This window comes from Sceloporus occidentalis, unplaced genomic scaffold (genome assembly GCF_023333645.1).
Source record: "Sceloporus occidentalis isolate IW3139 unplaced genomic scaffold, rSceOcc1.0.p SCAF_188, whole genome shotgun sequence".
In the NCBI taxonomy this organism is placed as follows: Eukaryota; Metazoa; Chordata; class Lepidosauria; order Squamata; family Phrynosomatidae; genus Sceloporus; species Sceloporus occidentalis.
This window is the reverse complement of record NW_028317168.1, coordinates 272,378-344,466: the sequence shown is the minus strand read 5'-3', so window position 1 is coordinate 344,466 and position 72,089 is coordinate 272,378. Positions and strand designations below refer to the sequence as shown.

The 72,089-nt window shown below is 41.1% G+C and overlaps 3 protein-coding genes across 3 annotated transcripts; 2 read left to right on the top strand and 1 right to left on the bottom strand.

Moving 5' to 3' along the window:
• Window positions 1-24,601: 24,601 nt before the first annotated feature.
• Window positions 24,602-33,327, top strand: LOC149278451 (DDB1- and CUL4-associated factor 4-like). The gene is made up of 13 exons (XM_089501920.1): window positions 24,602-24,704; window positions 26,728-26,754; window positions 26,875-27,029; window positions 27,239-27,321; window positions 27,416-27,518; window positions 29,122-29,265; window positions 29,521-29,581; window positions 30,376-30,474; window positions 30,698-30,795; window positions 31,242-31,418; window positions 31,962-32,076; window positions 32,671-32,868; window positions 33,314-33,327. The coding sequence occupies exons 1-13, from the start codon at window positions 24,602-24,604 to the stop codon at window positions 33,325-33,327; spliced, it is 1,377 nt and encodes a 458-aa protein (XP_089358046.1).
• A 1,593-nt stretch (window positions 33,328-34,920) lies between these two features.
• LOC149278450 (zinc finger FYVE domain-containing protein 1-like) lies at window positions 34,921-42,300 on the bottom strand. Its single transcript, XM_089501930.1, has 11 exons — window positions 41,806-42,300; window positions 39,658-40,162; window positions 39,109-39,323; window positions 38,095-38,201; window positions 37,359-37,467; window positions 36,861-36,958; window positions 36,661-36,778; window positions 36,337-36,507; window positions 36,023-36,203; window positions 35,646-35,759; window positions 34,921-35,153 (listed from the first exon to the last, which is right to left on the bottom strand). Exons 1-11 carry the CDS (start codon window positions 42,298-42,300, stop codon window positions 34,921-34,923), a joined length of 2,346 nt encoding a protein of 781 aa, XP_089358056.1.
• A 7,671-nt stretch (window positions 42,301-49,971) lies between these two features.
• On the top strand, window positions 49,972-61,529 carry LOC149278449 (RNA-binding protein 25-like). The gene is made up of 17 exons (XM_089501929.1): window positions 49,972-50,071; window positions 50,577-50,626; window positions 50,708-50,875; window positions 51,047-51,104; window positions 51,645-51,805; window positions 52,185-52,377; window positions 52,805-52,950; window positions 55,821-56,071; window positions 56,398-56,590; window positions 56,895-56,984; window positions 57,075-57,148; window positions 57,365-57,515; window positions 57,791-58,127; window positions 58,637-58,911; window positions 59,286-59,384; window positions 59,977-60,024; window positions 61,437-61,529. The coding sequence occupies exons 1-17, from the start codon at window positions 49,972-49,974 to the stop codon at window positions 61,527-61,529; spliced, it is 2,487 nt and encodes an 828-aa protein (XP_089358055.1).
• Window positions 61,530-72,089: the final 10,560 nt, after the last annotated feature.

The following is a 72,089-nucleotide window of genomic DNA, read 5'->3' as shown; positions in this document are numbered from 1 at the left end:
GGTCAGGTGGGAAATAAAATGGAGGTTTATGGAATGGCCATTTTGTTGCATGCGGTGGTGAAGAGCCTAGAGAAAGGGGGGAAAAAAAAGCTAATTTTAATATACATTATAATTTTCTTGATGTTTGATTACATAGTGTTAAGATCCTAATACATTCTTTTAAAGCATATATACTGGTTTCTACGCTATCTAGTTTATTTTTAGTTTAGTTTTTTGTCATATTAGCCCCAGCACATATTGTGCAACATATAAAGACACTTTATGCAGATTGATGTAATCCACAGTTTGTTTTTCACTTTCATCTTTGTACGTGAAACAGGTGATGGAACACTAAAGAGAAATTTCTTCTGTGTGAAGGACCGGCCTCCCCTACAACTAAAACCAATGCTATATAAGTACCATTAGCATGATTGCAAAAGACAATATGATATGATGAGTTGTTCAACAATTTGATGATTAAGCATTTTGACCAGTTTTTTTTCTCAGATACATATCATAAATTGAAATCAGTGCTTGAATTTGGGGATTAATAAGACTAACTACAATAACATCTTTCTGTTTAACAATAAGAGTACTTGGAAAAGGTGCAGAGTCACCCATTTATAAGGTCCCTAGATACAGTATGCCCATATAATATTTTTAACAGCAATATGTAATAGGCAATTGTATTGTAGAACAGGACACAGTGGGGGTGGGATGATAATTATAGAATTTACAGAACTGAAAAAAAACAACATAATGTATAAACAGCACATCCCACATAGTTTTGTTTATTAGACTGCTGGAAATGAGCATAGCTGAATGGACGTGGCACATGTATGAGTATGGGCGAGTGCTGTATGCAAAGTTTGGGTGGGGTCCCAATGGGAAAAAAAGTGCCCTTTTGGTGACCTAGGTCCGTGCCACTTTTGTAAGACATCTAGTAATCACTTACTTGATTGTACTGAGCTTACCAGCTCTCCTGCCCAGTTGAGGCCTGTATAGGTGGAACATGGGAGGATAGCGCAACAAACAATCTACTGATTGTCAGCTGATTTCACAAGGCAGCATACCTGAGGGTGAGTATGCTTCCCCTTCCCAAACACCCAGGGTACTGGGGGTGGGGATTTTTTGAAGGGGCTTAAGGGGTTTCCTGCTTGTTTCTCGTGCACAGGACTCCCCTGGGCTCCAGGGGTGGGTTTAGACAATCAGCTTTGGTCGTTTGAGAACCATCAGGTCAGGTGTTTAAGACCCCTTCCTCAGCCTCCGGGTTGGTGCTAGGGGGGCTGCGGTGCTGCAGCCCAGTGGTGGGTCAGTTATTTGAAAGGCCATGGTTCGATGGTCCCCTGGCAGTTTTGATGGTTAATTTGGGTGGGAAAAGTTTGGCGGTTGTTCCGATCAGGTCCTTGGGGGATGTTATTAAGAGGGATCTGTCAAGTTGGGCTCAATCCTCCCCTGACCTCTGATATGGTATGGTCAATGACCTTGGACGTGCCCACTGAGCTTAAAGTTGGCTGGTGGTTAGCATGATTGGGGCAGCAACTGTCAGTATTGTTGGATACATATTGTTGGACAAGGGGGAGGTGAGTGTCCTCTTCTTGTGTTGGTGGTAAGTTTAGGTTCCTACTGTGTTAGGCAAGTTATATGTTTAATATTGTTTATATTTGTTATTTATTATTCATGTATTGTTTTGGTTGTTGTTTTGATAAAGGTTTTATAGTTTAGTTTAGGCTAACAGTGCATAGTGCTGTCGATTAATAAAGCTGTAGTCTGTTTATATCCAAGAAAGTTGTATTGTGGTTATTGGTGAGTTTCTGGTTATGGGAGGTTAACAGGTAGGTTAATTTGAGTTCAGCACGGCCCCCACTTCATACATGTGTAGTGGCTTAAGGGTCATACTAATTATCACTCACCTCCTGATACTGTCATACATAGCTTTATACAGCCATTAGAGCAGCACTTCTGGTTCCACATGCAGTAACCATCATTGTCACATAGATCTTTGGCATCGCTTAAGCAACGAATGCCCGTTACAACAAAAGGACATTCCCCTAAAGAAAAAAGAAAATCACATTGTCATATTGAATAAAACAGTAGTTATATGGGATGTATGGGAGGTTTGTTGATTTTTCTATGCACCCTATAATATAATATTCTTGAACAATGTTGTTGGAGTAGCCATTGATTACTATAAAATCAAGCTCTGATTTCTTATTAATTAACTGCTTAATCAACAATCACCTGATCAGAAAATCATTTTACACAAACATTGATGAAAACATAAAAAGTGGGAAAGAAAATGTCATTTTATCAATAAAGATTTTGCACGCTGTCAGCCTCCCTAAGACATTTGGATCCATTTACTACAGGAAGAGTTCAATACACTTACTTCACTATTCCTCGTGATGGGCTAATACTAGAAACTTTCTCCAGCAAGACCTGACCCTGTAAAATGCATAATTCAGTGGGCGAGGAAACTGAAGAAATCTAACTTAGTTAACTATGCTTTATACGGAGTCAGCTAAGCTGTTCCTGCACCAAAAGCTCACTGGGTTGATCCTTCGTAATGTATAAAGAAGTGAATGCGTTTTAACTGCAACCCTTCTGAGTAAGAGTCCCTTCTCTGGCTTAAGCAACTTATTTTTTCCCCTTTTTCTCCACTTTCTGCCTCTCGTGTTCTTTTCCTTTTATTCTATTTTCTTTCTATCTTTCTTTCTTCTTGTCTGCTTTTTACATTTTTTCCTCCCCTTTCTAACTTTTTTTTTCTGCCTCCACACACATTATATTTATTATACATGGATCCCTTGAAGGCTCTCTCTCGTACAGTGGGCATTTACCGTATTGGCTCGGATATAGGCCGCACCCGAATATATATATATATATATATATATATATATATATATATATATATGCTGCCACTCTGTCCCCCCCACCCCCGAGATATGCTGCCACTCTGTCCTCCCCCCTCGAGATATGCTGCCACTCTGCACCCCCCCGACTTACCAGAGCAGACTCAGCGGAAGTGCCGGCACCGGAAGTTGTATACGCGTATTGCGTAGATGTCCCCCGCCAGCCCCGCAAGACACCCAGGAGTCTGCTCTGGTAAGTCTTGGGGGCTGAGGTAAAATGCATCGTGCTTTAACAATCTCCCTTGCCGCGAATCCCCTCGTGGGAATTCCCGGCAAGGGAGATTGTTAAAGCAAATCATGCAGACGTGCCGGCAGCGGAGGCTGTTTACGCTGTCTGAGCGTATCAGAGAGTAGGATACGGGTCCCCTGCACCGCTGCGGGGGATCTGTATCCTAACCCTGCTGCCTGCCCGGCGCCCGGAACTGCATGTCCCGGGCGTCGGGCGCTAGAGTGCAGCCTATATTCAGGCCAATACGGTACCTTTAAGGGACCCATGTATGAAGTGGATATAGAGGCAAAAGGTGATTATTGTTAACCTTATTTGCATTCCCCCACCCAGAATTCCTTGTGGTTGTGGCAGCACCATGGAAAAAAAACAAGCCTTCTGGCGTGTCTGGTAGATGTGGATGAGTGTTTAATAATGCTTCTACTAATTTAATTTTAGGTTGAAGGGTATTCCATCACCTTTACCCACCATAACTTTTGTTATTGGTATTTCTTGTTCTTCCCCAAGCCTCAAATAGTAAGCCAGCATCACAACCTCATGCTGACGAGTCCCATTAAGGACAAAACAACTGTCAATGAGTGGTGATCTGGCTACTGCACCTCTTACCCGGGTTTTGTCTAAAGGCTGTCTTGTACAGTGGGCATTTACCTTCAAGGAATCCATGTATAAAGTGGATATAGAGGCAAAAGGTGATCATTGTTGCGTTTGCCTACCCAGAATTCACTGCGGTTGTGGAATCACCATGGGATTTCTGAAGGGGGAAAAAACAAGCCTTCTGGGTTGTCTGATAGATGTGGATGAGTGTTTAATAATGGTTCTACTACCCCTTAATTATATATATATATATATATATATATATATATATATATATACACAGTGGGGCAAAAAAGTATTTAGTCAGCCACCAACTGTGCAAGTTCTCCCACTTAAGAAGATGAGAGAGGCCTGTAATTTTCACCATAGGTACACTTCAACTATGAGAGACAGAATGGGGGGAAAGAATACAGGAAATCACATTGTAGGATTTCGAATGAATTCATTGGTAACTTCCTCGGTAAAATAAGTATTTGGTCACCTACAAACAAGCAAGATATCTGGCTCTCACAGACCCTCCTCTGTCCTCCACTCGGTACCTGTATTAATGGCACCTGTTTGAACTTGTTATCAGTATAAAAGACACCTTTCCACAACCTCAAACAGTCACACTCCAAACCCCACTATGGCCAAGACCAAAGAGCTGTCGAAGGACACCAGAAACAAAATTGTAGACATGCACCAGGCTGGGAAGACTGAATCTGCAATAGGCAAGCAGCTTGGTGTGAAGAAATCAACTGTGGGAGCAATTATTCGAAAATGGAAGACATACAGGACCACTGATAATCTCCCTCGATCTGGGGCTCCAAGCAAGATCTCACCCCGTGGTGTCAAAATGATCACAAGAACGGTGAGCAAAAATCCCAGAACCACACGGGGGGGACCTAGTGAATGACCTGCAGAGAGCTGGGACCAAAGTAACAAAGGCTACCATCAGTAACACACTACGCCGCCAGGGACTCAAATCATGCAGTGCCAGACGTGTCCCCCTGCTTAAGCCAGTACATATCCGGGCCCGTCTGAAGTTTGCAAGAGAGCATTTGGATGATCCAGAAGAGGATTGGGCGAATGTCATATGGTCAGATGAAACCAAGGTAGAACGTTTTGGTAGAAACTCAACTCGTCGTGTTTGGAGTAGAAAGAATGCTGAGTTGCATCCAAAGAACACCATACCTATGGTGAAGCATGGGGGGTGGAAACATCATGCTTTGGGGCTGTTTTTCTGCAAAGGGACCAGGACGACTGATCTGTGTAAAGGAAAGAATGAATGTGGCCATGTATCATGAGATTTTGAGTGAAAACCTCCTTCCATCAGCAAGGGCATTGAAGATGAAAGTGGCTGGGACTTTCAGCATGACAATGATCCCAAACACCGCCCGGGCAACGAAGGAGTGGCTTTGTAAGAAGCATTTCAAGGTCCTGGAGTGGCCTAGCCAGTCTCCAGATCTCAAGCCCATAGAAAACCTTTGGAGGGAGTTGAAAATCCGTGTTGCCCAGCGACAGCCCCAAAACATCACTGCTCTAGAGGAGATCTGCATGGAGGAATGGTCCAAAATACCAGCAACAGTGTGTGAAAACCTTGTGAAGACTTACAGAAAACTTTTGACCTCTGTTATTGCCAACAAAGGGTATATAACAAAGTATTGATATGAACTTTTGTTATTGACCAAATACTTATTTTTCACCATAATTTGCAAATAAATTCTTTAAAAATCAGACAATGTGATTTCCTGTATTCTTTCCCCCCCATTCTGTCTCTCATAGTTGAAGTGTACCTATGGTAAAAAATACAGGCCTCTCATCTTTTTAAGTGGGAGAACTTGCACAATTGGTGGCTGACTAAATACTTTTTTGCCCCACTGTGTGTGTGTAATTTATATAGACACATACATACACACAGGAACACACACATATACATAAAAATACATACATATACACAAAACACACATACATATAAACATATACATACAAATACACACACATACAGTATGTATATATATATATATATATATATATATATATATATATATATATCGCACACCTGTTGTTTCTGTAAGTCGTTTATGTTATATACTACTTGTTATGTCCCATTGTACAGCACTACAGATTTTGATGGCACTATATAAAACAATAAATAATAATAATAACATACACACAAATACATACACACATACATACATATGCATATACACAGCACTTACCACATCCTCCACTTCCCTCCTGCAGCTGCGTCACTGAGCGGCGATCCGATTGGGACCCCTGATTGCCATACGTGGGACCCAATTGGATCGGCGATGTGTGAGCTGTATGGACGGATTAGAACCCCGGGGCCCTGAAGCAATTGGTGCAGGGCCCTCCAGAGCGCCCTGAAGACACTTTTTATTTGATTTTATGTTGATGATTGTGTGCAATAAATGTTTATCTGGAATAAATTGAATGTTTGTTTGCAAATACATTTTTGTATCTAATAGTAAAGACACATATATGGATCATCAATCTTATGTTGAACAGACCATAGCTCACACGCAGGGCATCTATACAGTTTTGCTTGACATTGCTTTCAATGAAATAGAAATAATTGATTGTTATGTTCAAGTTATTATTTTAAGTATCGCAACCTCCCCAACCAACCCAACCCAATGTAATTTAGCCAAAGTAATAATATGTGTTGTAAACTTCCCAGTGATTCATCTATTATCTCTGCAACTGTAATTATGTAGAGGCACACCTTGGTGCTTCTGTACTTCTATAGTTCAACATGTATTGCATTCATATATCCACTAAAGTCCTTGCTTAGCAAGCACTTAGACACAGATTAAATGTGATTAATATATGTGAAACATTGGAGTCACTCAAACAACAATATAGTTTCAGTGATGTGGTCAGGTTTCTCTATACAGTTAATCCTGGATGATATAGGTAGAGTTGGGGTACAAATTAAAATAATTATTATTACCTTAATGGTATATAAAACAATTGAATTGTAATTTAGCATATTAGAGTGTGATAATACATACTAACAAAATGGCATAATAGCAACAGTCATGTGGCTTAAATTTAGCCCCTAAAATAAGGGCATTACATCTCATCTCCAGAAATGATGAACATTATTGAGCACCATTGGACCAGATTGACTTTACCAATGAAATCAACCTTATTCAACAACATATTATAATGAGGGTAAAATGTAAAACTAGTGCAAGGTCATTAGGAGAAATCCCAGATCATAATGGAAAAATCATTAAAATAAAACTCAACTTTTATTAATTAAATCAACGATATGGTAATTGGATCCTTTACAGATTGAATAAAATTGTTACCTTTTAAAATATATATTTAGGTGCCCAATCACCAGACTCCAGGCTTCTAGAGACATTACTACAGTTAAGATGAGGGTTTATTTTATTGGCTATACCAGTCAACCTTTTATTTATTTAACATTACTATTCTTTTTAAAAATGTTACTATTTAACATGTCAGATACAATAACGCATTAAGTAGCCAATAATGTCCAGGTCCTTTGTACCTTATTGTTTACTATGAAAATTATCATTAATACTTACAATATGAATAACAGTACATCATTCTTCATTTTTGTGTTGATTATTTTTGCACAGCGGTGCTTATGTGTAAACAATGACTCTGGATAACTGATCTTATAAAAATTGCAACCAATTAAATACTCCAAATGATTGAACGATTTCATTGGTTGCTATGGGAATAAGGATACTTTTAAAATGTTGCGATAAAATCCCTTCTGGTACATAATCTATAGGGCTCTTATATACCTCAAGTCAATCTTTAAATTACAAGAAAATGGATATAGCTGTATTAGCCCAAATTGCTGGTACTAAAAAAAAATTTGACTAAAAACCCTATCAATTCTAGTACAAAGTAATATGATTTTTAGATTCTTACCAGCAGGTTTTCTGATTACATTTCCCGAGGTTAGTAATAGAGCTGTAGCAAGGGAGAAGAGGAATAAGATGGGAACACATGGAGACTTCATAGTGATGACTGTGCTTTGTGTTCCTGAAGAGTCTGACATAAATAGTCTACCCCAACTAGGAAGAAAGGGAGTTGCCTGGTTTTATTTGATAAACACCTATTATATCTCTTGTCACACCCTTTAATATATTGTGCAATGAGAACTGGCGAATAAAAGAACTGGATTACCTTCAATACAAGGTGATGTCAAATACACATTTTAACCACTGGTAATTAAAATGTATGCACTGCAAAGCAGAAAATAAATTCAGGATTTGTCAATAGCAAATAATACTGTTCCACTTGTTTTAGCAGAATGCATTTGTTAAGGGGCTAAATTAGAAAGAAAGAAAAAAAATTACGGTCCCTGACACCCACACTAAAGAAGAATGCATATTTAAATATTCTGCGAATACTTTAATATGTATTCTTGAATAATCAGAAAAAGTTATACAAATCACTTAACTGAGGTTGCAGCTGTTCTCCTTCTCTATGGTCCAATGATTCTTGAAGCAGCCTATCTGTTGCAGGAAAATGTTGTCATTAAAATCAATTAGACCACTTTCTGTGCATGTGCCTGTAGCCTTTAGCAAGTCAGCATAAGTGCACCTATGGCTCCTGCCGTAGTGCACCCCCAGACAGATAAACAGGTGCAGTTATTTAAATTAATTAAGGCCTTTAAGTGGGTTTTAAAGATCCATAATCCAGGCCTTCATGAAATGCTGCTGAATACTACCAGGTTTTAGGGGCCCTCAAGGCTTCTTAACGCCTTTTTATGTTAAGTGATGCCAGATTAGTGATGTCCGGATCATGAACGAATCGTTCATTTGATCCGGTTCTTTTTAGTGATCCGGATGAGTCGGTTCACTAGACTGAACGATTCGTTTGTAGCGGTTCAGTCTGTGAATCATCATGCAGCTGTAACCTGATCCTAGAGCTGTGAGTCATCTGCAGAGCACTCTGGGGTCAGGTTACAGCTCATTAATTCTCACAGGAACGATGACTCATAGAGTCAGAGATTCGTTCAAAGAGTCGAATGATCCGAAGAGTCGAATGAACCGAAGAGTCGAATGAACCGAAGAGTCGAATGAACCGAAGAGTCGAATGAACCGAAGAGTCGAATGATTCGAATCTTACAGGGATCCGGATCTTACAAGGATCCGAATCTTACAGAGATTCGAATCATTCAGAGAAAATCACTGATACCATACTGTTATAAATAAATACATTAATAATGTTCACACTGCCCCCAGGATTTAGATTCCCCTGAGTTTGCCCCCCTTTACCTATAACTGCACCTACAGTTAACTTTATTAAATTAATTAAATTAACCCTCAATCATCAGCATAAAATTAACCCTTATACCCCATCAACCATAACTGCCCCTGAAATTAACCGTAAAGATCCCATTAACCATAACGGCCCCTGAAATTAACCCTAAAGACCCCATTAACCACAACGGCCCCTGAAATTAACCCTAAATATTCTATTAACCATAACTGCCCCTAAATTAATTGCATGTACTCCAGATAAATTACCTAATAAATTGGTATGGTTGATGGGGTCTTTAGTGTTAATTTGGGGGCAGTTATGCTTAATGGGGTGTTTAAGGATAATTTAGGGGCAGTTATGCTTAATGGGGTCTTTAGTGTTAATTTAGGGGCAGTTATGCTTAATGGGGTGTTTAAGGATAATTTAGGGGCAGTTATGCTTAATGGGGTCTTTAGTGTTAATTTAGGGGCAGTTATGCTTAATGAGGTGTTTAGGGTTAATTTGGGGGCAGTTATGCTTAATGGGTCTTTAGTGTTAATTTAGGGGCAGTTATGCTTAATGAGGTGTTTAGGGTTAATTTGGGGGCAGTTATGCTTAATGGGGTTTTTAGTGTTAATTTAGGGGCATTTATGCTTAATGAGGTGTTTAGGGTTAATTTGGGGGCAGTTATGCTTAATGGGGTGTTTAGGGTTAATTTGGGGGCAGTTATGCTTAATGGGGTCTTTAGTGTTAATTTGGGTGCAGTTATGCTTAAAGGGGTCTTTAGTGTTAATTTGGGGGCAGTTATGCTTAATGGGGTCTTTAGTGTTTATTTGGGGGCAGTTATGCTTAATGGGGTGTTTAGGGTTAATTTGGGGGCAGTTATGCTTAATGGGGTGTTAAGGGTTAATTTTAGGGGCAGTCATGGTTGATGGGGTGTTAAGGGTTAATTTTAGAGCAGTCATGGTTGATGGGGTGTTTAGGGTTAATTTAATGGTGAGGGTTAATTTAATTAATTTAATAAAGTTAGCTTAAGGTGCAGTTGCAGGTAAAGGGGAATGTAAATCCTGGGGGCAGTGATTATGAATGTATTATTTATAACAGTATGGTGACATTCTCTGAATGATTACAATGCCAATGAAGGCAGAGAGTCGTTCAAAGATCCGGATCTTACAATGATCCGGATCTTACAATGATCCGGATCTTACAGTGATCCGGATCACTGTAAGATTCGGATCCCTGTAAGATCCGAATCTTTGAACGACTCTCTGCCTTCATTGACATCACTGGAGGCAGGGGGGAGGATTCATAATGAAAGGGGCGGGGCCAATCGTTAGTGTGCCTGCACGGAGTTACTGGAAAACAGTAACTCCGTGCAGACACACTGAGTGATCCGAAGATCCGGATCATGAATCGGATCATTTCAGTGAACGAATCGAAATGATCCGATTCACTTTAATGATCCGAACTTCCCATCACTATGCCAGATAAGAACCATTCGGCACATCTAGTCTGTCCTACCTCTGAATACTTACCTTAGTAGTGTGCTTAAGGGGGAGCGGGGGGCGTACCTTAAGGGGGGTGGAGCCATTGATGTATATATCCGAAGTCTACAGAGTTCCATAGTACAGGGGTCACTGAGCTGAGGGAGCTACTGGAGATGTAGAGTTCTAATTATATGTAGATTCTATGAACCTGAAGCTATGTAACTGAATGAATAAAAACTCTTATTTTTTCTCATATCGTGTATAATAAATATTAATAAAGTGGAATACTTTAAACTCTTCATTCAAGATGTTGGTGGTTATTTATATGATATAATAGGGGGGGGGGAAGATATAATAGGGAAAAAAGAAAAAAAAAAAAAAAGGGAAATATAATAATACGTAGTGAAGGCTGATTATATATTGCCTAAATATGTGCAAGTATATCCAATTCTATATTTAGTCCCCCACTTTTGAAGGTTTTTAATTTGAAGATCCACTCTGTTTCTCTTTTTATGAGGTTCTCCGTTGTGTTGCCTCCCCTCCAATCTATACCTATAATTTTAAAAGTGTCGTGTGAGAAAAAAGGGCATAAGTTGCAGTGTCTCGGGACACATATTAGCACAACGAGACAAACACTGATTTTTACTTACCTTTAATCCTACAGTGACACGCAACCTCCGATCGGGACATCTGATTTTCTCAAGACAGCGACCCCTACATGCCGACGAATGAATGGAACCCGGAAGTAATTATCGGTCCGACGTCCGAATAAACATACCTTTTCAATACACCTCGCATGTGGACAGTGGCTGTTTGATATACCACATACCCACGGGTATGTAACCATTGGTCACACCAGACTGAAGAACATACGTGACCAGACCATCACGAGGAACTACGGGCATCTTTACACTTGCATAAGTGTAAGTATATTTTAACTCCCATCTCTGTTTTTAGTGTACCTACACTTTCATATATCTTTTTTTTTTTTTTTTTTTTAGAATTTATGTACTTAAAGAATTTTTGGGGGTTGGTTTTGCTCTCTTTGGGTATCACACTCTCATTTTCTAGTTTAGCTCATCTAATCACCTTTTTGCATGCATTATTGGCTCCCTCATATCTTGCCCTTTTCTTATTTTTAATTTCTTTGTTTACTTCCACAGTAAGCCTTTCTAATATTTGTGTGAAGATACTCCATTTTTCCTCAGACTAAAGAGTTTATGCCAGTCAATAAGTTGTAAAGCTGCCCTTATCATATTGAAATTGGCCTTTTTAAAAGTATTTGTTTTAGTATTCCCCATGTGCAATTTCTTTTTTGAGTTTATTTCAAAAGACACCATATTGTGGTCACTATTAACCAAGTGCTCCCCTACTCGAATGTTTGACAATAGATCCAGACAAGAATTATTTCTAGTTGGTGCTTGTACCAGCTGTGACATGAAGGTGTTTTAACAGGTTCAAAAACCTGAATCCCCTTGCAGAGCTACTAGTCCTTCTATCCCAATTTTTGTGCGGGTAATTCAAATCTCCAATAATGAACGTGTTACCCAGATGCGCAGCTTTCACAATTTGCTCTAACAGCTGTTCTTCCTCATCAGTATTAGCATTAGGCAGTTTATAACAAATCCCAACCAGTAGTTGATATCCTTTTTTTTGCCCCAAGCTGATCTACCCATAAAGCTTCCACATTTTCCTTGTCCCATTCAAGTTGCTAAGTTTCTTGTATTTAATGTGAATTTTTATTATTACATACCTCCTCTGTTCTGATCTTGCCTCTCCCCCATCTCCGCCACCCTTGTTCTGATCTGAAGCCCCTCTCCTTTCTCTGCTATCTCCATTTTCTAGATTTCTGTGCCCCCCACTAGTTTAAAATCCCCCCAACCTTCTAGCCATCCTGTCCCCTAGCACAGCAGACCCTCTTCCGTTTAGGTGCAATCCATCACCGTTATAAAGATTCTACCCAAGCGCAAAATCAGCCCAGTTTACATATTTACAAATTTGTGAAACAAATATTCTTGCCAACATTCATTTTTTGTGGGAGGGTGCAGTATACAGAATCTGCCCTGGGTACCAAATACTCTAGGTATGCCCCTGTCCTTAGTCTCTGGCCTTATCTTATATCTAGCTTATGCCTATCCCATACTTGCTTAACCCCTTAATGACAATTGCCGGTCCTGGCACGGCACGGAAAAGCATGTGCTTTACGACAATTGACGTGCCAGGACCGGCACGTCTTTAAACGGGTGCAGAAAGCGATCTACTATCGCTTTCTGCACCCAAAAAGCGTTGCTGAATGCCTCGACCTCGAGGCATTCAGCAACGCCGCGATCGGCACGAAGGGGCCATCTCTGGCCCCTCCACGGGGCGTCAACATCCGCCATACTTTGTATGGCGGCGGACGCCCGTTTTAAAAGCGTTTAGGAGGCGATCGACGATCGCCTCCTAAACTTAAATGGTGTCGCTGGAATGCCTCGATCAGGAGGCATCCAGCGACACCAAACACTAACCTTTTGATGGGCTGTGACCGCTCCGGAGAGCGGTCACAGCCGCAGCTGCCGGCAATCTTCGCCATCAAGGAAGATGGCCGCCGTCCTGTAACAGGAACCACAAATTTTAAAAGTTCGCTAGATAGTCCAGACCATCTAGAGAACTTTGGCTCCACTTGCAGGTTGAATACAGGTACTGCATTCACCATGCAAGTCAATGGAGCCCAGCTTTCTAATCACAGTGTGATTAGTAAAAATAAATTAAAAAATAAAATAAAATTAATAATAATTAGAAAAAAATAGTAAAAAAACAGTAAAATGTAAAAATCATTTCCCACTGATGTCACTATCAGGGGAACCTCCAAGTTGAAAAAAAATGTTAAATTTTTTTTTTTTAAAAATAAAAAAAATATATATATATATATAAAAAAATATATTTTTGTGAGCAAGTCCTAAAATTAGCATATTAGCTTAAAACAATTCTCGCATGGAAAGAGTTAAAATACTGGCATATTAAATGCCCGTGGGGTGTCTACTTTTAAAAAATGTATGATTTGATGGGGTAAATTGAATGGGCCAGGTTCAACAACGTCCCAATTAACACGGGGGGGAGGATGACCACACATCTAATTTCCAATTAGAAAAATGCACACGTACCAAATGTGGCCTTTTAGTTCCCCCCAAAAATGACACACCCATGCATGTGGGGTATCACTGCACTCAGGAGATGTTGCTGAACACATTATGGGGTGTCGTGTGACAGCGGCATATACCAGGAGCTGTAAATTCATACATAAAGTAGGTGTGTGTGGGAAAAATACACACACAAAAATATTACTGCAAACTTTGAAAAAATGCTGGTGGTAAAATATGTGCATGCAAAGAGTTAAAATACCAGCATTTAAAATACCCTGTGGTGTCTAGTTTTGAAAAATATATGGTTTTGTTGGGCACACTGAAATGGCCTGGCTCAAAGATGTACCAAATAGGGCATGGGCAGTGGATCCCAAATGCCAAAGTTCAACATTGAAAAAAGCGCATGCCCCAAATGTGGCCCTTTTGCCCCAAAACAGCCAGGCAAAATCATTCATGTGAGGTATCGCTGTACTCAGGAGATGTTGCTGAACACATATTGGGGTGTTTTGTGATAATGACATATACGAGAACATTTTAATTCATACCTGAATTAAAATGTGTGTGGAAAACCAAATGCAAAAAAATGACTACCACAAAGTTTGACAAAGACTGGTGGTAGATATGGTGCATGGAAAGAGTTAAAATACTAGCATTTGAAATACCCTGGGGTGTCTAGTTTTCAAAAATATATGGGTTTATTGGGCACACTGAAATGGCCCGGCTCAAAGATGTACCAAATAGGGCATGGGCAGTGGATCCCCAAATGCCAAAGTTCAACATTGAAAAATGCACATGCCCCAAATGTGGCCCTTTTGCCCCCAAACAGCCAGGCAAAATCATTCATGTGGGGTATCGCTGCGCTCAGGAGATGTTGCTGAACACATATTGGGGTGTTTTGTGATAGTGACATAAACTAGAACATTTTAATTCATACCTGAAGTAAAATGTGTATGACAAAACAAATGCAAAAAAATGACTACCATAAAGTTTGACAAAGACTGGTGGTAGATATGGTGCATGGAAAGAGTTAAAATACTAGCATTTGGAATACCCTGGGCTGTCTAGTTTTCAAAAATATATGACTTGATGGGGTAAATTGCATTGGCCGGGTTCAAAGATACCCGAAATGGCACATGAGGGGAAGAATTACCAGATTTGGAAAAAATGGCTTTGAAATAGCAAAACGCTACCTGTACTTATTGCCCCATAATGGGTAGAAAAAAGCAAAAAAACATAAAAACATTGGGTATTTCTAAACTCAGGACAAATAGTAGAATCTATTTAGCAGGTTTTTTCATTACCTTTTATAGATGAGTAAAAGATTTTTCAACTAAAAGTTAGAAACAGTCATTTTTTTCTAAATTTTTCACCATATTTTATAATTTTTTTAATAGTAAATAATATGATACAATCAAAACAATGTCATCTAAAGAAAGCCCTTCTTGTCCTGAAAAAAACAATATCTAATGTGTGTGGGTTCAGTAAACGGGAAAGAAGAAAATTACAGCTAAACACAAGCAGCGCAGAAATGTTAAAAAGGCCATTGTCACAAAGGGTACAAAAAGTAAAATCAGCCTTTGTCTCGAAGGGGTTAAACACCTTTACTGTATTTATCTCTTCTATCACTACTATTTAATGATATGATAGAAACATTTAAATACGTAAATGGAATCAACAAGATAAAGGAAGAGAGTTTATTTAAAACGAGAAATGCTACCACAACAAGAGGACATAGTCTAAGCTAGAGGGGCAAAGGTTTAAATCCACATAGAATAAATAAACATCCAGGGTAAAAACAAGAAAATGACTAAACACTAAAGTATGAAACGCATCAAACTATTTTTCTCCAGAAGGATATAGATACTTTGGAGAGAGTACAGAGAAGAGCTACTAAACTGGTTCACAGATTGCAAGGTAAAATTTACCAGGAAAGGTTAAGTAATCTTAGCATGTATAACTTCGAAGAAAGACGAGACAGGAGGGGAGATGATTAGGGCTGTAACAACTAATCGATAAAACCGATAATAATCGATAATGAAAATCGTTGCCAACAAATGTAATTATTGATTAGTTGAACAGAGTCGAATATAAGATGAGGTTTTTTTCAGAGCAAATGCCCCATCCAGGCTGCGGAGCTGCATATCTCTGGTTTTCCCTGTCTCGCTACAATCCATTCTTGGATTTCCTTATGCTCTGTCCTGAACTTCTGATTCTTTGATTCCAGTCCCGCTCTTAGCTTCAGCTTCTCTTTCCTTTATAAGCTGTGCCCCGCCCATTTGTTATGTTTGTCTCAGTCAGCAGTCTATAGGTATGTCTTTCAGATATGTGTTTAGATTCAATGTTTGTTTATTAGTAATTCAGTAGGCAGGGTTTAGTGTTAGGACCCACCGATATATTGGAGTACGTTGACGTAGTGGTGGACTAAGCATGCTATGGCCATAATATGTGATGGAAACTCCAATCTTGTTATTGTCACGGACTGGGTCGAAACAGATGACTGAAAGGACCCAGTGCGCCCGAAGATTGTATGCAGGAGTTACGGTGCAGTAGTGGAGTTGATCAGGGCCTGGTTGCAGGGCGACCACACTCACCCAGGTGTTGAGTATCTAGGGATGTGCAGCCAAACACCAGTGCCCTGATATAGCAGCGGATGTAGTCCAGAACAAAGTCAAATCCTGCAGGCACCCTGGAACAGGCATGAGACATCACACAAGACTCATATGCAGGATGCTGCAGGCTGGGAGTATGGAAGCTAAGCAGAGAAATATAGCAGACACATAACAAGCAAGGGACAGGGAGACCAAGCACGAAACATAACCAGACAAGATATACATGTTACTGAGCACAACAGTAAACAAGACAAGGAATAAACATAACCAGACAAGATATACATAACACAGGGCACAACAGGGAACAAGACAGGACACCCCGCTGCCGGGGATACAGGACAGACATAAATATAGAAACTACCGTATTTTTCGCTCTATAAGACGCACCTGCTGATAAGATGCACCTAGATTTTAGAGGAGAAAAAAAAGGAAAAAATATTTTGAGCTAAAAAATGGGCTATAAAAAAAGGACATCATCCTCCCGTCATGCCTGCACAGAAAAAAGCTGGTCAGACATGATGGGAAGTGTAGTTGGACTACAAGCGCCGTACTGCGCATGCGCCGGCGCCATACGTGACACGGCGCTTGCGTCAAATCCCCCCGTCCTCTCCATCCAGTCCGCCCTTAGCCGTCGCAACGGACCAGAGAAGAGGAGAGGCGGCGACAGAGGCGGCGGTCTCCAGATGAAGACCTCCCCTTGACCGCGAAGCGAGACAGAGACTGTCCGGGACACTTTTGGTGAGTACCGTATTGGCTCGGATATAGGCCGCCCCCGTATATAGGCCGCACCCTAAAAGTTTGGTGCTTTTTTAAAGAAAAAGTTTTTTTCTTTAAAAAAGCACCAAAAAACATACTGCCACTCTGCCCCCCCCGCCCCCCGAGATATGCTACCACTGTCCTCCCTCCCCGAGATACGCTGCCACTGTCCTCCCTCCCCGAGATACGCTGCCACTGTCCTCCCTCCCCGAGATACGCTGCCACTGTCCTCCCTCCCCGAGATACGCTGCCACTGTCCTCCCTCCCCGAGATATGCTACCACTGTCCTCCCTCCCCGAGATACGCTGCCACTGTCCCCCTCTGCCCCCCCCTCCCCAACTTACCGGAGCAGACTCCCGGGTGTCTTGCGGGGCCGGCGGGGGACATCTACGCAATACAACTTCCGGTGCGGCACATCCGGCACCGGAAGTTGTATTGCGTAGACGTCCCCCGCCGACCCCGCAAGACACCCGGGAGTCTGCTCCGGTAAGTCCGCGGGGGGTGCAGAGGTAAAACGCATCCGCACGATGCGCTTAGACAACCTCCCGTGCCGGCACCCCCCCCCGTGGGAAGTGCTGGCAGGGGAGGCTGTCTGAGCGTATCGGGGAGTAGGATGCAGGTCCCCTGCACCGCTGCGGGGGATCTGTATCCTAACCCCGCTGCCTGCCTGCCCCCTTAAAGTGGGGGGAAAAAGTGCGGCCTATATTCGAGCCAATACGGTATATCGTTGCCCCCCCCCCCCTGCCTGCATCTTCGCTCCATAAGACGCGGCTGATTTTTCATCCTACTTTGGGAGGAAAAAAACTGCGTCTTATGGAGCGAAAAATACGGTAACCTAGGACTGTATGATAACTATTGGAGATTCCGTCACATCTTATGGCCATAGTATGCTTAGCCCACCACTACGCCAAAGTACTCCAATGACGGTGGGTCCTAACGCTAATCCCTGCTAACAGAGGTACGAAACAAACTAAACATGTAAACCAAACACATAGCACTGAGACATACCTTTAGACTGCAGACTGAGACAAACAGAACACACGGGAGGGGCACACCTTATAAAGGATACAAAGCAAAAGCAAAGAGCTGAAGCAGAAGCAAGGAATGGGAGATCAGATCAGTGCAAAAGGAAATCCAGGAATGGATTGAAGCAAAACAGGGAAATTGAAACAAGAGCGAGATATGCAGCTCCGCAGCCTGGGTAGGACGTGACAGTTATCTTATAAAGGGCTTTTATTTTAATCTGAAAATCCATCATGCGGCGCTCTGGGTCATTACAGTCATCTGTATGGACCCCGTTCGTGACATTAAGATCCAGATCCCGTGCAGTGCTGCAGGGAACCCGGATCCCCCTCCCTGACAGCCGGCGGGCGTCTGTGGGATGCGCACAGACATCCTCCATTACTATCCTCCACTTCCGCCAGGTCTTCTATGATGGAGCACCAGCGTGACATGACCTTCTGGTGCTCATTCATAGAAGCTCCAGCGAAAGCGTTGGCCAGCAGCAGAGGTTTATCTACACGCAGGCATTCACCGGCTGCCCCTACTGGACACCAAGGAGTATGGAGCACAGGCGGAAAGTCTGGGGGGGGGGCACAGTGGCATATCAGGGGCACAGTGGCATATAGGGGGTATAAGGCATATGGGGGGGCAGAAGGGCATATCTGGGGTATAAGGCATATCTGGGTGGGCAGAGTAGCATATCAGGGGGGCAGAGTGGCATATCAGGAGGTATAAAGCATATTTGGGGGCAGAGTAGCATATATGGGGTATAAGGCATAGCAGAGGGAACTATGTCATAAGGCATATCTGGGGCAGAGTGGCAAATCTGGGGGGCAGAATGGCATATCTGGGGTATAAGGCATACTAGGGGTATAAGGCATATCGGGTGGTATAAGGCATATCAGAGGGCACAGTGGTATATCAGGGGGGTATAAGGCTTATAGGGGATATGAAGCATGTGACGGCCCGGGGTTAATAAGTGGCGTCTATAACACCTATTATGACCATCCGGGGTTAAATAATGCCGTGTCTGACCAAGTACCATTGAATGATGTATCCTCTTCTGTCACAACACTGAATTAAAAAGTGCCATTTAATAATCCGGGGTTGTGATTGTTATATATATCTATCTGTGTGACTGTCTTATGTGCCTTTGTTCTCCCTCGTGTGTCGCCCCTGTCCATGTTACACATGCCCTGCCCACATACTTTAACCCTTCGTATCCCAGACACCATCAGCCCCCCTACTGCACCATTTCCCTGCTATTAACACACAGAGGGTGGAGTACAGAGCAGGAACGATTCGGGAAAAAACCTCCCATGGATGCCTGGTCACCTGAAAAAGACCGGCGCGGCTGCGAACACGTGCCGGCTATCTTGCGGTTCGTCCTAGGGAAACTTTAAACTGTTGTCGCTCGGGGCCCCGTTGACCGATCACGTTGCTTTTTGGACCAGATGTTTTCTGGACCCCGAGAACGACAACCAAAGTAGACGGACATTGCGGGGCTCGGTAGCCTAAGCACGGCGCCGGATTGTCTGTGCAGGGCGGGAAGATGTGTCCTGATTTATGATCTTTTTATCACCTAAGCTGTATATAAGCCTGTGTGTTTCCCAATAAAGCGTGTTACTTCCCTGAAACATTAGTTTCGTCTAATGCTTCAGGACAACTTACGGCACTGTACTCAGCTACGCCTCGGCGGGCTGCAGTGCCGTGAAGCTAGAGTCACAGTACCAGCTCGTGAGTCCCGTTCCGCTAGTATCGGCTAGCGCTAAAAGGGTTAACCCTTTCGATCCTGGCAGGAAGTATTGCCGAACCGACAGGCATACCCAGCTGGGGTACAAGATGTGCCAGTGACAAAGCATATATGGGGGCAAAGTGGCATATCTGGGGTATAAGGCATATCAGAGGGCACTATGGCATATAGGGGGTATAAGGCATATCTGGGGGTGCAGATGGGTATATCTGGGGGGACGGAGTCGCATATCAGGGGGTATAAGGCATATCAGAGGGTATAAGGCGTATCTGGGGAGGGTGGAGTGGCATATCAAGGGGGTATAAGGCATATAGGGAATATAAGGCATATCTGGGGGTATAAGGCATACATGGTTATAAGGCATGTCTGGGAGGCAGTGTGGGAAGCCTGAAACGCATTTTTCTCAAAGTTTTTTTATTCTGCTGTTTGTTTTTAACATCCAGTTATTTTACATGAACAAAAAATTTACATTTATTTTTTAATAAAAATTTAAGTATTACCAAAACAAAGCAGTGTAGAAAATAAATGTTTATGCTTCAGTGTGGAAGAGCCTGTTCTGGTGTGCGTGTCTGGGTGCCGGTGTAGCAGACCCCGTCCTGGTGTGTGTCTGGGTGTCGGTGTGGCAGAGCCTGTGTGTGTTTGGGTGTCATTGTGGCAGAGCCTGTCCTGGTGTGTGTGTCTGGGTGTCAGTGTGGCAGAGCCTATGTGTATTTGGCTGTTGGTGTGGCAGAGACTGTCCTGGTGCTTGGGTTTGGGCTTCAGTGTGGCAGAGCCTGTCCTGGTGTGTGTGTTTGGGCTTCAGTGTGGCAAAGCCTGTACTGGTGTGTGTGTTTGGGTGTCAATTGTCCCGAGTTCACAGAAGGTCTGTCACGCTCTTCACAGGCTGCAGAGCTGCATGTCTTTTGTTTCCCTGTCTTGCTTTAATCCATTCCTGGATTTCCATATGCTCTGTTCTGATCTTTCATCCCTTGATTCCAGTCTTGCTCTTTGCTTCAGCTCTGTTTCCTTTATAAAGTGTGCCCCACCTGTTTGTTCTGTTTGTCTCAGTCTGCAGTCTAAAGGTATGTCCTTCTCGGTTCTGTGTTTGGATTCAATGTTTAGTTTCGTATGTAGGGCTTAGTGTTAGGACCCTCCTGTGAGTGATGGGAGTGGTGGTCCCAACCGCACAAACAGCTGTGGTGTTTTTGTTCTCGGGTGTGTAAGCCATTTCATCCTCTGAAGGAGCATTGTCCATGTCAGACCAGTCAGGATCGTCCGACATGATCTGGAGATCTTCTGACATGGCTTCAGATGGCGTAGGTTCTCCTGGTGCCGTGACATGAGAAGCCTCTGGTTCACCGGGCTGAGGAGGAGACAAGGTGTGCTCCAGCTGTGACAGGTTGCTGGTGTCATATGCAGGTTCCTGGGCACGGGGTTGGACAGTGTGGTTTACAGCCGGTTTTGCTGGTTTCACCGGACAATAGGTTATTCTATGGCCAGTCTCTCCACAATAATAGCACAGGTTGTCCTCTCGTCTTTTCTGTCTCTCTTCCTTGGTGAGTGGCTCACGCTTAAAGCTCTTCTTTGGAGCTTTCTTGCCCATGGTCTCAGTCTTTGGCTTTTGTTTCATACTATCACCTTGTAACACAGTCCGTACAGATTTACAGAGCTGAAGAATACACTCCGTCAGCACTTCCAGAACTGCAGGCATCCCCGCGGACTCCTTGGTATGGCCTTTGCATTCTGTCAGGACCCGGGCAAGCAGGTCGGGTAGGAGTCCGTGTGCAGGGGATACGGGGGACTCTGTCTGTACCCCTTTATGCATGGTGACAGAGAGATAGGTACAGACAGAGTAGCAGGACTGGAAAGGCAGAGAGACGGGAGCTGAGGCAGGTACAGGCTCGGGAACTGAGGCAGAGAGACGGGGAGCTGAGGCAGGTACAGGCTCGGGAGCTGAGGCAGGTATAGGTACAGGGACAGGTACAGGCACGGCCCACTGGCAGGGCGGACGGGAACGGAGGCCCAACGGCGGGAACAGGTTACAGGTTACAGGTTACAGGTTACAGGTTACAGGTTACAGGTTACAGGTTACAGGTTACAGGTTACAGGTTACAGGTTGAGGAAGCAGCGCAGAGAAAGGCAGACCTACAACTTCAATGCCAAGGCCCTGACTGAAGGCCAGGGCAGATCTTTTAAAGGCAGGGCTTTACTCAGTTCATGAGGCGCAGCTGTACCTGATAATCAGGTTCAGATCACGCCAGAGGGAGGAGGGTGGCCACTAGTGGAAGCAGATGTATTAGCCTGAAGTATAATTCAGCCATGGTTCAGGCAGCAGAGCGTGGATCCTGACAAAGACCTTCTTGACCCTCCTGCAAACTCTCGAGTTGCAGGTACTGCATTCAACCATGCAAGTCAATGGACCGGTGCGGGGAACTCTGACAGCCGGGGAAGGTCTGCGCAATGGACGCAGACAACCCCCGCTGCTAGCCACACCTCCTCCCGACTGCAGCGTAAGTTGTCTACGCGAATCGTGTAGACATCTACACGCTGCCCCGGCTACATGACAGGGGAGTTAGAAGCACAGGTAAGTTTGGGAGGGGGATTGTTAAATGGGGGGCATAAGGCATTTCTGGAGGCAGAGTGCTCTATGAAATGCCTTTTAACCCCCTTAATGCCACTTTGCCTCCAGAAATGCCTTTTTAACTCTCTATACGCCACTCTGCCTCCTGAAATGCCTTACACCTCCCTATATGCCACTTCTTATAATCGAGCAAATACGGTATATCAAAACGTTTTATTATGAGCAAGTCCTACAATTAGCGCTATATATTCACAAAAATTGTCGCGTGGAAAAAAATGTACACCTCACAACGACGGCCTTTTTACCTTCCAAATAACCCAACAAACCCATGCATGGGGATATCCCTCTACTCAGGAGATGTTACTAAACACATATTGGGGTGTTGTTTGGCAGGGACATATCAGGAGCGGGAATTTCATACCTGAAGTACAATGTGTGTGAAAAAATACAAAATGTTTTACTACCATAAAGTTTGACAAAGGCTGGTGGTAGAGTCAGTGCATGGGAAGAGTTAAAATACCAGCATTTGAAATACTTTGGGGTGTGTAGTTTTCAAAAATATATGGTTTGATGGGGTAAATTGTATTGGTTGGCTTCAAATATGACCCAAATAGCATATTAGGCAGAATGACCAGATTTGGAGAAAAATGGGTTTGAAATAGCAAAACGCTACTTCTAATTATTGCCCAATAACTTGAAGAAAACCCCCCAAAAAAACCACATAACACAATGGGTATTTCTAATGGTATCTAAAGAAAGCCCTACTTGTCCTGAAAAAAACAAATATATAATGTGTGCGGGTGCACAAAATGATGAAGAAGAAAATTACAGCCAAACAGCAACACTGGGAAATGTTAAAAAGCCTTTGTCCCAAAGTATACTACGAAAAAGAAACAGTCATTAAGGGTTTAAATGGTTAAAAAAATGATGTACATATAATGTATAAATATGCACGTCCAAATACAAAAATTCAAGAGAACCATATTCCACTTAGATTCCACTTTGCTTGCGGTTTACGTGCCAAGCGTATTAACCCCTGAAGTCTCAATTCATGAATGCGTAGTACGCTGACAAATGTGTCTCATCAAAAAGAGTCCGATTTATAATGTAATTCACAGAGAGAAAAAAAACATTTATTCCAAATATTCCCGCCAGGTCAACGCGTACTCTTCCCCCCACCCCATCAAAAATGTCCAAGCCTTCCACTACGCTAGGGGGCAGCCGCTACCACGTATACGTGTGATCGGCGTTTCCTCTCTCTGACACAGTAACGGTGTACTCTTTGGTTCCACGTGCGGTTGTGTATTGCTGAATGGAAGTGTTTGCTGTCCCCGGTGCTTTGCGCTTTGGTTGTAAGTTGTTGTCAGTCTGTCGCGATGTCGTTGGTTGTTTCACCGCCTCGCCCGCATTCTGATGGTTTGTGCTCCTGGCTCAGCAATCTAGTGACAGGCATCTCATCATTTATATGATTACTTTGGATCTTTTTTTGTCATTGTGTTAGATGGCGGCTGTACATGCCGTGGTATACATGTTTGAAACTGTATACAGTGTGTTACAGTTGGTTTAGGGAGAGTGCTTGTACTGGAGACCTGGATGTACGACAAGGCTGTAGAAAGCAAGGCAGCAATGTCAGCTGCAAAGGCTCATGGAAAGAGCATCCAGTTTACAAAATCAGATTTACATTATACTAACTAATCATGTAATTCTTAACAACCTATGACCCGAAAACTATGAGTTGGTAAACATCCTCTGCAGCACTATATAGTGACAACTCAAATGTGTGTTATTTCTATTCCAGTGTATCAGTACAGCTAGTGATCTGTACTACAATATATATATATATATATATATATATATATATATATATATATATATATAAAATTGTTTCTATTTTTTCTTTTTCTGGAATTGTGCATTTTAGCTTGGTTTATAAAACGTGGCTAACAAATCCTATTCACTAAATTCCAAGTCCAATAACATGTGATAAACAAATAGAAAAAGAACCATGCACAAACAAAAATATACATATGGTCACACAATAAATACAGACAAGCAACTGAAATTGGATAAACAGGCAGTGGTCTTTTTATTTAGCTTGTAATACATTTACCAAACAAAACCATAACTTCTTCACATATGCAAATGATTTGTAACATATTAACACTCTTGGCCCAAACCCAGAGTGCAACAAACTTTAACAATAGTCCAAGCCATCCGCCCTAAAGCCAGAAGGCCCACTGAACCACCAGTCCACCCTTTTTTATTATTATTATTATTATTATATACCGGTATATATTTTCTTATACATAAAAGGGCAACCTTAACCCCAATAAAAGCCACAACAATTAAAAGAATCATAGTTCTATATGGGTGGGGGCAAAGAAGTTCTTCCATCTTCCCCTTTGGCTATGCTGCTGCTCAACAGACGCTGCTATGAGGTCAGTGCAGACAGCTTGCAGTTTGCCGCAGGTAATGTGCAGCACCTCAAACGTGGTGCTATTTATAATGCAAATTCCTGCCTTTTACACAGCCCGAGCAAAAAACTCTGGTAGCACGAGCGCAAAAAGAACATTCTACCACTAACCTGCCTTACCTATGTACCTACACTGAACTTTTGACTTCAACCTATTATACCTGACTAACCTGCCTGACCTATATTTGACCCCCTATCCTCACAATCACATCCGCCCTGGCTGCTAAGTTGAGCCAGGGCTATCCATAGGTGACTCAGCTGGCTTTATTCAAGAAACCAAACTCAAATGGCAACTAGTCACCAAAAGGGGTTTATCCACTAAGGGGAGAATTCGCTGGAGAGTTTTGATTTCAACTCCTTCACGTCACTAGTCATTATAAAGGGCCAGGAGTGGCAGCCCTCTCCAGCAAGAAGGGTTAAACTGGTCCTGTATAATGCAATAAATCTTTAACTATTATAGCGCACCCGCAGGTTCCATATTACAGTGAGGAGAAAATACAGAATTGACAACTGCAGGAAAAATATACAGAATAATAGCGTAAGCACGATAGTACTAAAGAGGGAATGAGACAGAAGGTCTGCTTGGGTGAGGGTTGTTTGATTGTAGAAAATGTCATGTAGAGAAGTCTGATGTACTGGTGTATTTCCAGGACGTGAGTTTAGGGGTATTAGAGGATAGATTATATGCTTCTTTGAACAGGTATGATTTTTTTTGTCTGTTTTTTATGTTTTTATTGTCACGTTGATATTTTAAAAAAAAATTATATCCAGGAAGACGTGATACCTGATGACCAAGAACAATGGGCCCCAAAAGGCCAAATTATAAATGGAGCAGACGCTATCAACAACGAAGGTGAATCTGCAGGGTTGGGGTTTATTCCTTTTTCAGTAGGATATAAAGGTGACCGGAACGCTACTTATTTAATGAATATTTGGGTTAAAACCTGCAAACTGTTTATTATTTGTAATGTCCATTTGATCTGGTTGTCTACATACCTAAGTACAATATCCACTATTATAGAATTATTGTTAGAATTAACCCCTTCAGTCCCCTGTGGACACATCGCAAGAATGGACGTACTGGTACGTCCTGCCCTTCAGTCCCCTATGGACATACCAGTACGTCCTGCCCTTCATCCCTGTCGCTACACGGGAGACCAGACTGTCCAATTTTGGTGTGTGAACTGTACTTATTAAAAGTAAGTAACACACCAAAATTGGACAGAAAAATGCAAATTCGATAACTATTAATATATATTCATACATGATTGCGAACAGCAATCACGGCTCCTATCATGCCCAGGCAACCAGTACATGCTAGAGCCTGGGCATGATAGGAGCGTGATTGCTGTTAGTAATCATGCTCCTATCATGCTAAGTCTGCCAGTACATGGTGGAATCTGGGTATTCCTGAGCGTGATTGTGTGATTGCTGTTAACAATCATATATATTATGCATTTTGTGTGCGTACGACGTTAGTATGTGTTTTACTGTATGCTGTTATTGTCTGTAAGAGTAAGAATAATGGTTAAACATACAAGCTTGAGTCTTTATGGTGTAAAATACCAATTATTATGAAGGGGTTAACTACAGTACTGTGCAAAGTGGTGCAGCACTGAATAAATGTGTGTGTTAAACATACCCCCTGGCGTGCAGTTAAAGGATGTTTATAATGTGTTGTAACATATGGAAAAAAATACATTATTGGGGAAGAAACAGAAGTTGGCTTCTAATTTTTGGGGGACTGGCTGCTAGATCCAAACCAAATATGTAGACCCCTGCTATAACGTGTATAGGGCACTGTGTACAAAAAAATTGATTTTCAGGTTCTGTAGACTAACTGGTGGTGATTCAAAGCATTTATGGAGCCACAAGTCCTATTGATCCCCGTATTTTCATGGTTTGTTTTAATGTACTGTCCGTGATTATGGCAGAGACATGATTGTGTGAACTTTAGTTTTCGTAGACATCAAGATGAGATGCCGCAAAATTCCATATCTGTGCCTTCTCCATCTTCAGATGCTCCTCAGTCTTCGTCGGCACCTGGTAAGTTTGCAATGCATTAAAAAAGAAACTTTTGCTGGAGTTGGCACTATAGTATTGTGCTTCTTGAAATTAAACAAATGTTACAATGTTGATTACAGCTCTTTCTTTCTGTCCTTGAAGAACTGCCAGGGTTCTACTATGATCCAGAAAAGAATCGTTATTTCCGCATGCTCCCAGGGCACAATAACTGCAACCCTCTTACAAAAGAGCTCCTACAGCAAAAAGAGATGGAATGTAAGAGGCTAAAGATGCTTGAAGAGGAGAAGACTAGGAAAGTATGCATTGCTAGTGAGACGAAACCAAACAAGAACACAGCAGCGTTTCTCTACCTTTCGGCACTCTTCCACCACTGACATTGTCTTACTTTAAGCTACACTGCTTGATCTGTGCACGATGGAATACGAAGTTGTAGTAAAATTTGTTATGTGTATTTTTTGTTTGCACGATCGGTTTCTTATATAGTTTTCTTTATAATCTGAATTAGAAGTCCACCAGACCTGGATTAAATGCTACCATGCTTGTACTGAAGAGAAATATCGGAAAAGTACCTGTTACAACGTACTGCCGGTAAGGCCTAATTTTCGTTTCCGTGAGCAAAGTAATCCGTTGTTTTATGAAGCTGAACTATTTTTGTTTTTTTCTGTTCCCCTATTGTATATAGTTTTACACACGAGCTGAAAGCAGCCTGCATGAGACGAAAGAAGGTGTCTATTAAATACCCAGAACCTGTTGGAGGAGGGGCTCACAGATTTGAATTCATCCTGGTTAGTACCCAGATTACAACAAACGACATTAGAGAACGATTGTTAAGCCCTTCAAATGCTGTGTACTCAAATTGAAAGAATCAATAGTGCCTTAACACCTTCACGACAAAGCCTGTACATGTACGGGGTCACGATGCACCGCATTAGTGACAAAGGCCGTACATGTACGGGCTGCTGTTTAGTCCCTGCTACAACCCCGACACTACCTCTCACCCTTTCTCTTTGGCTTATGTTTGTCCTCAACCCATTCCATCAAGATTGTAAGCTTGCAGGCAGGGCTCTCTCCATCTAATGTATCGGTTTGTCAATTCTCATACCCCTTGAACATATGTATTGTAATATAAATAAAAGATAATAATATCTTCACAAAATTTGTCGCATGGAAAGAGTTAAAATATTGGCATTTTAAATGCCCATGGGGTGCCTAGTTTAAAGAAAAATGTGTGTGATTTAATAGGGTAAATCAAATTGGCCAGCTTCAATGATGTCCCAAATATGGGATATGGGATATGGGCATAGACTGACCAGATGTCCAAATGTCAAAAAATGCGCACCTCACAAATGTGGCCTTTTACCTCCTATATAACCCAACAAACGTATGCCTGTGGGGTATCGCTGTACTCAGGAGATGTTACTGAACACATATTGGGGTGTTTGACAGTGACATATACCAGGAGTGGTAAATTCACACTACCATAAAGTTTGACAAAGGCTGATGGTAGAATTGATGCTTGGAAAGGGTTAATATACCAGCATTTAAAATACCCTGCGGTGTCTAGTTTCCAAAAATATATGGTTTAATGGGGTAAATTGCGTTGGCCGGCTTCAAAGATACCCAATATAGCAGAATGACCAGATTTCGGGAAAAATGGTTTCGAGATAGCAAAACGCTATTTGTCATTATTGCCCAATAACTTGCAGAAATAAGCTAAAAAAAAACATAACGTTGGGTAAACGATGCTTGTCCTGAAAAATATCTATATATAATGTGTGTGGGTGCACAAAATGAGAGAGAAGAAAATTACAGCAACACTGAAAAATGTTAAGAGCCTTTGTCCCAAAATGCACTACGACTAAGAAACAGTCTTGTCATTAAGGGGTTAAACGGCATCAATCTATAAAAAAAATAACACAATGAGTAGTAGATTGGGAACATATGTCAACTTGTGCAGAAGCCTTTTTGATCCCTTGCAGGAACATACTTAGAGTTTGGCATTTAGGTACCGCTTGAGTCAGTGAAAACCTCAATATATAAATGATATATGGGGGTCACACAAAAAGACAAAGCACCATGCTGTCAGCAGAATTGCAAAGGATGCATATGATAGCATATAGGGGTTCTGCAGAATATGCATTTGTCCACCCCCGCATATCTTTGTATGCAAACACTGCATGTGGGGATCTGTTCAGACCCTCGTGTGTATGGGTGGAAAGTGCTCTATTTCATATCAATGGCAATGCTTTCCTGCCGCCAATTAGCTTCAAGCTTACCTCGGGCGTTAATATGCATTCTCTAAAACTGAAAAAATAAAGTGCTTGCAAAGTAAACGGTCTTTTTAATGCCTTGCTGTATTCCTTTCTTGTGACTTGGTATGTTTTCCAGGCAGATTCAAGCAACAAGAGGATATTTGCAGTTAATGACACCGAGAATGGTTTCTACAGATACGGACTTGTGAGTCTCGGTGGTCTGTGGAAGGATATACCAACAGTCGAGAGTCATGACAACCCACACTCCACAAATCACAAGGTATTGTGAACTAGTGCTCTGCGCTGTTGGAAAACTCGGTATTGTATCCCATTCTTTCTGAACTCTGCTCATACTTTATATTTCTATCCAACTGTAAACCTTGGGCAAAAAAAAAACATGAGATGCCCTTATTTGAACAAGCTTAAAAGGCTTCCCGTTCCTGGGGAATGTGAGTGTTTTTATGTTTTAACTTTTTGTCACCCACCATCCATACTAGGTAACTTTATATGTAATGCTGCGTTCTCATTTCTCTAGGTCATGTCTGCCTGTTGGGCATCGCTGACTGCTCCAGATTCTCACCTTCTGTATCCTTGGTGTAGATTAAGTGGCGTAGAAGGGTCTAGGTCCCTGCCGGGAGAATTAGATTTCATGAACTAAGTGGTATCCTGTGCCAAACTCTGTATGACACTGGAGTCCTAATTGTTTGAAATCATTTGGTGAAATGTGGCTTCTCACAAACTGGCACATGCATGTGTAAAAGGGCAGCCTTCCAGCTTTTGGTGAGAACTTTCTATTATATGCTCTGGAGGTTGTGTTAAACTAATAATATTTTTTTTTTCTACCTCCTTTTGTTATTGACAGCAACTGGTGACTGTGTGTTGGTTAGTTTGTATCGCCCCAGTTTGGTGTGTGTGTTTACGTGTGTGTGAGATATATATATAATATACACACAATTGTATAAAAAATGTGTTTAAACAGACTTTCACTTTAGCTTCCTCAATGTCAATGCAGCGTTTGCCTTCTAGGAAAGCCACAGACACAAGACAGTGTTAGTCTTATTCCAACGTCTTTATTCAGAAACGTGTCCTCAGACTATGGTAATATAAAATTGTGTATTGAATGTGTTAATGCTTCACAATCGATGACCTTGTTTTTACTTTTTATTGTATCAATTGTAATGATTACAGTAAATCTTCTTATCCCAGTGCTCAAAGGTGCAGGAATATGTCCGTTGTTTTGTTTGTTTGTAACAGTGTGTACTAATTACTATATCCTGCCCTGTTAGCTTCCATTGAGGACTAGGTTGGAACTATTATAATAAAGTGTTAAAAATTTGTGCATCACATATGCAGCATAACCCCCCACACACATATTTATATTGTTTTATAGATCATGACTATCCTGAAATGCTTTACAACATCAAAGTTTCTAACCCGTGGACATGTGCATGGTGCCCAAACCCTCAGCTGGCCAATACTTATGCAGCAGGTAAGGTTAATGTTCAGCTGACTTGCTCTGAATACGAGAGCTGCATGCTTTGCAATATTAGAAGTGTTTTCTTGTTACAGTATCTTCTAGCAACAAACCCCAATATAAAGTCACAAAGTCCAGCACAACCCTTAAGGCGCTCTTATTACTTCTTCTGCCAGTGGTAGATTAGTGGAACAAAACCATCACCTGTCTTTTACTGTCCCACTTATGTTTCTGCAAGGACTAAAAGAACAAATTTTGGTCATGAATGCTGTCACAGATTATCGGAGAACATTTAGGACATTTAGCGATACATTGGCTCAACAATTCGCCACACAGGTAAATGTTAACAGCTGTAAGCCATTATTTTAATGACTCAATATTGCTACACAAATGGTTTGATGTTTGGAAGGCTGTAGTCTCTTCTGTTACTCTTGTGCATTACATTTTCAATTTACTATATTTAGAAAGGGTATTGAGTGCCGGATTCTGTTATGTTCCTCTTTCATTTAAGCGTAGATAATGCATTTTTTCTTTTTTTTTTTACCGTCAATTAACTTGCTGGTCTCTACATTGATTGGGAGCTGTGTATTGTCTCTGTGAAGCTATTAACACATGTTTTATCCTAATATGTTGTACATAGCAGCCTGAATTACGATGTGGAATAATCTTTCCTCCTTGCAATCATTCTTCAGATAAATGTTTGTCTTTTTTTTTTTCTAATTCATTTTATGACTATTTGTCAGATAAAATATTGCCGCAAATCAGAACGCTTTCTCTTGCAGACTTTACTGCTGTACAATGGCTGTCGTTCTGGAGAGGTTTTCTCTGTTGACCTCCGTGTGCCGGCCACCCCATCAAACTGGAAGAAGGCAGCATCTTTCAAGCACAGTTCTGGTGTCACCTCCTTGCGTCTTCTCCAGGATGAGAACTATTTGATTGTGGCAGACATGTCTGGAGAGGTGTGTATTATTCAGTATCTGGTAATCTGGCAGATGTCTGGGAAAAAGCTAAACCATCCAAAGCACACACCAGAGTTATAATGGGTGTAAATGTTTTGGTACGTTGACGGAGCTGACAAGGTGGCTACATTCCTAAGAAGTCAAAGGAACATTTTACGCTAAAGCTATAATGTTAATGTTATGGGGCCTGTCCCCCAGCCACCACTGGAAACGGGGCAGTAGCAAAGACAGTGGCAAATGAAACATGAGCATTTAATGGCATAATGTAAAAAAAAATAATAATAATTTAGGTATTCAGATGGGACATTGGAATGTTATTTCACTCGCACCAAGAAGGGGCACAGAGATGGGAATGTCTTATGGAGTTTGCCTGTTTTAAGAGAAGGAGTTGCCCTTTGGCTACTTACAATTTAAATTCTGCGTTTCTCTTGACTATTTTCGGTAAATGATGCCTGATTGCAAATGACTGGTATTTGTGTTTTATTTCTTTTTTATCTGCATGTTTCTTTTTCTCTACCCTTTCTACCCCTCATCCATTACTAGATTAAAATGTGGGATGTGAGAATGACTAAACCTGTGAAGCACTACGAAGGCCATAACAACAGTTATGCTTTGTTGCCTTTGCATGTAAAAGAAGATGAAGGATTACTGCTAGCAGGTAGGATGGACCTTTAACCATATTGCAGATAGATTATGGGTACCATGTCATGATTCTTTGGTTGAAGGGGCACAATTTGTTTAGGACCTCCTGACACAAGGTTCTTCGGATATAAGTCAGACTGACTAAAGTCAAGAGAACCTTGCATTAAAATTAAATTTTGGACGTACATGGTTAATACAGCTATGAGAGCCCAGCTAACCTCAGGAGTAGTGGTTTTTGGTATAACCTTTATCGTCTAGTCCTGCCGGTCCTACGTGGAATGGAATTGGAGGGGCAAGATGATTCTGTTGATTGAAAAAGATGTGAAGCAATGTCAATTATATTTTTGTTATAATGGTCCTATGTACACAATGTCATAATTGTACAAACCTAAGGATGCAAAATTGAAATAAGGATTTCCTTTTTTATTACTTTTGATCCCAAATAGCAGATTTGACAGTTAATTTGTGCTTTAAGCAGTCCTTGCTTCACACAATATTCTGGCCCAACCGTGCAGTATGTTAGGTGCCTGCCTTGTAAAGGATTTCCCACACTATGACTCGAATGTTGGTTGCCCCCCTGAAATAAAACTTTGCCCATGGTTTGTTACAGTTGGCCAGGATTGCTTCACACGTATTTGGAACCTTCAGGATACCAAGCTAGTGAGGACCATTCCTTCACCGCACCCAGCAGCCAAAGACTCCATACCAAGCGTGGTTTTCTCTCATCAGCTTGGAGGTCCACGACAAATGGCTCCAGGCCTGCTTATGGCTGTTAAGAGCGAGCTGTACTACTTTACGTATGATTCCGGTACATTTTAATTTGAACTTTAAAGCTCCAAACTGTAAAAATGAGTTCTCTTGTTACGACCATGTATTAAGGTTAGACATTTTCTAAACCACCAGCTCAAAAAGACAATTGTGTAAGTCCATGGGGAAAACAAAATTAAACGCTCTACAGTAAATTTGTCCAAATTGAGCTTCTAAACACGTGCAAGGTACATCCTGGATTGTGAATTTGGCCTTTTGCATTTATTGCCACCGCCTGTTAGAAAAGCCCATATGACATTACATGATTATAATATAACTGTCTAACTTATTTATTATTCATCTTAAATTGCCTTTATTGTGTAATGGTTATTTTGCAGAATTGTCATGCTTCTGTGATATATATAAACAAAATATATATACTTATTTTTTAGGGTTACATATATTCTGAAACTGAATTTAAGATTTTTTTGTAATTTTTTTTTTAGATAACCTCCTTTGAGAATTTTAAACTGGTTTTATAGTATTTTTTAGTCTTACGGCTTAAATAAAGGAATGGTGACACTTGCATAATACATCTTTTTGATGGTCACATAATCAGTTTTTAATCCAGAATTCCCTATTCGGCATAAAGAAAAACAAAGCATGTGATTTCTGCAAACGAATACCTGGGAGAAACACCTAAGACTCAAAGCACAGACTGAGTTTACAGCTCGGTGCATCAGAATTACATTGTCACAACTTTCCTACCTTAACCCCTTCACAATGCATTATTTTTAAAGGGTTTTAGGACAACCCATTGTCTTTAAGGGGTTAAAAAAAGCTGATGGCAGCAAAAGTGTGAGCTGACAGTGTGCATTACCCTGCTACCTCACAAATGCTTATATAATTGACAGTTTACCAGGGATCATTAAATATTGATACATACGTGCAAGACAGCGCTACCATGACCTTTCCATGTTGGCTCTAGAAGCTAGTTGTACACATGCCGCCATGAGCGAACTGTGCACAAAATTCTGGCAGCTTGAAAGGGATATTGTTTATGTAATTATGCATTAAGCAGGGTTAACAGCCATTTTTAACCCCTTAAGGACATTGGGTGGTCCCTAAACCCATTGAAAACAATGCATTTTGAGTCCGTACATGTACGGGCTTTGTCATTAAGGGGTTAAAATAATTTTTTTCCCCCGTTTATCTTATTTTATAAATGAACATTTAAGATGATACAGTGCTACCAATAAATAAAAGGATATTCAGTTATTACAAAAGGAATGCCACAGTCTCTCCTTGGCACAGATAAATGGTAGGACATGCATTTAGTTTATATTGTGTTTCTGGTTGATTCCATGACATGCAATACAAAGTAGATTACATGTTTGTAGTTTAACACTGCCCCAGTATAGTGTTTCCTGAATTCTTTACATTAAATTAAAAGGGTACAATTTTGATTGGAACCCCCACTTTACCTTCTAAAACCTAGAACAGGATATGCAATGCAATGCTATAACTTTAAATCCAGTAAATAAAATTAATCTTTAGCTATTTAGTCTATACCATTTACAGTCTGAGACGTTACATAAAAAAAGTGTAGTATACAATTAACAACCACCACCACTACCCAAAAAATAAGCCTAGTTTCACACCTTATGTTTTATATTTATTACGGGTTTATTCTTAAATACATGGAAAACTGACTAGATAAAATAAGACATAAGTACAGACTTTATGAAATAAAGTGTAAAGTGCACAGACTCATATTGACAATGAGTTACACTAGATTTGTCAGAAGGTAAACACTGTAGCAGACTATCCCCAGAAACAAATCAAACCAAAGTGCTAATGGAATTGTGTTTCTCGTCCAGAGAATTTCTGATTTTACTTTAAAAAGTGCATATTGTATATCGTCTTGTTTCCTGCATACATTTTTGCTTTTTTTTTCCCCCCTCCCTTTTTTGATGAGATTATCTGCAGATAACCACAGTTGATAGGTCAGAACATGCACTGCCAAACAAGCTTAAGGAAGAAAGAGGTTCCGCTTCTATCTAACCCTGAGAATGGTCTGCAAATTTTGAAAGACAGGAGTGGAAATAGAGGGTTAAAGGTCACCAGGTTTTTTATTGCAGTTAATGCAAACACGAACTGGATGGTCCCAGCCCCTCGAGGGTACTGGCCTTCTGTTATCCGAGCATTCGTGACAGAAACCCTGTCCACATGCACGGCAGTGGTGCTTGGAAAGCTTGATGTTGAATTCTTTCCTGCAGCTGTGGCAGTGAGTTATATCATGGTCCGGGATCCAATACGCAGGTCGTGCAGCATCCTTCATGAGTCCTGGCAAAGTAATTTCAAATGAATTATGCACTTTTTTAATATATTGATCAATTGTAGATTACTCACATTAATATATATAAACTACAGAAAATATTTAATAAAAAGGAGATAACATGAGTACGATACAAAAGCAGGATTGGGATTCCTAGTGTTTTAGGAAATGTTAAACTATAGCTTGACAAGTTTCCCCGGCCAATTAAAATGAAGGAAACATTGACTTCATTCAATAATTATATATATATATATAATATATATAATAAATAAATGGAGTTGTGCACTGTAGTTCATCCAAAAGGCAATTCTATTTTTGTGAAAGTATACACACCTGGAAGCATTTGGTCATATACAGCCTAAAATGTCCCTTTAGAGCCATATTTTAATGTCGCTAACACAAACAAATGAATAATACTAGTTCTGTGAATGTCTGCTTGTTTAGAGATAATACCAACTACAGGAATAGGGACAATCAGCCAGCCATCCTAGGTTTCTTACCTAGAGGAATGTCAATGGCCGTAACCACAGCACCCAGCGTATTCTGGACAGCTTCTCCAACCTTCCTTGCTATTAAAGTATTGCCTTCATCGTCATCTCCTGAAACTGCAACAACTACAGAAACAAAAAATGCAGTTACATTGAGTGCAACAGTTATTTATGGGACGACACCTCCGTCACTCCCAAAAACACAATAAATTACAGTAATATTTTAATGTATTAAAATATTTTGACTTCAAAGAGTGGGGAAAAGGTGTCAGATTCGTTAGAATTAAACAATAAGTAGACCTAAGACATAGGAGTACTTGACCCCTTTTAAGTCCAGTCTGCTACTGGGCTTATAAGGGGTAATGGTAAAATTGTCAGGTTTCAATTACCGTACTGAGTTCCCCTGCGGTCATAGCAGTTATCGCAAACACGGACCGGTGAAAGACCCCAGCCCCGTTCAGGAACCGGACGGCTCTTGGACGAACAGCTGTCGCAGAATCCCTCTCCACAGGCCCGGCAATGATGTTTGGTATCATTATCTTTAAAGGGAAACCGGCACTTGGTACATTCCTATTGAAAAAGTAAAAGTGTGTGTGTATATAATATATATATATATATATTTATTATATATATAATGGAATATGTACCTTCACAATTCTCCCCACCACACTTTTACTTTCATAACCTGATGGCAAAACCTCACCTGGATCTGGGAATTTGGTTTCCAGTATGCAGGGGCAATTTGGTCGGTCAGCCATGATGTCACTGCTTTGGTGGGCCCAATGCTCAGCTCGGTCACAGATTGTGCCATAAAATTCATGCCATCCAACAAACGCTGGGCTGCATTGTTGTTATCTTTCAGAAATTCATCTGCCTGACAGCAAAAAAAAAATAGAATGATTAAGTGTTCATCTTTCTACAGAGATACTCATAGTTTTACAATTAATCAATCTGAAATGCATATGCATTGGAAAGTTAATTTTCCCGACCATCTACGAGTACTAGGACTTGCAGGATAGGCACTTACTCCTGGCCAGACATGCTGTATCTCTGTGCGTACTACGGTGTCCACAGGATCCTGGTTTCCAAACCAGTATTGTCGGCTGCGATAAATCACTCCACAAGTAGGACATTCAATTACATACCTGGAAGTAGATGCATCTCATAAGAGATTGATTAACTAAAAACAAAGGAAGTGCTTGAAATTGGACAGTGACTGGCACTTACCCAGACCAAGCATATTTGGCAAGGCCCAGCCAAGGAGAGTCTGTGGAAGCAGATGTTTTGGGAACCACATTGACCTCCTTCCCACCTTCATAGCAAGCCTGGAAAGAAATGCATTTCAAAGTACAGACACAGAAAGCATTAAATCCCACTACTTCAGGGATGTCCACCCTGTGGCCCTCCAGCTGCAGTAGGACTACATCTCCCATACTCCCGAGCCAGCCTAGTAGCTGAAAGAGCATTATGGGAGATGTGGTCCTGCAGCAGCTGGAGGGCTGCAAGTTGGACACCCCTGCACTAATTGTTCCCAAAAGAGTCTGGATCCTTGTCACATATCTGGCATAAAGTATGACTATTCCCTTGCTTCTAAAGCACACGCTCGATGTTGGCAGGTACAGGATCTGTTCTGGAAATCTTGCATAGCCTAACCAGAAGCTGAACCTCAGGCTCCAATGTATTCCATAGCTGAACTCAAGAATCCCAACACAAAGCTTTGCTCACCTTGCAGGTAAACACTCGATTGTCATACTGATGGGAGTATCTGCACCGGCTTATGGCGTCATGAGGAAGTCCTTCCTTTGAGTGATTCATACTGTTTTTACATCCTGCTCTAAAAAAAAACAAAAAAAACCACACAAAGGAAAACCGGGTGAAACCAAGATGAACACAACAAAAATGATAGTTGTCAATGAAACAAAATAAGTGTTTCGTGGGCATAAAATTAGTTTTGTTTTTAGTTTGTGGATTTTTTTTTATTTTTTTTTACAGATTTTGATCAGCTCTTTACAAATACTACCATTCAATTCATCTTTTCAATTACTAATTTCCAAAGTTGTAACTTTACAGGGGGGGGCGACTGTAATACGCAGAGCCACTGATGGGTAAAAGCTGTGCCCTTTCTTTGGGGGAAGTTTTAAATTGAGGACACCTACATTGCACATTACGCAACTCTGTTCCATGCTACGTTTATACACCCTGATGTTATTTTACTCTCTCTGTAAAGAAGCCTATATTGTACACAATTTGAGGTTTCTCTTGTTTCCTCTTATGTGCATGCCACATACCTGTACATGCTGGTTTTCCAGACACATTTTTGCCCCCCCCCTTACCCATTTTTTCGAAAACCTCTAATAAACTTTGGTTTACCAAAAAAAAAAACCCCAAAAAAATCCCCTTCCCTAAAAAAAATTCGGGGCTAGTAAATTAACGGGGATCGGTAATATTACAATACACATACCCACAGCTCAGGCAGAGAGCAGAGCAGGTGAAGTACTCATCAGGAAAGAAACAGCTATGTGCCATATGGTCATCCGGTATCTCACCGCTAAAGCGCTCACTCAGGGCCTGAAACACAAAAAAATTAAAATCACATTCACAGTGACCCTTCCCAAACAAGAAAACAAAGATATATCAGTTCCCATAAGTCAAGGCTGGTTGTTTCTATACAAAAACGAACCAACATCTGTTTAGGTCATTTGAAGTTTTTGTATTATAAAAGACGAATACAGCTACATGCACGCCATATACTTTCCGCTCCAGAGCGGACTCAGCAAAAACTGCAGACAAGGAGTCTTTTTGGACCTTGTGGCCGGTACTTCTATGACTAGGGCACCAGAAGGTCATGTCACGCCAGTGCTCTGTCATGGAAGCCCCGGCAGAAGCGCTGGCAGCAGTGGAGGTTGTCTGTGCGCATCCCGCAAACATTCAACAGCTGCCAGAGAGGAGGATCCTCGGAAGTGCTGTAAGAGACCTGTATCCTTCTCTCTGGCGCCCGGAAGGTCATGTCACTCCAGCGCTCCGTCAAAGAAGCCCCAGAGGAAGTGCCGGCCGGCTGCCAGAGAGGAGGGTCCGGGTCTCCTGCAGCACTGCGGGGGATCTGGATCTCTGTCTTGTAGTAAGACCTCTATTTGAGGTCTGATTATTAGACGATGGTTTGTTTGTTTTTTTTAGAGCATTTGCTCTGGAAAAAACCTTGTCTTATAAATCAAGCAAACGCGGTATATATAAGAGACTATTTTTCTTAAAATCCTTAACGAGAAATAAACAATAAGTGTGGCATCTATCAGAGAAGCCAATTTTTGATGGCATTTTAAATTACATCTTCCCAAAACAACATTCTTTGACCTATTTAATTCAAGTGGGTCGGGTCAGAAGCCGGACGGTATGAGAGGGAAGGAGAATTGGGTAGATGGATTCCTTTAGCGTGTATACTAAAACTAAACTAAAAAGCAATAAAAAGAAAAACATTTACCTTAAGAGCCTTGTATATGACACCAGGGTGACGAGAAGAACGGGTGGTATTATTCTCCAGCTGTTGCTCCACAGCACGACGCAGCCCTGAGAAATCCGTAGGAGGGTTGTACGTTCGAGTCCCCTTGTAATGGATAGAGCTAAAGGCTTCAGGAAAGCGTCCTAACCTACGAAACCTCTCTTGAATAACTTTTTCTGGTATTTCAGAGGCCTTTTCTGGAAGAAGAAAAAAAAAAGTAATGTTTTTACAAACAAAAAACCAAATACACTTCTCTCCAACTCAATCCTCACCAACTGAATTTAAAAAAATTAGGCTAGCACCCATGAGCCGTAACACTACTAATGTGAGTAAAGTAAACTGCTTGCTTATTTGTTTTATGTTCTAAACACAATTTGTTTATAGTTTTAATTATGTTATAGTCTTAAGCACTAGACAGTGTTTACAACAGTTTAACATCTCTTTCAAATTATTTCCACAAATTTTATAGTGTAAGAATTAGGGTTGTGCAATAAACAGAGAATTGATTACTATCATATTCTAGGGACTTACCTGATCCCAGAAGCTTGGTATGAACAGTCTCATGGAAAATTATGACTCCAGGCCCTAATGTGGAAAGTGGCACATCTAACCCACAACGTGCAGTAGTGGCTTTAAGTTCCTTTGTAAAGTGTTTCAAGTAAGCTTCAGAGGCATCACCTAAGAACTTGAAGAGATCATTGTGCAGACGGTCTGCATGAGTTCTATAGATAACTAGATCAGAAATGGCCAAAACTTTGAGAAGCAAGCGGGTTCTCTGACTCAAATTGATGGTGGCTCCAAGTAGCCCTTCTGTATCAATTACCACCACCTTGTGGACGGGGTCGAAGGCTGCCCATACACCAACTGTGCAAGACTCTTGTGCAGGAGAAGTCTTGAATACTTCACGGCCATAGAAGAAAGTGTGGTTGAGAGTGTGTGACTTGCCATCTCCAGTGTTTCCAAAAATAGAGACAACTTTCAGCAAGTCATCTGGATTACAGTCCAGTTTCTTAAAGAATTCCTCCTCGTCGGCAACCTTAAAATGAAAATTAGTGAAACTGACAATACAGTAGACAAAACCGTATGTTTTTAACAGAAAATTACACCGATATTGAAACTGTGATAAAATAGTGTAGAATCATACTTGATTAGAAGTGTTTTATTGTTATTTCTATTAAATACTAATATAAGTGCACTGCCAACACTGCTGCTACAAATCATAGGATGTACGTTATTGACCAAAATGTATAGGATGGAGGGATCGCATATAAAGAATCGTACCATGAACACTAAACCTTGTTCTATCTGAGCCTATGCAACTCCCATTCCCCAAAGGGACTGCTAGGGCGCGAATCCTACCTGTAGACAACCAACCCAATGGACGTTATTGGTAATGCTTCCAGTCTATCCTTGTAGATGTATTATTAATCTATACGAACCATTAGAGCTTGGAGTTATTAACCCCTTAACAACGAATGACTTGCCTGTGACGCGAGACACAAAAACGGTCAGGTAACGACCAGTGACGTGCAAGGCACGTCTTTTCATTAAACAAGCATAGAAAGGGATCTACGATCACTTTCTTCGCTTAAACGTTGTTGCTGTATTGCCTCCCCGGGGTGTCAACATCTGCCATACACTGTATGGCGGCGGGCGCCGTTTTAAAAGAGTTTAGGAGACAAACGATCACCTCCTAAACTTCAATGGTGTCACTGAAATGCCTCCAAAAAGAGCAAATGCAAAAATGAGTAAAACCATTTGAAAAACCCAAGGGGTGTCTAATTTAAAAAAAATAAATAAAAAAATGTGATGGGGTAAATTGGAGTGGCCGGGTTCAAAGATAGGAGAGCATAGGCACAGACCGACCAAAATGGGGGGGGGGGGGGGGGAGCGCACATCCTTAATGTGGCCAGCCTTTAAATATACTCAAAAAAGCACATGGGGCAGAATGAACAGGTTTGGAGAAAAAATTGGTTTGGAAATTGCAAAACACTACTTGTAATTATTGCCCAATAACTTGCAGAAAAAAGCAATGAAACATTGGGTATTTCTAAACTCAGGACAAATAGTAGCATCTATTTAGCAGGTTTTTTCATTAGCTTTTTTGGATGAGTAAAAGTTTTTTGTGAGAAGTTTTTTATTTTTCATCATATTTTTTTTTTTTTTTTTTTTTATAGGAAATTAGATAATATGATCCAAAAAAAAAATGGTATCTGAAAACAATACATAACTTGTGTGGGTACATTAAATGTGTGAGGAGAAAATTACATCTAAACACGAGCACCGCAAAAGTGTTAAAACAGCCTCGGCCCCAAAGAGTACAAAAGGTAAAAAAAAACAGCCTGGTCCTTAAGGGGTTAAGTATAAAAAGTAGGACTTGGGAAGATGACTTTTCCATTTGGTGGTTGCCAATGATTAGTGGGTACACTAAGGCTAAGAAGGTTTAGCTACAGACACATTGCAGTACTAGCCATGCAAGTGAAGCTCTTGTTTTGTTTTCTTGTAAGTGCATTATAGTATTGTGGAACTGTATGAGCTATGTTATATTATTATTATTATTATTATTCCCCCTTCCTCTGTGGTAATCGATATGTACAATTGTCAAGGGACGTCACATTTCTGACAAGTCAAATTTCATTTACTACCTCTTTAGGAGGCCCAAACCTCTAGTAAACATACCTGTATCTGCTCAGTTTCATCAACAAGGAGAAAACTGACAACAGCCTCAGTCATCTTCTTCCTCTGTGTCTCCTCGTCCATTTTGACACCTTCTGGCTGTTCAGAACTTTTTAAGGCTCGGTAAGATGTAAAAGGGTGCTTTCTCTTGTTGCCTCCAGAATGAGTACGCTTTTGACATTCAGCGCAGAGATCCACCTTACATGATAGGCACCGAACGGCAGCCCGCTGCTTAGCACATACCATAGCGTTGAGGACACTTGAATTGGCCGGTTTGCATGAAGAGCAATAAGGGACGTATCCTGGGGGTATACGGGTTCGCTCGTGATTCTTTAGCCGCTCTTGTTTGTGCAGCACAGCTTCACAACTTTGACACTGCACAGTATTACACTCATCACATTCAAAGACAGCCTCATCGCCTCCGGAACAAGCATAATTCTCTTGGCACATCAAACCAGCGCTGGGACCTCTCTCAACGCTTGGGCCCTGGGTACTCATTTTTATTTTAGGTGATTTAAATGAAAAAAAATCAAGTCAAATCAGTAAGTATTAGGGAAGAGTGGTATTTATACTTGGATACTAAAAAAAAATGTAAATATATTTTCGAAAATAAAAACCTTTCTGTGCTCATTAAATATATAGGTAAGGTGTTGAAACAAAAGCCGTCATACTGTTTTTACAGAAAATAAGCATTTAAATACTTGATAAAGAGAGAAAAAAAGGCAAGGTCTTCTACCCAAATATTTTTGGAAACAAATACCATTAGTATTTTAGAAAAATAAACACAAGGAAGTTGGAAATGAGTAAAAACTATACAGCCGGTTTCATTACAAGCTAAACGTTAGCTGAAAAGTCAGTACTTTTCACATTACCACGCAATATTACGACTGTAATGAAAAAGTATTTACCACCTGAGAGGTTTAACCTGTTAACCTGACAGCAATCGTCACTGGGAAGCTAGAACACCACCACCAAGTATAATTAAGTAGATATGCCAGTTGTTATTTCTCAAGCATTAATAAGGCGCTTTTATGTTTGGGAATAGGAGTATCTAGAGTAAAAAAAACAAAAGTAAGGAGAGTTATTGTAAATCAGGGATAAATGATACAACAGCTGGAGATGGCGCTAGTAAGGGAACCAGCCTGGATGCTGTCAGAAAAGATGGGATCCATACAAGATGGGCGAGCCAACAATAGGCTGGGAATCCCTTGGAAATTGTCCTAAAATGTTGCTCGCTCAGAGAATAAATCCTGTTTCTAGATAATAATTGATGCCCTGGAAAATGCCCAAATAAATGCTAGACCAATAGGCAGGGGCGCTGTGGATAATCCAAAAAAGCCCCAAATAGGTAGGCCGGGAGTGACAAGCGCTGGTTATTCTTGGTGTATATGCTGATCATGTATGCAGAGAATACAGTATTTACCCCCCAGGTACATCGGGATGGGGCAAATCCTTGCCCTGTTTACAGAATACAAATAAACTGCATGCGGTGTTAATACATCATTAAGGGTATTTAAAACGATAGCAGCTTATGGACCAGAGATGGGTATCAGAGATAAAAGGACACAAAGACTAATAATGACTAAACAGACTCTTTGCAGGGACTCTCGGGTCAACGCAGAGGCCCAAGCAGTCTGAACACAGATCTTTATCAGGTACAAAGTCCACGATACCCCAAAGTCCAGGGAAGACCCACCAGCGAAGGCCCCTCAAAAGGCACGGCGGCGACCTATTGTTTACTAAACAGCCAGGCAGTCGGCAGTGACTCAGGGATCACACAGCTCCTTCCTCGGTCACAAACACACCACTCACATTCATTCGTAAACGGGCCCGGTAAAACGAACGGAAAGTGATGTTAGAAGCTGTCTGTCCAACGCCCGGTCGCCTGCCAGCCGACCCCAGTCAGCTCGAATCAGCTGATCGAACTGAACTTCGGGCTTATTTACCGAGATACAATTTCACAGCAGTGATATCACAGGAAGACAGGCCAAAGGCATGGTGGGAAACGTAGTCCAACTCTGGTCACCACGGATCGCGGAAAGAGTGATAATACTATAAGTCCCATGATTCTGTTCGCTCGAAAAGGAAATACGGCGATATTAGCAGTTGTCATCATAACAATAATTATATGGCATGTGACTGGCGGTATAAATTCTCGAGTGATGCAAAATAGAATAGGTATGTTAAACTTCTTAAAAGTTGTTATTGTAATGCTTGAAGAAAGCGAAGCATAGAATTCTGTTACATAAGAACCATTTTGTCATCTAATATGCCCATTTTTCCGGCTTTAGAGAATCGAACTTACCCCTTAACCACAGATCATTTTTTATAAACATTGTTGCGCTGCTCATGTTTAGCTGTAATTTTCTTCTTTCTTATTTACTGTACCCCCCTTTATACATACATATATATATATATATATATATATATATATACATATATATATTACAGGGCGAAGCACATTGCGGACATTTACTGAGCTGTTTATTCATACATTAGATATTTTGTTTGTTCACGTTTATTTTTATTTAACTATTTTTTGTCTGGATACTACTACATTGATGCTGGAGGTTGCATGTTTTTAATGTAGTTACTACTTGCGTGAAAAAAAAACAATCATGAAAATAGGAACCATAAAAAAAACCTTACTGCATCAGACTCTCTTATCTGGAAACAACTCAAAAAAGAAAAAAAAAAGTATATAGTGTAGTAATCTAAATATCTTTATGGTTGTTAATACACAGCAATTGCTCTCACATATCATCGAAAAAAGCAGACACTTCAAAAGATCTTGTATATGGCTTCACGGTGTGAGGGCGACCTCTGAGACCTCTAGCAAATACATATGAGCAGGAGAAACAGAGAAACACAATATAGTGTAATATTGTATGAAACCTTGGTGAGGCACTTCAAAGAAAATTAGGCAGATTTCTTCTTTATAATGGAAGAAACTTTTAAAAAAAATAACACAGGAAAAAGAAATAGCTCCTCTCTGTAGAATCGGCGTATAATTCACTGATGTCACAAATCAGGTTAAAAGATACAAATAACATTTATTGTGAACAATAAAAAAAAACAAAATAAAAACTAGCTAAAAAATCCATATAAATAAAATGTCATCTCATAAAGTTCAGTGTACTATCACAACGCTTTCAACAATCTTCTTTATAGCCACCATCTCCATCCGGATACTGCCGGGTTTCTCGTAGCGGAAGTGCTGACGTCATTACGCAATCCCGTATTTACGCAAGGGGAAGTCTTCAGACTAAGAAAAAATGCACAGGGTATCCCATATGTAGCTCTGAAATAGACTCATAAGAATACAATAGAATTCATACAATTTTTTAGTTATATGTGAGTGCATTATAAAAAAGGCACCCATTTCTGATATAACTGTATACAGTGTTACCATCCATGCAAAGGTTTGTTGGGGTGTTTGGGGGCTAAAAGGCCACGTTTGGAATGTTGACATCTGGTCATCCTGTCCCAGTGGGTTATTTGGGACATTTTTCACACCAGCCAGTTCAACTTACCCCACCAAGCTATATATTTCTGAAAACTAGACACCCCAAGGGACGGGTAGCTCAGAGTTCTCTGGAGGGTTTGGACAGACCATTTTGGGAACTCTTTTATTTTTTCACGAGTGCCGCCATCTTGCAAGAGATAACATCTCTCGCTAAAACGCTTGTGGCTGCTCTTTTATACGGTGCACGTTGTTGCTCCGGGAGGGATGGGATCCAACCGGGCATTACAGCAACACCGTTTGGGGGTTAAATGTTGGCAGTTTTGGTTTAAAACTTCCCAACATTTCAAATGACCAAAGAGCAACATGCCTGTCTTAGTAGCCTTATTGTACCCCTTAATGGCAGGAAACATTATATCCCTGCAAACCTGAAACTTGATACCAGGATGTGATATTATAGATTGGCAGGGAAATCTCATGATTTAATGAATCTTGGGGGGGATGTGGCTGAACCTAATTTCTTGAGCAATTGTACCTGTCCAAAGGAGGGACTTCTAAGAACAATTGCAAAGGGTATGTGACAAAGGAGTTTTCTGCTTTCCAAAAATATATTTTTTTTTAAAAAGCTTGACAAAGTACAGGTAAATGCCATCGATAGATGAAAATAAATGGCAAACGCATATTTAGACTTTTTATTTGCATTTGCCGTGCAAAATTCTATTTGGGTAGAACGTTATACCTCAGCATATCTTCCCCTCTCCAAAATGGCTTCCAACGTCTTCATGCCCTCTATCGACATGGCGCCGACGCATCCCTTTCTGCGCAATCGTATGGGCCGAGATTTCACGCCCCTTTTGTGTCGCATTGCAAGCTGGGCCTATCGAGAGGCGTTGCGGCGTGAGTGCGGCCTGGCTAAGCATTAGAGCCTTACGTTTCGTAAGGAAACAACCGGAGCGTCAGCAGTCTGCGTGCGGACGGCTTGAATCGGTCACATCTGCTACCAAATACACAACAGTGAAGCGGCCCCTTCCCGGCGTGGGCGGGTAAGTAAAGCAGTAGCGCGTGTCGTTTCACTCACATGCACCTTCTGCGCGTGTCTCGACGTTATGTTGGGGATATGGCGGCTTCTCGAGCTTTATTCTTTCGGAGTAGGTGCTGCCTGTGAAGGAAACTAAATATACGGAGCCAGCAGCAGCTTCTCAGGTAAAGACAGCCCCTCCCGGGCCGCGATCATGGCGGGACCCTCTCTGCTCAGGAACTACAAAGTGATCTGCTGGTTCATTATGATTGTGTGGTGGGTGCTGAAGCCGCGTGGCTATTGTCCGCCAGATCAAAAACCGGTACCTACTTGAAATCATCTCCCTATGTTACATGTAAATATTCTTGAAGAGAAAGTGTTTCCGTGTAATGTGCCCAAACTTCAGCTGCTGACCAAGCATAGTCTGCTGTTTTGGGTTTGTTTAGCTTTCTAAACCATGATTATCTTGTTTTTAAATGATTCAGTGGCCAGTTTTTCAATCTTTCTGCTCTTTCTTAGCCTTTGGATTTTGTGAATACAAGGAGCCAGAATCTACCCTGCGCGCCCTGCGCTTACTTAACGATTTACAGATTGGGGAGAAGAAACTCCTTGTTAAAGTTGATGCCATCTTTTGGTTTTTTAAATTTTTTTTATTTACTGGATTTTTCAACCAGCCGGTCATCTGGTTCGGTAGAATCCGAATGCTGTCCCTCAGGGTTTGTGCTCTATTTCCTGCTTGTCTGGATACCTGGTAGGTTAATGATGGATAAGGGAGCCCGAATCCATGAGGGACAGATAACTAGAACTTTTCTTTATAGCCATCGAATTCCGTCAGCTTTGAGGTGCCGCTGATTTAAGGTGAAAATACAATTTATACAGGAGAGTGTTCGGAGACTAATAGGTTACTGAGGAACGTATTAGCAAACAAAGCAATCCCAGTGGCAGGAAATTACACGTAACATACATACAACACGTTAAGAGAATTACTGCGTTACTCCAGAGGCGGTTTGAATGAGTTGAAATATGAATGAATACGAATGATGAAAATAAGTCTCCCTTCACATAAAATGAACGTGTATGGCTCTACGGTACTCTTCTCCATTTACTATAACATAAGTTATGGTGGGTAAAGTTGATGGAAAACCCTTCCACGTAAAATTAAGGGGGAAGTAGAAGCATTATTAAACACTCTTCTACAGACACCAGACAAGCCAGAAGGCTTGTTGTTCCCTCAGAAATCTCATGGTGCTGCCACAACCACAAGGGATTCTGGGTAGGCGCATGCAAATAAGGTCAGCAATTATCACCTTTTGCCACTTTACACATGATGCCTTGAAAGTAATTGCCTGCTGTACAATTGCCTCTGCCTTAAGATTATTTGCATGTGCCTACCCAGAATCCCTTGTGGTTGTGGCAGCACCATGAGATTTCTGAGGGAAAAACAAGCCTTCCGGCTTGTCTGGTGTCTGTAGATGAGATATGTTTAATAATGCTTCTACTACCCATTTACTATAGAAATTGAAAGGCTAGTACCAGAATGTACGTTTGAGTCGGGGGGCAAGTGGTTCAATATCTCATATGCACCTTAACACTTGTGACGGCTGAATGTTATATATTTGAGATATATACGTGTGTGTGTGTGTGTATATGTATGTGTGAGGGAGCGACTCGATAGAATCCTTGCTGTACGGTTTGGATGGCTTCCTGGGCTCCTTGTCGTTTGCCTTGTAGGAGATGTTTGGATAAACGCTCCTACTGATCAAAAGCGTGCAATTTAGCGAAATCACTTTTCTGCTAAGTGAGGAGTGTATTGGAGTGTATTGTGTGTGAGGAACAAACAAGCACAAAAGAAAAATATGCGTTTATGGTGGGGCTACTTGTTAGTAAAGTGCCCCTTTAAAGTAGCCACACAAGTATTAAAAAGATGCACCTGTTCTAATATATATTTTTATACAATTTCTGAAGTGCTCTGCTTATAGACGCACCGGCTCGAGTCTCGCATGCCGAATCCAGAGGACAAAGGTTTTAGAGTAGACTAAGACATTCAGAGCTCCATTTCAAAGTGCAGCGTCGCTGGGCGAGCGCTTGCGTGATTTACGTACCATAGGACAAAAACAGTGTTTGCTTTGATGATGGCTCCTCTCCACTCGCAGCTCACCAATTCTTGTAGGGAGAAGGGACAGCACAGATAAGACTATGACTGATCATGAAATGCATCCATAGTTATAATGAAGTTGGCGATGGTCGTGTCTGTACAGTTCAATGTCCACATTCTGGCTCATCCTATAAAGAGTGCAACTTCATTTAAAAATGCATTTGGAAGTCTGGTTTCTGTCGCCATTCATTTCAAGGACCTCCACTGCAAATCCACCGTGGGTTAGTAAAGTGAATTCTCTCAGATAATTAACAGCATCCCTCGCGACACGTTTCTCTTTACAGAGGGAATCCTGCTATACTATGTAGTAACTCGCCAACTGATCGTTACATGGAAGCGTTATTTAATAACGGGAATATTGATGACTCATCTGTCAAAATGCAGCAATACTTTGACTCGGTATCAGGTTAGAAAGGTTTCCATGGAACTCTAGTGACCAAGGTCCTTGGCAGTTACATATATTGTAAGAACTTTTTGTCGCTATATTGACGCACAGAATTTGTCTTAAGTGATGTCGGTAAAGATTGCGTTTTAGATTTTGCGTCCTCTTGGTACCGCATTGGCCCGATTTATAAGCTGCGCTTTTTCTTCCCATAATTTAAATCTTTAAAGTGGGGGTGGGGGGTCTATAATCGGGTTTTAGCATTTTTACCTTCTCCAGAGTGTCTGGAAGACCGGATAAGAAGACTGCAGAGCATCTTCGGTAGTGTGGTCCGACGAAAATGCGGTCCCCCAGCAACATGAGAAACTTTAGTTCCGCCCTGACTTTTTATTCCCAACGTTGATGTAGATGAGGCAGACTGGTGCAGGAAGTGGAGGTCACGTCTACCGCATCTACATCAATGTTGCAAAACTAAAGTTTAGGTAAGGAGGGTGAGAGCCTCCTACAATACGATAAATGAAAAAAAATAAAAATGTTTTTCTTTTAAATAGCACCAAACTATAAGGGGGCAGCCTATATTCGAGCCAATACGGTAATTCAAGAAACCTTATAGAGTTAACTTCCTTTATAACCAAAAGGTATTTTTCATGTGTGGACCGCACACCAGAGATATTTTGGCATATGCGGCATGTATTTGATCAACCATGATTTCGTTTTTTTTCTAGTGTAACCACACACATTCATATACAATCCGTTATTAAGTGTGGATAAAATGCACTAAATAAATTGAGAGAGAAGAAACAACCCCTGAAACACAATTTAATTTCCAGTTGTACCCACTAACCCAACAAAAAAACAAAAGATCAAGGTTCTAAAAGAATGTTTGCATGGGAAACCTCATGTTGTACCTTTTCCCAATTTACATTGTAGATCTGTAGTTTCTTTTACTATATGGGGCAGTCATGTGGTTGTTGTGATAGCCAATCGGTAATTACAGCCAGGACCTGGCAGGGGCACCAGCGAGATGTGCATCTGAGGGCCTCATACTGTTGCAGCGGTGTTATGTAAATGATAGTTTGGAATAATATGCAATAAGTGACTGTACATTCATTTATAACTCATCTCTTTGCATCTACTAGGTTGCACTATAAATGTCTTACCCGCCACATCTGAACCGCCCTCCTATGGGGATTCCAGCTCTCCCCCCAGGGATCCCACCACCTCAGTTCCCAGGCTTTCCTCCTCCCCCTGGTAAGTGCAACATGAAATTATTTTTTAGATCAAGGGTGCTACATACTTTTGTGTAATCCCATACATGTGTTTTCCTTGACTGTATCGGGTGACCATATTTGGTGGACCACGTTGTTTTCCTTTTTTTTTTTTTTTTTTGTTTATACTAAGACTTAAGGAGTAGTGATTTTTTTTTTTTTACTTGGAGTGAAAGGGCTAAGGGGCATTTTTTTTTTTTTTTTTTTTTTTTTTTTTCTTTTTTTTTATGCCAGTGATGTCAATGTTGACATCCCTCATCTACCTATCAATTTCATGGAGATTATTTTTCTCCCTCCCGCTTTTTCTCACATTGTGATCATCAAGCAGGGCTCCAATGCCTTGCATTACTGAGGCTCTCATGTCCTCCAGTTATTTTGACAGAAGTTGTAAAGAGGTACAGTTAAGCCCTAAGGGCACTGAAGGGGTTAAATAAATGTACAGTGATGTTTTGAAAATAGTTCTCATATTAGACCATTTTTCTCCCCAGGGACTCCAATGATTCCTGTACCAATGGGGTTAATGGCTCCCGGACCAACAGTAAGTCCACCTATAGATAGGAGTAATTGACCTGAACGGATTTTTAAAGTCACTTCTAATATGTGTTTTTCATTCTTGAAGGTTTTAGTTCCAACAGTGTCCATGGTTGGAAAGCACCTGGGACCTCGGAAGGACCTTATGGGTCTTAAAAATAAAGAAAATGATGAAAACAGCGGCCCAACAACCACGGTTTTTGTAGGAAACATTTCAGAAAAAGCCTCGGACATGCTCATCAGGCAACTTTTAGCTGTAAGAATATATACAAGGCTTTTCTCAAGCATTCTAATATGCAATGCTCAATTTGGTACATGTATTGCAATAATATTTACATCTACGAGGTCCCTGCACCAGTCTACACAGCCCAAGTTCCTGTTTTGTTTTTTTGTTTTTTTACTAATTACCTCTGGTTTTGTTTTGCAGAAATGTGGCTTGGTCTTAAGCTGGAAGCGAGTGCAGGGGGCATCTGGCAAACTTCAAGGTGTGTAATTAGTAGAATTTTTATTATTTCTAAAACCACATGGCAGCTATTGTCCGCCAGATCAAAAACTGGTACCTACTTGAAATCATCTCCCTATGTTACATGTAAATATTCTTGAAGAGAAAGTGTTTCCGTGTAATGTGCCCAAACATACATACTTCAGCTGCTGACCAAGCATAGTCTGCTGTTTTGGGTTTGTTTTTTTTGTCCAGGTCCTTTTGTAGGTTCTGAAATTTCCAGTCATTTGTTAGATGTTTCATAATGTGGAAAGTAACTACAAAAATTCAAGTGAGCCATGATGAGCTACAATATCTGTATGTTGCAAATTACCCCGGGGTTTCCAGTCTACCTATACACTTGTTTTATGCCGTTATTCTTCCTTAGACATGTCCATGTAGCATAGTGTTTTCATATTTAGTACAAGGTCAAAAGAAACATAACTGTGGCTAGTGGAGTATATGTTTAGCTTTCTAAACCATGATTATCTTGTTTTAAAATGATTCAGTGGCCAGGTTTTCAATCTTTCTTGCTCTTTCTTAGCCTTTGGATTTTGTGAATACAAGGAGCCAGAATCTACCCTGCGCGCCCTGCGCTTACTTCACGATTTACAGATTGGAGAGAAGAAACTCCTCGTTAAAGTTGATGCCAAAACTAAAGCTCAGCTGGATGAGTGGAAGGCAAATAGAAGAGCTTCCAATGGGGTGCGTATTATAAATGGTTACCTTTTTTAGGTTTGCTTGCCAGATAAACCGAATTTACAAGGGAAAGCTAGAGCGTGAAACACTACGTGCCGTAGCCTGTATATATTATAACGTGCACTGAACATGAACTGGACCTCAAGACATTGTAAGTTGTAGCACTTCAGAGAACATCTTATTTGGTGGTGTGCGTGTAATAGTTAGCATTGAAGTATCATGTGCGCCTTCGTACTTAGTACTACGTTTGTAGCTTATCTACTGTGCTTTGACATGTATGTAAACGCGTGTAAATGTTACATAAAAAAAAATGAACGAAAGATTTGAAGAAAAGGTAGGAATTTATTTTTTTTTTTTTTGCTCACTTGATTTGTTTTTTTTTTAGAATGCCAAACCTGATTCAGCTACAGAAGATGAGGATGACCTGGATGAAGAGACAAAGAGACGGGATGGAATCATTAAAGGAGCCATTGAAGTTCTAATAAAGGAATATTCTAGTGAGCTGAATGCTCCATCTTTGGACTCTGATTCTCACCCTAGAAAGAAAAAGAAAGATAAGAAGGAGGAATTGTCAGTAAGTGGAGTTCCTTAATCTTGGGGTTTTTTTCCCTCTCTCAAATAAAAGAAAAAGGAAAAAAAAATCGTCAAAATGACTTAAGTATGTAAGATTGTGTTATGCCTATCCTTGTTAGTTTTAACGTACTCTCAGACTTAAGTTGGTATTGTTACCGTCATCTTTGGAAAGTTTAGTTGAATTCCTTTCTACCGTTTGTATTTAGAGTTGTAGTCGCTGCACTTGAAATAAAGCGTTCGTTTGTTCTTAGTAATAATATTCAGTTTTACTCGCATGCATTATAGAACTAGATTCAGCCAACAAAAGAGTGATATTGCTATTAACCCTTTATGACAAAGCCCCTACATGTACGGGCTCATAATGCATTGTCCTTAATGGGTTTAAGGTCAGCCCGTTGTCCTTAAGGGGTCAAAATGACTCAGATGGGTCAGAGTTTTGGGTTGATTGCGGTTTATGCAACAGTAAATCCATATCAGAAATGATTTTACTGCAGGAGGATATAAATGCAATGGAAATGGAAGAAGACAAGAGGGACTTGATATCCCGTGAAATCAGCAAATTCAGAGACACGCACAAGGTAAATGTTTTTCTTTTGTTTGTTTTTTGTTTTTTTTCCTTTCCCCTGTAAAAGAAAGAACAAGCTTTTTGCAGAACCATGTAGCTGTAACATAATCAGCACTCGACTTTCAGAAGATTGCTAATACAGTCATTGCAGTTGAATGACTCCATACCATACAGACACTACCCTTTTTGGGCCAACCTTTGACTCTGCAGCAGTTGTTGGACATCAAAAAAAAAAAAGGAACCGATCCTAACCATTGACTGGCTGAGGATCATGACACTTGTAGAGCTCTAAAAGCTAGAGAATCAATGGTTGACCCCCCTTGCACACGCACGCACCTAGCTTACATATGTAGTGTTTAGTATTAAACCATTTTAACACAGTCAGTCTACCCTTAATATTCTGTTCTGCAAGAAAGTATTCTAATCTGTAACCCAATTATTTACAAATTTCATTATGCCAGTGACCAATAATTGCTAATTCTCAATGTTTTTCTAAAGATAATCTAGCACTACACAAAGTAGAATCCCTTTATTCACACATGCTTTTTGCAAAGACAAATAGATGAGTGGTTTCCACATGTGCCACAGTTAAGATGCATGGAAGAATTGTAAATTCCCTATAAAGCTAATCTATTCATTGAACCCCACCATTATGATAGAGATCATATGGTGACTAATTCAAGATGAAACTCACAGCTTGGAAAGTTACATGGAATTCAATGTAAGTATGAGCTTCTGTTTTTCTACTATATTTTTCGGACATCCCCTCTGGAAAATATGCAAAGGGGCAACTGGCTTGACTTAAACGATCTACTCAGCGTTCTGTCGCTGTTTTGCGAATGAGTCCCTCTTCTTAATGCAGCCCTCTGGCTTCTGCAGGCTTTGTGATAACATTTCACAGCTTTCTACGCTGGGAATGCATTGTTGGGCAGTTGCGTTGTTGGTCCATAAGGCCACCTATACAGAATTTGTATTGTCGTGAACCAAAAATACCCTTCTTTAAATGCATTCGGAAGCTTTAGACGTCATGGGATGTCGAGATCCGGGTTACTTTAATTTTGTGAAAAGATAATGCACTCCCAAACCTTATTCTACAGCCATCAATTCATGGTTGGTTGTTGTAAGTATCTAAGGGGACGTTTGGCTAGTGGGGCCACTTAAACAGCATGTGTTGCCAGCTATAATTGAAGCTGCATGTCTGATTGTCCCTTTGTGATGATTTGGTTACCTCTGTCTGAGCCGAGAACGATGGACGTCGTGCAAGTGTTCATAGTAATTTGCTAGCAGATGGACAGCAGAGCCAAGTGAACCTTTGCATGTTTAGGTAGGACTTTCTAAAATAACACTGCGGCCTTCTTCTGGCTGTCAGGGCATCAGCGTTGTAGGGGGTGTCCATTTACAGCACTGACGACTCTGAATATGGTAAGGTAAGATTTTCACTTCTCTCTCACCTTCTTTTGTCTCCTCTCCCTTCTGTTCCCATTGTCTATTCTTTTTATTTGCTATCACCCACTCTATCAAAGTGCTAAAATCTCCGTGTAAAAAAAACCCAGTAATTTCATTTGAACTTAATATAAGTTTAATTCAAGTTCCCGTACGCCCGGCGGAGGAGCATTTCTGCAATTACTAACGTTCCAAAGTGTCCCGTTCTAGTTTAATATTTTGGACCCTCACATGAAACTTGGAGCATAATGTAAGTATTTTTATGCTAGCGATCATACACATTTATAACCGTTGAGGCGAGGTAAGTTAAACGTTTGCCCAAATAGTGCACCTCCTCCATCCTGAACAACAAAAACTTGTATGAAGCACTTTGTCCTTGAAACATGCCTTCTCTTCTGCTTTTCCTTTCCGTGGTCTCTGTGTACCAACGCTAAGTCACTTTGCTAAAACCCTCTTGCGTTTTTGCTTACATACCTGCCCTGTGCAATTCCTCTTAAATCCCACTATATCACCTCTGTGACCTCTCCTCCCCGAAACTGGGTGCAGTTGCCAGGTAAGATGGATTTTAAAGATCTATTTCTTTCAATGTAATAATTACACTGTATTTACTGCTGCAGTTGACTTCTTGTTTTTATTTCAGTGGTTTGTAGCAATGATAGTGAGGGTATTACTTAATCTTTCTCGTCTGTATGTGACCAAGTATATACCGTGTGCTACTTGGGCCTAACATGGTGTTGTTTGTCTTTGAACGATGTACTTGCTCTTCCTCCCAGAATCATAGCATGTAGGCAAAGTTAATCCAGTGTTGGCGGTCCATGTCGTAGCACAACATCTGTAAGTTAATTCGAAACAATTGGTAACAAGGATGGATATATGATCTGTGGCTGTTTTATTTCCAGTGTGTTCAAGGTACTCTGGGCGTAGACACCTTTTTCTCTTTGTATTCAATCGATATATTAAGCCTTTGCAGTGGAGTAAATTGATATCCCTAAATTCTACGTCTCAAGTGATTTCCAACCTTTATGAAAATATAAGTGTTATCCCCCACCCCCCCATGAGCAAACGTTGCCTGTTTTCACGATCGTTGTATCCATTTAGCATAGTAATTGGCTTCTCGTTTTATTGATATTCACCAAAAATATTCTTTCAAAGTTTGACCTTATTTGAAGAAATCTCAGGCTATGATGGAAATTATACTATAGGAAGATTTTGCCCTCTACTGGATCAACACTGCCCCCCAGATACAAAGTGCTCTTGTTAGGTTTGGCCATTTCAGATATTATGGTTGGAGATTGCTGATCTTCTGTAGCTATATACTTCTTGCACGCAATCTAGTCTTGTGCCTTTTAATTGTATTGTTTTGCGAGACTCAATGAAAAATTTGTTACACGTGCTTTGGTATTAACGTGATTATCCTGTTGGTTTTTTTTTTTATTTTAGAAACTTGAAGAGGAAAAGGGCAAAAAGGAAAAGGAGAGACAAGAAATAGAGAAGGAACGCAGAGAACGAGAGAGGGAGCGTGAGCGGGAAAGGCGAGAGAGGGAGCGGGAAAGGGAAAAGGAGCGTGAAAAGGAGAAGGAGAGAGAACGTGACCGGACCAAAGACCGAGACAGGGATAGAGACAGAGATCGAGATCGTGATAAGGAACGTGAGCGTGTGAGAGACCACAGTAAGGACCGCAGTCGATCAAGGTAAGGCTATCTAAGTGTTTGTATCGTAGACAGGTCTTTAAAATCAAATGTCATTTAAATCTTTGGTTACAGCCAGAAAAATAATCCCTAAATTTAGGGATTATCATCTGGGTATGTAGAACCCTTAGCCTGGTAACTTTTATAGTTTAATGCCTTTCACAAATGTGTGGTTTTCTACTTTAAATTATTAAATCTTTCTGTCACGGCTCAGCATGGCTTCTGGGGCTCGGGTGAGGAGTAGCTGGATAGCTGTCCAATTTACAATTCCTGTGAAACCCTCCTGTTTTTGTTTTCCCTCTCTCAAATACACTTTTTTTTCTTCTCAGAGAGAAAAGCAGGGACCGTGACAGAGAAAGGGAGCGGGAGAGAGAGCGTGAAAGAGAGAGAGAGCGGGACAGAGAAAGGGAAAGAGATAGGGATAAAGACAAGAAAAGAGAGCGAGAAGAAGATGAGGAGGAAGCATATGAGAGACGGAAGCTGGAAAGAAAACTGCGAGAAAAAGAAGCTGCGTATCAAGAGGTATTCTTTGTTTTATGCTACATTAAAGATGCTACCTGGGTGTGTCTGAGTGGAAAATGGTTCATTTTTCTTTACATAGAGAAACCCCCCCCCCTTTGTTAAAAACTGAAAGGGACGCTCCAGCTCATATGCACCTTAATGTGGCGTGATCACTTTAATTTATTTTATTTTGGGAATCGTATAACTTCCTTAAAAACATGCCCGCCTATGCTGTACCACGTAAATGAAATGTTTAAACTATAAGAAGATGTTGCCGTTTGGTTTGAATCCTACATGTACACATGATGTATTTGTTCTGCTTTAGCGTTTAAAGAACTGGGAGATTAGAGAACGTAAGAAAGCCCGGGAATATGAGAAGGATACAGAGCGGGAAGAGGAAAAACGCAGAGATATGGTTTGTATATATCTTTTATTTAAAGAGCACAGATTCTAGGCTTCTCCTTGTTTTGTGTTTACAGCCATTCAATATTAACTTTTTCCTCAGGCTAAAGAAGCCAAAAGATTGAAAGAATTTTTGGAAGACTATGATGATGACAGAGACGATCCCAAGTATTACAGGTAAAGGCTTTTGTGGTACAATAGCTGTGTGTTGCCTCTACCTCCCCCATCCTCAGTGAAACGTGGTAGTGAAAACAAATGCTTCCTCTTGTACCCTTTATTTTTTACTCGATATAATCCATAATAAAATCATTCAAAGCCATTGGCGCTGCAGGGTTTGATCGTGTGATTGTATTAATAGCGGTGCGCTCTTTCAAATGAATATTTTTCTTGCAGAGGCAGTGCGCTACAGAAAAGGTTAAGGGACCGCGAAAAAGAAATAGAAGCGGATGAACGAGACCGCAAACGAGAGAAGGAAGAGCTAGAGGAAATTAGACAGCGTTTGTTAGCAGAAGGTCATCCTGATCCAGACGCAGAGCTCCAGAGAGTACGTTTTTTTCCCCCAGAGTATCAGTCGGGCATAATTGTGAACGTTTTTTTTTTGTTTTGTTTTTGCAATTCTGTGTAATAATTCTTATTAGGTAACTGTCTTCTTCCACCACAGAGCACTGTGAAAATTGAACTCTTTGCACAACTGCTAAGTCTTTGAGTTTGTTGAATTAAAAATATAAAATACCTCAATCCATTTTGGGAAAAAATAGTCATTCTACGTTTATTTTTTATTAAATCTCTTTGCATGACATTGTTTAATCCTCACTGCAGATGGAGCAAGAAGCAGAGAGACGTCGCCAACCACCACAAATAAGGCAACAGCCTGAATCTGAGGATGAGGAGGAGGAGAAACCAGTCAGGGAGGAGAAAGCAGAGGAGCCCGTAGAGGAGGAGCAGGAGGAGGAAGAGCCAGAGCCAAAGCCCTGTCTTAAACCAACCATGAGGCCTATCAGCTCTGCCCCATCTGTCTCGTCTGCTAGTGGCAATGCCACCCCTAACTCTCCTGGTGAAGAGTCCCCATGTGGTATTATCATCCCTCACGAAAACTCCCCAGAACAACTGCCTCAGGAGGAGTTTAGACCTAAAATAGGACTTAGCCTAAAATTAGGTGAGTCTAAATGTTTGGCAACTTCAAATGCATTGAGGCTGCTTTCGCTTATCAAGTAGCGAGGTAATTCTGAAACGTTAACTGCAGCGATAGCGGAGTAGTTTTATCGCTACAGGAAATCAGGGCATGTAATAGATGCGCGTGCCTTGTAAGTTAATTGCATTGGTATGTATCTAGCCGTTCTCTTCAAATTCCTGTATGAAGCCAGTAGCCAGTAGCCAGGTTTCTCCAGATATTGTTAATGTAGTGCCAGTTATGTTTTCCCTTTTTACTTCTGAATAAAATACACAAAAAAGTACCTCCGCAGAACCACGCTGATGTAGTTCTTTTACGTATGACATAAAATTTAAATGAAGTATTAAATTAATTGCTGCGTAAATTGTTGGTGCTATATCAATAAAAGATAATACATTTCTTGTTGCTTTATAGTAGTAACTATTTATCGTAACTGACTTTTGACATTTTATAATAGTTGAAGGACTTATTTTTCACTTTCCATTATGACCCAGGCGCTTCCAGTAGCCCAAGCCAGCCGAACGCCGCGAAAAGAAAGAAGCTTCCGGTCGATAGTGTTTTTAATAAGTTTGATGACGAAGATAGTGATGAAGTGCCCCGGAAAAGGAAGCTGGTCCCATTGGATTATGGGGATGATGATAAAGGCGCAGCCAAAAATAACGTGAACACAGAAGAGAAGCGCAAACATATCAAAAGCCTTATCGAGAAAATCCCCACGGCCAAGCCAGAGCTGTTTGCTTATCCTTTGGACTGGTCAATTGTGGACACTGTGAGTCCCGTTTAGACACACACACACACACACACACACACACTTTTATTTTATCAAACTATAAAATGTATTGGTCTGACCTTCCAAATCAGTGCAGTATTCTATTCCATGTACAAAACCAAATATACCGATGCACTTCTGACCTAAGAAAATACTGTATGCTGTTGCAGTGCATTCAACCTTTTTGTAAGATGTTAAAGATACGATGGTGCTACTGAAGGTAGGTTCTGCCTCTGCTGCATGAAGCAGTGTTCATCCATCTGCCACTGAAAGGGTTAAATATATTTACACACAACTATCTGTATTTTCTGTGTTTTTTGATACTTCTTGGCTATATTATATTAATATACATGTAAATATTCTTTCCCCCCCAGACATTAATGGAGCGAAGAATAAGGCCATGGATAAACAAGAAAATTATAGAATACATAGGTGAAGAAGAAGCAACGTTAGTGGATTTTGTCTGTTCCAAGGTGAGTGCATGTTTTAAAATATGTACAACAGAAGTATTTGTAGTCACACATGCTTGTTTAAAGGTTTTTTTTTTGTGCAAATATAACATTAAAAATGGATTTTCTAAATACTATATTTCTGTTTTTAAAGTGTTTAGATAATACTATATTTTTCAGCTGCACATTTGTCATAGGTTATGCATTCTAGCTCTGTAATCATAGTGAGGAAATAATTAAGCAGGGTTTCAATAGCACTGCCACGAAGAATCGGCTCATGTTTGAGCAGTGGAAGTCACACAAAATATCACTTAACTGTCTACAATGGCAGCCTCCTTCTGTATACCCGACTGTATTAAAGATCAAATCGAGATTCTCCAGTGGACTTCCCACTTAAAATACACCGACCAGCCGTAACATTATGACCACTGGCAGGTGAAGTGAATAAAGTTGATAATCATGGCATCTGTCAGTGGTTGGGATATATTAGGCAGCAAGTGAACATTTTGTCCTCAAAGTTGATGCGTTAGAAGCAGGAAAAATGGGAAAGCGTAAGGATCTGTTTTATTATGTAGAATTTCTATGTTGATATTTGACCTTTTATTGTCTACTCTAGGTAATGGCACACAGTTCGCCTCAAAGCATACTTGATGACGTTGCTATGGTAAGCGTTAAACTTTCTATATTACTGCACAGAAAATTGTTAAATGTACATGTAATACAGATATATGCCACTGTGCCCCTGATATGCCAACCCCCCCGCTCTACCCCCCAGTGCTCCAGACTCCTTGGTGTCTAGTAGGGACAGCCGGTGAACATCTGTGCGATACGCGTAGACAACCTCTGCTGCTGGATGGCACTTTCGCTGGAACTTCTATGACTTAGCACCGGAAGGTCATGTGACACTGGTGCTCCACCATAGAAGCCCCAGTGGAAGTACCGGCAGTAGCGGAGGTAGTCTGCACGTATGGCACAGACACAGCGGGGGATCCTCCTCTGTGGCAGCCGGCGAACGTTGCGCAATGCGTGCAAACAACCTCCACTGTCCTGACTGATACTTCCGCCGGGGCTTCTATGGTGGAGCACTGGAAGGTCGTGTCACGCTGGTGCTCCATCATAGAAGCCCCTGCAGAAGTGGAGGACCGTAGCAGAGGATGTCTGCGCGCATCGCACAGACGCCCGCTGGCTGTCAGAGAGGTTGATCCGGGTCCCCTGCAGCGCTGCGGGGGATCTGGTTCTTAGTGTTATGCACTATTGTAAAACAAAGGGTATTTTCAGAGCATCTTATATGCCGTAAAATTTATTCAACTAATCGATAACGAAATTCGTTGCTAACTATTTTCATTATCGATTAGTTGTTGCAGCCCTACTAATTTTAGGACTTGCTTACAAAAAATACGCTTTAATGATGACATCAGTGGGGAATTTTTACATGTCACTACATTTTCTTTTCTATATATATATATTTCTTTTACTGATCGCATTATTAGTAAGCTGGGCTCTATTGACTTGTAGGATTGAATGCAAGACCTGTGTTCAACCTGCGGGGGGGTGTCGGCGGAGTTCTCAGGAGGGTCTGGAGACCCCCTTGGAAACCTGTTTATTTTTTTTAAGGGTGCCACCATCTTGCTAGTGGCAAAATCTCTTGTAGCGGCGCTGGGAACTGCTCACCTATGTTCTTTTAAATCAAGTGTCCATTACCATATTATACATGGTGAATGTTGATGTCTAGCTGAGGGGCCACACGGGGCCCCTTCTGCAGATCTGTGTTGATGAATGCCTTGACGTCAAAACATCACAGCAACACCATTTGGGAGAAGAAATCGATCGTAGACCTTTCAAAGTCATGAGGTACCAGGCACGGGATGTTTTTCTGTGACTTACCTGGCTTCGTTGTTGTCAAGAGGTTAAGGAAGAGCAAGAACTATTTAGGGCACCTCCATATTCTCAAGGACGTGCAAGGCAAATGTGGTTTGTCATGACATCGTTACCAAGCCCTGTTTAATTCACGTTTGATGTACATTTTTGAATGTTCAAAATACTGTGGTAAGATATATTTTACTGCTCTTATTTCAGGTGCTGGATGAAGAAGCAGAAGTCTTTATAGTGAAAATGTGGCGGTTACTAATATATGAAACAGAAGCAAAGAAGATTGGTCTTGTGAAGTAAATGTTAACACAATGGCATTATTTAACAATTGAATTGTGTAATTAAAGGGGAAGTATCACTTACGTTAGCCAGTTAGCCCTTTTGGCACATGCACAAATAGTTATCCCATTTGTTGGAGTAGCGTTTTTGGAAAGATTAGATTTCCTGACATTGTGCATTTTGCCAATTTTTTTTAGGTAGTAATAAGAATTATTTTATATTGTCTTTAATAAAGGGACAATGGATAACCGCTGGTTTCCATAACATTGGTAATGTCTAATGATTTAACATAGTCTGATATACCATGTGTAAATGTCTCTTTGGAGGTAAGATGGTTTGAAGGGTCTTAAAGGGAAAATACACAATGTCCTAGAAACTCCATGTGTTTGGAAAAAGAGATATAGATATATATTTACTCCAACATATGGGATTATTATTTAATAAGTGATTCTTTCTCTTTAATGCTTTGTTGTGGAAAAGGGTCATGATTGAGAGCTGTTAAGATTTTAAAGGTTTGTCAAGATCTGTATTTTTTATGTAGAAATGTTTGTATTAATTTTTTTTCTCTCTCCTTCCCCCCAGTTCATCTGATCTGTAGATCTCTCACAATTAAGCCTCTAATGCATCACCACACCTGTCCACAAAATAACCCAGTGCCCCAACTGGTTTATTAAACTGAAGCTACTGTACAATGGCCAATTGTTTTGCCCACACATGCTCCTATGTATATATATTAAAATCAAAACTTTTTTTGCAATCTGTTTGCATTTAATGTTAAGTATTGATTGTAAATTAAATTGTATGTCTGCATGCATGTAGGGGACTGTTTGTGTGTGTGTTTGTGTGCGCGTGCACATGCGATATAATTACAAAGCTTGGTCTTTAATGTATGTTTTTGCATTCTAAAGCAGATGCTAGGTTACTAGGAAGCAACAGTTACAAGAAAATGTCTAGTACCTCAGTGGATATTATACATTAGTAGGAATTGTGATGCAGCACATGTAGTTGATGCACAGTACAAACCCTAATGATATTAATCAAGTTATAATTGCACTTTCCAGAAAGGCACATAATATATAAGTGGTATCATAGAAAAACCTGCAGAACTGGCATGGTTATGAGGGCACTGAAAAGATGAGTTGGGTAGGCTTCCTCTAGATGGTCCATAAGGGAGCAGTTTCTTACCAGGATGTGGTTTAGCCTGCAGCAGTTTTAGATGAAAACGTGCTCACTCCACATCAGGCAATTCATGGTTAAACCACAGAGCTGTTTTCTCAGCACATTAGGTGCCACGCATATTTAATGGCACCCTCTGTATTCTTGGAAAGAGTACATAATACACAGTAGTAAGATATGGACTAGAGGACTGCATTGGGAGTCTTTCTTTGCGGGCGGTCTTTCTGGGGCTGCGGGCGGTCAGGCACTGTACCTGCGGGTCCCGGGCAGTCCCGTAAGGATGCCTTCTCGCTGCTCCATTACAGTGTCTCCTATCTTGCTCCGCCCATGAACAAGGTGGAGTCACGTGATGTGACATCACTTCCTGTGACTCCGCCTTGTTCCTGGGCGGAGCAAGAGAAGAGACGCTGTGAGGGAACAACTCGAGGGCAGCCTTGCGGGACTGCGTGGGAAATCAGGTAAGGAGGCGGGCGTGATTGGCCACAAATGTGGCGGGAGCGGGATTCAAAACAGCCGGAGCTGGCGGGATTCAAAAAGCAGTCCCGCGCAGGGCTCTAATATGGACTGCCATAAGTAAAAGGCGGTATCCTCCACTATGCACCGTGGGCACTATTTACACTATATGACCAAAAGTGCAGACACCAGGCCATACCACATCACTCTAGCCAGTGACTGGCATTGTTTATAGTGCCTTTTAGCTTATGTGCAGCTACTCTGCCATGGAAACCAATTTTGTGAACCTCCAAACAGTGCTGATGTTGCTTCCAGAGGCAGATTGGAACTTGATAGTGAGAGATGCTACAATGTTTATGTGCTTCAGCAGCTCTGCTCTTTGTGGCTAGGCTATTGTTACTGTATCACTTGGCAATAAAAACACATTTATAGTGCACTGGGGCAGAACTAACATGGCAGAAATTATTGACTTGTGGCATCCGATGACAGTGCCATGTTTAAAGTCGGTGAGCTATTTAATAGGACTTCCTTGTGCTGGTTGGTCAGTCTGTTTGTCACATTAGTCCATAAAGTTTATGGGGCAGTGAAACAAGATGATCCAGTAATAAGGTGAAACAAATCCATCAAATTCAACCATGCAGTTGACCTAAAAAAAAAAAAAAAAGCAAAAAACCCACACTGAAACATTCCCAATTCTGCTTCACAAGAGATGATTCTTGATTCCAAACTGGCGATTAAATGTATCTCTCGATCAACAAGATAAATTTGTGTCATTAACATTAATGTCACTATATTCTGCTTTGATAAAAAAAAAATTAACATTCAGGCAATTTTTAACCCCTTGATGACAATTGACGGTCCTGGCAGGTCGGACACTAACATCCAGTTAGCGACAATTGACGTGCCAGGACCGTCATAGCTTTAAATAGGTACAGAAAGTGATCAAAGCATTATAGCAACACCAAGATTGGCAAAGTGTCTACTTTTAAAAAAAATTATCATTTGAAGGGTTAAATTGAATTGACCAAGTTCAACAATGTCCCAGTTAACAGAGGGGAAGGATGACCATGTTTAATTTCCAATTTGAAAAATCCACAAGTCCAAAATGTGGGGTATCACTTTACTAGGGAGATGCTGCTGAACACATATTGGTGACAATGACATATCAGGAGCAGTCCATTCATACCTGAAGTACAATGTGTGTGGGGAAAAAGACTACCACAAGGTTTGACAAAAACTGGTGGTAGAATTAGTGCATGGAAAGAGTTAAAAATACTAGCATTTGAAATACACTGGGTAGTCTAGTCTTAAAAAATATATGGTTTGATGGGGTAAATTGCATTAGCCAGCTTCAAAGATACCTGAAATGGCACATGAGGACAGAATTACCAGATTTGGAAAAAATGGTTTTGAAATAGCAAAACGCTACCTGTACTTATTGCCCCGTAACGTGCAGAAAAAAAAACATAAAAACATTGGGTATTTCTAACCCAGGACAGTAAAAGTCCGAAAAAGTCCCTTTTTCTAAATGTTTCACCATATTTTATACATTTTTGTTATAGTAAATAATATGATACAATCAAAATAATGGCATCTAAAGAAAGTCCTTCTTGTCCTGCAAAAAACAATGTAGAACTTGTGTGGGTTCAGTAAACGGGAAAGAAGAAAATTACAACTAAACACAAGCAGAAGTGTAAAAAAAGCCATTGTCACGAAGGGTACAAAAAATAAAATCGGTCTTTGTCATGAGGGGGTTAAAGGCATCGGGTAACCTATATAGGGAGTAAATTCTGGTTTGGGGATTATCGAGTAAGGGAAGGAGTAGCCAATACTAGCAGATTTCTCCAGCTCAGCCCTGCACAATGCATAATTCAGAAGGCAAAATAAGGTGGTCGCCCTGGGTAGGTATAGAGACACCCAGCAGAATTCCATGACCGTGCAGAGGGTGCAAGCTTCATTGAAGAGTATGTGCGGTTAGGGTATGGGTTGGTGTGTCAGGGGTGAGCTTAGTGTTCGTGACACCTGAGAGAGTGTGTGTATGTGCGGGTGTATAGTGTTCGAGCAACTAAAGTCACCAATCTGTAGGAGGGAGACGTATTTCCATAACTGGGAACTCTCCGGGTTTGGCCCAGAGCTTGCCAGGTGAGCACTGCTCCTTCGGTTCACTGGGTCAAGACCCGAATCCTCCGGGTCGCGGGAGCGGGGTCTTGACACACCCTGCTCATTTTTTTCTTTAAATGTGGGTGTTTCCCGCTGTCAGTGTGCAGTCCTGGCCGCGTCCCACAAGGGTAGGCTCCGGGTAGCCAGAGCCCAGAAGTTCCCAGGTATGCATATTTCACTTGCCCTTACCAGATGTATAGGCCACTGCAGAGGCAAGGAGACTGGGTACTATTGCTGCCCTACCATGACACAAGCGAGGCCATATTTACCTAATGTTTCAGTTTGTCTTGGTCAGTCAATTATAGTTTTATATTATAGCATGTATGTTAAGGGGTGACCTGGAAATCGTTGGTGCTTTATGAAACCATAAAAATAATACAGGCTCCAGCCAAGATCTACCTGCAAGTGCGACTCTCTGGGTTAGGACCTTCATGAAGTTTAGTTAAATCAAAGAGGCTAAAACACAACTAAGTCCCATAAGACCCCAGTCCTACATCCCTCGCACCATTTTCTTTTCCGTTTGCGCTATTCTAAACCAATACAACACATTTTTGTCATTTTCAAACACAGATGCAACACCGTTTACAATTCAGCGCATCCATCAATGCACCCACTCCAAGTAACGCACTAACATTGTAAACGAACAATGTATATTAGTGCGGTGTGAAACCTGCATACATGTCCTGTCTAAGGTACTATTTAATAACCAAGTGTTCCATTTAGCGGACATTCCCTGGGGTTAAACAGGACACTAAGAAAACAGGCGTTTACGTTTCATTTCGGCGGACGCTTTTTTCTTTCTTTCTATTTCAACATGGCGGCAGAGGCGAGACAACCAATGGCTTCCGGGGCGCGGCTCGACCCGGGAGCTCTCCGAGTTTTATACACCTGACTAGGGAATCCCGCATTATTCAGTGAGGGATTGTTGCTCGTAAATACCGGAGAACGGAGACGAGTTACTTCCATTTTGTATGGTACATAAGGTGAGCGTGGCGATGTTTACCAGACGTAGTTTATGTTTATGCTGTGTTTTTTCGACCACCTTAAACGTCTGTTTTCTGTGGTCATTTCTCCCATTGTCTGTGCTGGCACATAACAGGCGAACAGCTATTGCTTTTAACAGGAGCTCGTTCTCCTCTAAGCTGCCCCTTTATGCTTTAGACAGATGATGGGGATACTTTTTCATTAAATTGCCATTTTCTCGATCAGTAGGCGGTTACCTAATCATTTAAAAGGTTTCTACAAATCAACATTCTGCTAAAATGCATGGCCATATGAATATAATATTACCGCTTCCTACATATAGGAGGAGGTGCATGTGATGGAAGTGCTCGCTTCTGGGATGTTAGATTCCCTGATGGAGGAATGATTGCTGACAAATAGTACCGTGTGTCTTAACTTATTTTACTAAAGGCCTAAATTACTCGGTACAACGGTAATTACATTCTGAGTGCCAGTGAGCCTGCCAACTGACAAAGAAAACCCTGTGCTGATTTGAGTCTAGTGCATTCCTCAAACTGAATTTCGGAGCGGAGTCTATGTAAGAGTTTTTTTGCTAAATTTAACACTTTTGAAACGTAAATACGGGAACACTGCTCCTAATATTGTTAAATCCCCCCAAATATACGTCTATGGGATCCTGTGTGTGGCACATCTAGCCAAAAGTATCCAATTTTTTCATTATTCTTTTCCAACTCCCCCTAAAGCAGATCAAAGCGCGTGGCAGCTGGGGAATCGTTCTATAATCTGTTGCCGTAGTCCACCGTTTTTTACCTTTTGTGCCCAAAGTGATTGCCTGCTGATTTCATAGTAATTGAAGGTATGGTAAGAATGATGTAACTGCAGCTTTAGTGCGAGTAGTTCAGATAGGAAAAGCACAAGTTCCAATGCTGTCAAAGGGGCACACCAACTATAGAAAAATGTATATTGTGTTGGATGCACCCCACAAACTAATGCTTGCAAACTGTGTGCAAATTATGTAGAAAAAGAAATTAAAGATACTTAAAAAAAAAAAAAAAATAGGCTGTATTGTTCCCGAATCTGTTGAAAAATAGAGCGCAGGTTTTATGCAATAAAAGGACATGCAGGAGAAGACGATGGAAACTCTGGTGATACACAAACTGTAAAATCCGTTAAAGTAGTAGTGTCAAAACAGTAAATTCATTTAGCTGTTGCTGTGCTCTTACTACTTGCCCTACAGCATGTTTTTTGTGAGCAGTTCTCCGCGTTTTGGGTGGGTGTTCCCATCTCGGAGTTTATGGCGTGTTAACCAGCTTAGCACTCTAGGCGCTAGGGTACTATTGGAAGGAACAGAATTCAGCAGGGTTTTATGCCGAATCCTACTGGTAGTGAAAAAGCTTTGGGAGCAAGCAAACCCGGGCGAATTTACATGTAAAGGAGTCGGGAAACAGCCATCAATACTTTAAATGTCAAGTATCTGTGAAGCAGCACTTGTTGAGCTAAGAGAAGCACAATAGTGAAGTAAACACTGATCCCTGGAAGACAGAAAATGGTTATTATTGTCTCTTTAAGGCAGGGGTTCTCAAACTGCGGCCCTCCAGCTGCTGCAGGACTACATCTCCCATACTCCTCAGCCAGCCCCTTAGCTGAAGGAGCATTATGGGAGATGTAGTCCTGCAGCAGCTGGAGGGCCGCAGTTTGAGAACCCCTGCTTTAAGATGTAGTAAATCTGGTTGTTGCTGGTGTGTAATAACGGTGTATATATACAAATGTTCTCTCGGACATCCTATGAAAAACACTCTGCGCATCACTTGGGCTGGAAAGTTAGCCTGTCTTGAGGTTTTGCACAGTGATTGTATATAAGGGGTCTGTGACGGATCGTCCTGTGCCCCAGACTGGACACACCCGCCCGTCAGCTCCTTCCCTCTCCCAGTAAGCGGACACGCTGTGGCTGTCCGAAGAAAGCAGTCACAGACCAGCACTTCCCTCAATCATGAGACAGGACTTCATGCTTTGAGGTTAAAAACAGAACTCTCTTTATTACAAACACACAGACATTATATACAATCTCCATTCCCTGTGCACCGAACCCAACCCCCAACCCCCAATCCCATCAGCCACATCCCATCACAAATCCCATCGATATACAGGGGATGTATCAGGTGAGGGGATTAAGGGATACAATGGGGTTCCCCCACCTGTGTTATCCCCCCTATAGTGCGGGTGCCGTCTGGGCAGACAGGGCTGTGCTGTCTGATTAAGAGCCCCAGCCAGATTATAGGATCGTCTCTTTGAAGGCTGGAGCTGCAGCCACATTCAAACAGGGTACACATAAATATAATAATAACAGTGAAGATCAGACATGGTTCTTCACAGGGTCACTGCTGCTTTCAGTCTGAACTTTAGGCTATTTAGGGTTGTTCTAATGCATATGTATGAACCTGTTTGTAGGTAAATATGATGGTGCTGCTCAACTGAAGTCAGGGTAATTTTAAATGTTTATCTGCTTATTTAATTGGTCAGTGAAATGGCACAGTTTGCCTCAATGAAATGTGGAAACAATCTGCACATCACTTTCCCTTTAAGTTAACTTTGCCTTTGCCACAAACTGTTAGTATGCTACATATCTGTTTCTGCTCCTTTAAGAGTAGCCTGAATGCACTACAAATCGTCTAAATCAGTGACAATATCTAAGCTCATCGAATGTAGCGTTGCACCCTCACATTGTTACACACCTTCAGTTCTGAAGTAGAAACACATTGTGGCTTGAAAAGGACCGTTGTTAAAAGTAAAGTACTGAAACATTTGTAGTTGGCACACGGCTCAGTATCTGCTGTGGAATTAAAACCATGGTGTATTTTGGCCCGGGACAACTAAGTCTAGGGTGCCTGGTCCCGGCGTGGCAACCTGTGGTCCCACTTTATCAGGGGCAGATGGCCTTATGTGAGTGGTGGTCCCTAGCTCTATTGATCTATCTCGATTCATCGCAGAGGTCTGCCCTTAGGTTGAAACATACCTCCGTGGTATATTTACCTGATGCTGCATGTCTTTTGAAGGAGGAGCACTGGCATATGATGCATACAGGAAACCACTGTGAGAGTTCCCCATTAACGGGTTGGTGTCTGCGAGTCAGTAGTTTTTACTATTATACTCAACGCTTCTTACTTTCTAGTTTCTTACAGATATTACATGCTTATTGACGGAGGGCAAGGCTAGCATGCATGTGTGCTCGAGCACATAACACAATTTGGTTCATGTAACTGTCCCTTTAAAGTTTCTAACATTTAAATTGGATTTGCCACATCTGCAGTTTGTGGCAAAGACACACGCTTCTTGGATGGCCACTTATTAGTCTCTATTCCTGTTAGCAGAAGTCTGAAAGCACTACAAATTATCTTAGTCAGTGTCTAACCTCGGTTGATGTAGAATAAGTTGCACCCTTATCTTTTTATATTTAAGTATTTCATATGCAAACATTGCACAAATCTACAGGGGAAAACACTATATGAAATATATTTTCCCTTTAAAAATGTATTCAATGAATTGTCACTAAGGATCATTTGTTACATCTGTACTCTAGTTCTTTAATACAGATGTAAGCTTGAGTACCCAGTGTGCCCACTGCAGAACATGATGGTGCTATGTAACTAACAATGACCATCTGATGAGAAAAAAATCAGCAGTTTCCTTGTAAATTCATTCTTAGTTATGACTGACGCACAAACATTACCCCAAAATATTCATGTACAAATAAAAATTCTATGTATACACTAAAAATTTAATCCTGACATCAAAGGAGGTCTCTATAGAATGTGTGTGAACATGCAGTTGTAAGAAATGACTCTACAAACCAGGGATCAACATGGCAACTAGAAACCACTTCCTGGCTCGAGGGGCTTTGCAGGGCTGCCATCATGAATCCAGCTCCCTGTGTTTCCTTTTGGGGGGGGGGGTGTAACGTTATGTGACCTTGCTGGATGCCTCACGGCACTCGCATAATCACGGTCAGTAGGAAAGCATAGGGTGCGGGATTTACAATTGAAGAAGATAGCCAGTGCCGTGTCTGGTGTCCATGAGGTGAGTCAGGTTGGTATGTAGTATGGATAGTGTATGTATAGTGCAGGAGTCAGTGTTAGTGTGTAATTATATTACAGTGGATATAAAAAGTCTACACACACCTGACATTTTATTAGTTGCATCTCAGAGCAAAAGCCATGGTCTCCAGAGAGCTTCCAAAGCATCAGAGGGGAATCTCATTGTTGAAAGATATCAGTCAGGAGAAGGGTACAAAAGAATTTCCAAAGCATTAGATATACCATGGAACACAGTGAAGACAGTCATCATCAAGTGGAGACAATATGGCACAACAGACATTACCAAGAACTGGACGTCCCTCCAAAATTGATAAAAAGACGAGAAGAAAACTGGTCAGAGAGGCTTACAAGAGGTCTACTGCATTATTAGAGGATATATGGCCTTATAGCACATATTTGAAGGTGCTCAACGTTTTGTAAGTGCAATTTATCATTACCTTTTTACACCTGAGCAAGACACTGCGCCATCATTTTTCCTTTTCTCTTGCTTTATCTATCATTCCAGATGCAAAAAAACAGAATGTTGCAGAATCTTGTAATACCTTTTTTATTGGACTAACAGTATTTAAAATAATAGACGAGCTTTCGGGAGTCCTCCCTTTATCAAGTCAAAAGCATTTCTGACCAAGCAAGTGAAAAACATAGTTTAAAACTGACCAGTACATGTTCTGATACAGGGTTAAAACAGGGGTTAAAACAACACGGTAGAGAATTTGCAGACAAAAAACTAAGAGGGTCGTAAATAGTAAATAGCAGCATATACTGCACAGATAAGGCTAGAGGGGGAGCAGGGGTGAGCGTGTAGGAGAGAGAGAAGAAGAGAGAAAAAAAAAACCAAAAAAAAAACACAGGTTATAGGAAGTTTTGATAGTGTGCTAAGAAGCTCAAATCCACATTAAGTCCTCTGTTTTTACAATCATAAAAATTTATCATTTTGGCTTCAAATGTCTTTCTTTCCTGGGTGTTTTTGAAATTACCTCTCAGTGTTTTGATTTTAAGGTCATGTATGGAGTGACCGGTTTGGGTGAAGTGCCCAACTGGAGTGCAAAGGTTTTCTTCATCATGATGATTGATGGAGTATCTGTGCAGATTCATCCTTTTATTGAGTTGCTGGCAGGTTTCACCGATGTAACACCCTATAGTACATTTGGTGCATTGAATCATGTATACAACATTTTGTGAAGTGCATGAGTATGATCCTTTAATATTGTATGTCTTGTTGTGGGTGGCTGTGTTGCTGGTACAGATGTGTTGGCAAAGTTTGCATCTGGCTTTGTTGCATGGTTTGCTTCCATTATCTGTGTGTGTAGTTTCAGTATGTAGTTTGCTACTCACCAGCTTTTGTTTGAGATTAGCTGGTTGTCTGAAGGCCAAGATGGGGGGTTCAGGGAAAATTTCTTTTAACACCACATCCTCTGCTAGCATTGGCTGCAGATCCTTGATGATTTTTCGGATTTCTTCTAGGGCAGGATTGTATGTGGCTACTAGAGGTATGCGTGAGGATGTTTGTTTGTCTGTGTATTGCAACAGGTGTTCACGTGGTGTTTGTAGAGCAGAGTTAATTTTCTTATTGATGATCCTAAGTTTGTATCCCTTTTGTTTGAGTGTCTCAGACAGTGTTTTTAGATGCATGTCTCTGTCATCAGTGTTGGAGCAGATGCGGTGCTACCTGGTGGCTTGGCTATGGATGATGCCTTGCTTTGTGTGGGATGGATGGAAGCTGGATTTATGCAGGTAG

Excerpts from the sequence above, each read along its gene's own strand:
- LOC149278451 (XM_089501920.1), top strand. The coding sequence starts at position 24,602 with ATGGGTGGGGGCAAAGAAGTTCTTCCATCTTCCCCTTTGGCTATGCTG. Across the intron at positions 27,030-27,238 it reads AAGAGGAGAAGACTAGGAAA|AAGTCCACCAGACCTGGATT; the intron begins GTATGCATTGCT and ends AATCTGAATTAG. Across the intron at positions 29,266-29,520 it reads CACACTCCACAAATCACAAG|GTCATGTCTGCCTGTTGGGC; the intron begins GTATTGTGAACT and ends TCATTTCTCTAG.
- LOC149278450 (XM_089501930.1), bottom strand. The coding sequence starts at position 42,300 with ATGAGTACCCAGGGCCCAAGCGTTGAGAGAGGTCCCAGCGCTGGTTTG. Across the intron at positions 38,202-39,108 it reads TCATATACAAGGCTCTTAAG|GCCCTGAGTGAGCGCTTTAG; the intron begins GTAAATGTTTTT and ends TTTGTGTTTCAG. Across the intron at positions 36,508-36,660 it reads TACAGCATGTCTGGCCAGGA|GCAGATGAATTTCTGAAAGA; the intron begins GTAAGTGCCTAT and ends TTTTGCTGTCAG.
- LOC149278449 (XM_089501929.1), top strand. The coding sequence starts at position 49,972 with ATGTCTTACCCGCCACATCTGAACCGCCCTCCTATGGGGATTCCAGCT. Across the intron at positions 50,876-51,046 it reads TCATCAGGCAACTTTTAGCT|AAATGTGGCTTGGTCTTAAG; the intron begins GTAAGAATATAT and ends TTTGTTTTGCAG. Across the intron at positions 58,128-58,636 it reads AGGACTTAGCCTAAAATTAG|GCGCTTCCAGTAGCCCAAGC; the intron begins GTGAGTCTAAAT and ends ATTATGACCCAG.